This window comes from Pyrus communis, chromosome 7 (genome assembly GCF_963583255.1).
Source record: "Pyrus communis chromosome 7, drPyrComm1.1, whole genome shotgun sequence".
Taxonomy (NCBI): Eukaryota; Viridiplantae; Streptophyta; class Magnoliopsida; order Rosales; family Rosaceae; genus Pyrus; species Pyrus communis.
In genome coordinates this window covers 23345463-23417551 of record NC_084809.1, presented here as the reverse complement: position 1 = coordinate 23417551, position 72089 = coordinate 23345463, and the positions used below count along the sequence as shown (strand labels likewise).

Genomic DNA, 72089 nt, shown 5'->3' with positions numbered 1-72089 from the left:
GGGTTCACTGCCACTTACACATGGAATTGTATTATTGAACACCATGCGACAGTGAACCTGCTCAATGTAAGTTGCTCACAAGGAACCATATCCGCCTGGAGCCACATTGACCCCATTATTAAGCAACAAATCTGACACTTCTTAAAGATTAAAAAAAACAACAAGCACAATGAAAGTGTTTTCAAATCCCATGGCAACAATTCAATAAACATTGACAAATGAAATAAACAAATATAGAGGTCATCCCAAGCATGAAAGAAATTCCACAAACACATACACATAAACACAAGAAGAAGAGCTAAAGAAGAAAGTAACCATTCTTCGAACAATGAAATGAGATATTTCAATTTTTTTGCAAGATACAAAAGAAACTAAACAAATGTTCCCCTGCATTTCTATAAATTGATGATATTTGTGCTTTAACATAATGCTCTTACAGATTTTATAAGTTCTACTTGAAAAATACTCCATTCTCATCCTTATATTAACTTTAAAAGACAAATGTGTACTTGTGGAAATTTTAAGTTTGTTTGAATGTATTTTTCATTGTTTGATTGAATGTACAAGGGGGGATATATAATGGGGTAGAAGGTTACAAGCAACCCTACCTTGGCAAATCCTACTAACCCAATAAACCCTAAAGCTGTCACTCTTTAAATTAAGGAAGTGTAGTAAGTAGCTAGCATACAACTATCAACAAGTCATATAAATGTCAATCTTCCTTAAATTAAGGGATTAGACTTAATAGAGAATCCCATGGAAAGTGGAAACATAAAATCTGGCAGCATCAGTCACCCCATATCATCTAATATCCATATGCAGCATCAATCACCCCATATCGTCTAATAGTACTAATTAGCCGACAGAAATCTTGCTCCATGTGCTAAATGCTCTCATAATTATCATTTTACATTTCAAGAATATACCATCAGACTCTTCCCTAACAAAGTTCATCAACTGGTCAATATCTCTTACTTAAATAGCACTTGAATAAGAAGATTTTGGTATGTCCTACACTAAGCGAAAAACCTACTCCGTAACAATGCAAAAAATACCTCTAAGATAATGCACCTAATATCAAGTAAGGACCTATATAGATAGTACTTCTTAAAAATTAAACTTGCGTTGTGCTGATATTTCAAAAATTTGTTCATCATAACTTGTAAACATAGATAGAGTATCATTATCAATTTAACTAAAAGGCAAATCAATTCAAGAACTACTAAATATATGACCCTGTATCGCGGAACCCGCTTTGATCGATTCATCCTTAATACCATCTGGCAAAGGCTATCCCAAGCATGAAAGTAATTCCACAAACACAGACACATAAACACAAGAACAAGAGCTAAATTATCAAATGTGGGAGAAAACAAGAGAGACCCATCTTGGAAAACAGTGAATAACATAGACCCATTTAAACAAAATTTCAAATTTTCACAATTGAGACAAATTTACAAGAGAGAAATCAAGAAAAGTGCAGTAATTTCAAGAGACAGAGAGAGATTTAAGTACCTTTTGAGAAGAAATTGGGAGAAAGGATAGCTGAGAAACTATATCTTCTTAAATCAAAGAGAGTAGAGTATGAGAGCAAGCAGCTGAGGTTTGAGGAAGACGAAAGCGTGATGTAGTCATAGCCAACAACAATCCGTCATCGGCAAAGTTGAGAGACTAAGAGACGAAGTGGGATGGAAGTAGAATATATGAGTTCTAATTAGGGCTTTGTTTTTATATTTTTTTTTTTAAATTTTTTCCCTCTGCCTTTAGTAAAACAAATGGTGATGAATTGACTTTTCTCACATACCTAGGTCACCTAATCTTAGGTTACGTGAAGAACCTAATCTTTTTGTCACCTAATGAAAACAATTGGGCGGCAAAATTCGGTGCCAAAAAATTTGTGAGGAATTTAGGCTTGCTATGTGACGAACAACATCCCAAAATTGTTTTGTATCCCACAGTAGTATGTATGTGACGCTTTTTTTAAATTCCTCACCTATTATACTAAATTGTGATGAATTTATAGGCGTCACATAAAATGTTGTCACCTAATCCATGTTTTCTTGTAGTGATTTATGAACCCTAACTGCCAAACCTTCCTCATGCGTTAAGCACCTAGTCATTGTCTATTAGGGTTGCATTGTTTTTAAGGTTTTGCATTTATGTCTTGGTCTGGTCTTAATCTTTAAAATCATTTTTAGACTAAGCTTTTGGATTCAAGTTAGATTCTTCCTTCAACAATTTGACTAAAGAATCTGACTGATCATTTGAATCTTGATTTCATGTGCACATCATAAAATTATATCATATCATTAATCGTGCTGATCTTGGTGCCACAAGGTGTTGAACTTAGGAGGAACTGCCACTTCGTAAAAACCGAAGGAGTCCATCTCGTGTAAGGCAATGTTGCACAAAGGTAAAGCTGCTCCTTAGATAGGGTTCTAGGAATTGAGCTTTGTGTGGATCTTTGTATGAACCTTTGTTTACACTAGTGGATTGGACTCAATGGAGAGTCCCTAGTTTTTTAACCCAGAGGTGGGTTTTTTCGGCCAAAATATCTTTTGTCCCAGTTATGTTTATTGTGTCACAAATCCCACATACACATACATGGTACGTATATATGTTGAACATTTAAATGGTATGTGCTCATTGTCATGCTCAATTGACACATTAATAACTTGCAACAAACTATAGCTTTGCTGACTATGATAGCTTTTGGGTACTTAAATTGGTTTTTGAATCTCAGATTTATTGACTAACAAATCTATTTTAGTTGACTAGCGAGCTTGACTGGTCAGTCCAGCGGATTATAATTTTTATATACATGTTATTCCATTTGGTACCAATTTCAATTGGTCTTAAGGCATTGCTCTAAATATATGTAGAGTGATCTTTGAGTTTTGCTGGTATTGGGTGAAATCTCACCATGGATCGTGATCGTGTCAGTAGCTCGTGTAATAAACCTCAATTCTTTGATGGTACAAATTATGATGCTTGGAACGATAAGTTTCAAATCTTTCTTGAGGCACAAGATCTTATGGCTGTTGACTATCTCACTCTTGAGTGGAAGGCTTCATCGAGCCTAGTTAATGGAGAGTCTGTGATTAAGTCAAAAGGTGAATAGACTCAAGAAGAAATTGCTTCGGCCTTCTATGAGAAAGTTGAAATGTTAACAAATGAAGCCTTAGGGTTAGGGAAGCCAATTGATGAAACAACTATTGCTCAAACAATTTTGAGATGCTTGCCCTAGAGATTTCAAGCAAAGAAGGCTGTTATTCAATAGTTTCAGGACCTAAATGAGATCAAGCTTGGAAAATTGGTTGGGAAGCTCATTACCTATGAGATGGAGCCTAACATGAATGAAAGTGACTCCAAGAAAAGAAAAGAAGTGGCCCTTCAAAGTGTTGAGGATTGTGAGATTGTTGGTGATATATCTAGACATGCTTCAAAAGATGATCTTGCCATATTCGTTAAACAATTCAGAAGAATTCTCAAAAACAAAGGAAAAGATTCTAAATGATTTGGTGAGTCATCAAACAATCGGGAAAAACAATCTATTAGAGTGAAGCATAAAAGGTTAACTAGAAAATGAGACAAAGGTGTGGTAAAGGTACATGGTCTCTGCTTTTCATGTGGGGGAAATAGGCACTGATGCGAGATTTATACGCACACAAATTAAACCCTCTTTTCATCAAATTGTAGTATATGTATAAGTAGGGATCGTTCTGGACCGGGGATTAGGAGGGATTGTTAACCACTTGGATTTGACTCAAAAATGTAAAATAACAATATGAAACACTATACTAGACTCAAAGAATGCAAAACTAAACTTTAAAACACTAAAACAAACGAAAAGACTCAAACATCACCCAAAACACTCAAAACTGCCTTAAAATCACTTTCTGGGCAGTTTTGAGCACTTTGGTGAATTTGGACGAAATTGGGAAATAAATTTAATCAAAACTCTTATAAACACAAACTAAATGTATTTCTAACTAATCTAACACTTTAAAATAAATGGGGGATTGGTTTTGGATGAATTTAAACTAAAACAGAAACTTGGAATTAAAACAGATTCTAAAAACGAAATTAATGAAATAGAATGATGAAAAACTAGTTAGAGGATTCCTTATCCACATATGAACATAAGCATATAAATTGACTCCCAGTTATGACTTCAACAAACGATGAATGACAATGCTCCAAGTTAATTAGGTCCGCTTAAATTAACTTTCAGATTTCCCTAGATTCATTGGATTGGATGGGTTAGCGCATACAACAATCCAAAGCATTCCTAATCAAAGTCCCTAACCATGGAATACGCATGGTAGAGACATTCAACAAAGATCATTAAGTTCAACGGAAATCATAAACATCGACTAGGCATTCATAACTATGGAATACGCATGTTAATCCAGCCTAGGGTTTACTAAACACAATCGTGACTAGCGATCTTTACTACTCATGAATATAAGTTCATAACGATTAGGTGAAATTCCCTTATATCCTAGCATCAAGTTTAGGCATGCAAATTAAGTGTCGACCCTCAACCCACATACATAAACAAGTTCTTAATCAAAACAGAAAAGTAACCCACATCTAAAGTTCATGAATTCATAACTGGAGTAAATCAAATCATAACCAACATATGTTCATGGCTTCAAATTCGCCTCTAACTAAAAAGAAATTAGTTCCACATGTTTAACATAATTGAACAACAAGTTAAATTAAACATGAAAACAAAAACAAGAAAAGAAATAACAAATGGATGGAATTGAATGGATGGAAAGTTAGCTACGGGATTCATCTCCACATATGTTATACTTGCATAATAAAATGATTTCCAATTACGTTTCAACAAACCATTAATTCTCAAGACCCCAAGTTAACCGTGATGCACTAATTAACCTTCAAATCTTCCTAACGTTATTGAATTGGATGATGCATGCGACAATTCAAAACATTCCCCACAAGTCCTCAACATGAATGCATAGAAGAGGTACAAGCAAGAATCATTACGCTCTATGAAAATTATAAGTATTGACGAGGCAATTGTAACTATGAATGCATGATACTCTTGCCAAGAATTCATTTAACGCGATTGTTTATAAGCAACCTCCACTACTTGTGAATATAAGTTCGTAACTATTAGGTGAAACTCACTTATATTCTAGCGTCATATTCATGCATGAAAATTAAGTGTGCACTCTTAATAAACATACATAAATAAGTTATCAATCAAATAGTTAAACAAATTGAATCCACAACTTATGAAACGCAATTAGAAGTAATCAAATCAAAACGCAAGCATAAACATATATTTCAAATTACCCCCTAGCCAAGGGGGGTTTAGTTCCTTATGATACAAAACAAAGAGAATCAAAGACACACCTAAACATTCCAACAACTCAAACTTGAATTGTATGAACGTTTAGGCCCTCTTATCTTCCATTCCTCATTCGTACAAAACAAAGAGTATTGAAATTAAACGTTGAAATCAAAGAAACACCTAAACATTCCAACAACTCAAACTTGAATTGTATGAACGTTTAGGCACTCTTCTCTTCCTCTTCGTTGTAGCACAAGGTCTAGGGATAGTTTGATGGTGTGAGTGGTTTGGGGAGTGGTGGAAATGGAAGGATGGTGTTTGGATTGTAAGGGAGAGCACGGCACAAAGATGGTTTGATGGTCTACATTTCTGCAATGGATGAGTTTATGAATGGAATGGATGGACTTTGTGAAGGGCACGGCCCCAAGGGACCAATTTCTGTTGTGAATGAATTCTCCATGAATGAGTGTGAATGAATGAGTATTTATAGGTGAAATGGGGGGAACATGACAGCTAGGTTGCATGTGCTAATGCTGGAATGGTATGGTGAGTGAATGTGCATGGCAATGAGTGTTGTTGGTGCTGAAAATGCAAGTGTGTGCATGTGAAATCTGCCAAGATGCATGTGAAAGTTGGGATTGCATGTGTGTGCATGTGAAATCTGCCAAGATGGGGGAAAATATGGAAAATGGAAGTGTATGAATGTGCACGGCTAGGTGGAGTGTGTAAGGGAATATGTGGTGGATGATTAAAGTGCATGTGTTGGCTGAAATGATTGTGTTTGTTTGAATGTGCATGTGATTAAATTAAAGGATGCAAAGTAAATAAATAATGAATGCATGTGTTGAATTATGAAGATGCATGTGCAATGAAGTGGAATGACAATCTGAAATGGGATAGGTACCCACGGCAATGATGATTTCTGGTGGTGTTTGGGTGTATGTTTGAATGGTGCATGTTTGAATGATTAAAGGGACATGTGGGGGTGGAAATGATGAATGAAATGCATGTGAATGACAGCTAGATATGTTGATGAATGCATGTGACTTGTTTGTGGTGAGTGAATGCATGTGCAAAGCTGGAAATGGGAGTGAAGAGTCACGGCAATGGGTGGTGGATGGGAGTGTATGTTTGAATGTTTGCAATGATGAAATGGATGGGAGTGGTTTGATGAATGAGTGGATGGAATGATGAAAGAATAAAGGGTGCATGTGTGAATGATTGAATGTGCATGTGGGTGAATGTGAAGGGAATGACAATGAGTGCATGTGGTGGGGATGCACGGCATGGTTATGATGAATGCATGTGCAAAGTTGGTTGAATGATAAGTGGTGAATGATAAGTGGTGAATGATATGTGATAAGTGATATGTGGTGTGTGATAAGTGATTGAGTGTATGATATGATAAGTGTATGATATGATAAGTGATAAGTGATATGTGGTGATGATAAGTGGGAGTGTGGCTGAAATGAATGAGTGGAATGTTGGAATGTTATGCACGGCTAAGGATAAAGGAAAGGTTTAAATGTCCTAAAACTAAAGGGAACAAGGTTCCAACACTTTGGTCTTCAATTAGGTCTTCAATTTCGTCCAACACTTTGGCGCCAAGCATAAGCTATCCATCCTTAGCCCAAAAGTGCTCCAAAAGTCTCCAAAATGCATCTTTTTGCTCCATTAGCCCTTTTGACCTACAAACACACGAAAATAGCTTAAAGTACTAAAATAACTAAAGAAACATAACGTAAATGCACGAGAACAAGTCATTTAAGTCGCATGAATATGCTCCTATCAGGCACCGTGCTGCAGATTGTGCTAACACCAAACTCCTGGGTCAAAAGCACAAAAAGGCGATGATGGGTACTTGGAGTGATAATAATGATCAAAGTTATGTTCGTTCTGATGAGTCATTAAATAATGAAGAAAAGATTGTAGCTTTTGTTGCTCCAATTGAGGAAATGTCTCTGAGTGATGATGATTCTATTCTAAATGGCAATGAGGAGATGTCTTATGATGAATTGTGCATCAAGTATGATTCTCTCTTTGATGAGGCTTGTACTACAAAAGTGGAGAAGATTGAGCTAACTACAAAGGTTTTTGAGATACAAAAAGAAAATATGTCACTTTGTCTAGTCATAACTGAACTGGATGAAAAAATTGGTTATCTTGAGGCTTATGTTAAGGAGATGAATAAGAAGCCTTCTAATTGCAATCACAAAGTTGAAAATGATGATGTTATTACTTCTCTTGAAGCTTAGGTTCAAAACTTGCTAGAATCTCAAGATAACTTGATGAATCAAATTCATGCATTAAGGGCAAATGATGTGATGTAACATGAGGCCAACAGGAAACAACTACTTGAACTGAATGAGGCAAATGATAAGGTTATTCGTCTCACTATGGGGGCGGAAAAAATTGACAAGATGTAGAGTATTGAGAAACTTCACGGTGACAAAAGTGGTCTTGGTTATGTAGAAAGTGGCTCAAGTGTAACGACCCAAAAATTAATTCGGAAGCTAGAATTGGTGATAGGCAAAAATAAAGTCGTCATTAATCTTTACATTATTAACCAAAATAAATTTATTTCCTTGACAATTATTCTCAAAAGTTAATTTCGATTATTTTATGGCTGCATTTAACCTTCTCGTTAGACTCCTTACGTACCCTACGAATGGATCAAGCCATTCATAGTTCACCATCGATTAAACTATTTTCTAAAATATTCAAATGGAAAATATGTTCAATAATAGATTCAAACAATCCAATCACATCAAATGGATAACAAATACGAATTCAGAATATCGAAATTAGTGTAAAAAGGCAACATTGGCCCACTGGCCACACGCCACCGCAGGTGGCGGTTTCTTGCAAATGGAAACCTAATTTTTCGACTAACTCCAAACATTACCAAATTTTACAGATATGTAGAGCTCAAAGAGGGAAACATTTTCATACCTGGGCCAAAGTCCAATTTAGTTGAGAAGTGGCCTGAAACCACTTTGATTGACCGGAAAACCCAAAAAATGGGTATTCTTCCAATCGCTACCAATCGAACTCTGATTCCTCAACCAACGCAAGGACCTTGCTCCTGAGGGTGAGGGAAGTCTATTGGTGGTGGTGGTCGACTGAAATAGTTGTCGAAATCACCAGAAAAGGAGAAATTTTTTTCGGAAAACCTTCAGCACTTTACGGCTTCAACTTGGAAAATGGATGATAAAATGGGAAATCTAACAACACCAAGATGTTGGGCTCGTCGACATCTGTCTATGGACACCATGGCACCCAAAACGGAAGTCGGATGAATGAGATACGACCGGATCAAAATTGATGGTTCGGGCATCAACAAATGGGTCAAAACGACCCAACTCAAGTCTCCTCCCCTGATTCCCTGTTGCTACAGGATTTTTTGAAAAAGGGGTTAGGGCAAAATTACCCAAGTGCCCCAAAATTTAAGAGCCTTTAACATCTTCATTGTAACTTCGGTTCAGGCACAGTTTTCGCATACGCGCTCGTGGGATGCCAACAAATACAACAAATCATATAAGGATAAAATTTATCCTCGTATAATTATGTTTAGCCAACTAGGGGCATTTTCATCTTTTCCCCTATCAAACAAATATACGTTGTCAACATAAATGTGTCGTAACTACGAATACGACTACAAAATACTTAATTTACTAATAAAATCCAGGAACGAGATTTTACATTTCCCCCGCTTGAATTTCATAACCATGAATCGATTTATTTCCCGATTTCCTCCACATATTCTTAATCATGTATATTTAATTCATATATCTAAAAATTTTCAGGGTATTACATCAAGTTCTTTCCCTATCAAAACAAAATTTGTCAGAGAATCTAGACTTGTATCTCAGAATGTCAAACCAAGTCCAAAGGCAAGACATGTTCCTACATGTCATCATTGTGGTGAAGTTGGGCATATTCGTCCAAAATGTAAAAAATTGTACTCTAGAAAGACCAATTTACTAAAGGATCAGGTGGATCATTTGGTCATCAAAATCAACAGAATTGCTCAACTCGTTCATTCTTCTTCATCTGGAAATATTAAATAAAGTTCAAAGTTGGTGTAGAAGGACTCAAACAGGTATCTTGTTGTTCTAAATGCTTTATCTACTACTAAACCAAATGTGTGGCATCTTGATAGTGGATGCTCTCGTCATATGACTGAGACAATGAGGCTTTCTCATCTCTTATCCCATTTGTTGGTGGTAGAGTTGTGTTTGGTGGTGGAGACAAGTCTCAAATCATAGGGAAATGTGATATCAAAATCCCTGGATTGCCTAAGCTTGAAAATGTTAGTTATGTTGATGGGTTAAAGTCATTAGCATTAGCCAATTGTGTGATGATGTGGCTAATGAAGTGTGCTTCTCAAAAAGAAGGTGTCGGATTGTAGATGAATATGGAAAAACCTTGCTTGTTTTCCCAAGATCTGGTGACAATTGCTACATTCTTGATGTTTCTAAAGTTCCCAAATACTCCAAGTGCCACAAAGCCATTGATGAAGTTAGTGTTCTGTGGCATAAGAGACTTGGGTATGTGAACTTCAAAAACCTCAAGAAGTTGTCCAAACATGAGGTTGTGAGAGAGTTACCACCTATTTGTTTCTAACTCATATGTTTGCGGACCATGTCAATTAGGAAAGCAATCTAGGGTGGAACATAAGAAAGTGACTAACATCGGAACAACTAAGCCTTTTCAATTGATTCATATGGATCTTGTTGGGCCAATTCAAACCTTATCTCTTGGTGGAAAGAAGTACATCTTGGTAATTGAGGATGACTACTCTAGATTCACTTAGGTATGCCTTTTAAGGGAAAAATTTGATACCTTTCAACAGTTCCTCACTGTGTACAAAGCAATGTTGAATGAATCTCTATCTAGCCATCCTACTTTACTCAAAATCAGAACTGATCATGGAACCGAATTTGAGAAGGCTCATTTTGATGATTTTTGTTCAACCAAAGACATCAAGCATGAGTTTTCTGCTCCAATCACCCCTAAAAAAAAGGTGTTGTGGAAAGGAAAATTCATGTTTTGATTGAGATGACTAAGGTGCTACTTAACAGCAAAAACTTAGCAAAGCACTTTTGGGTCGAGGCAATGAACACTGCTTGCTACATCTCAAATCGTGTGCTCCTCAAACTTGGCACTAATGTGACTTCCTATGAACTCTGGAAGGGGTAAGAAGCCAATGGTAAAGTATTTCAAAGTCTTTGGGAATGTGTGCTACATTCTACGTGATCGAGAACATCTTGCAAAGTTTGATACTAAGAGTGATGAAAGAATCTTCTTCAGTAGTCCAACACAAGTTGAGCCTATAGAGTTTATAATCTGAGACAAAGACCATCAAGGAGTACATAAATGTCAAGATTGATGACACTGATGTCCCTTCCTCTTTGGAAACTAAAAATAACGATGTGTTATTTCCCTCTTCTAAGGATAATGGTGATGCTTTTGGTGAGTCAAGTGTGGTGTTAGAAAGTGACAATGAGAGTGAATCAAGCACTGATCAAGACTCTTGTGTCCTATTCAAGGATAAACCAAAGTGGGCCAGATGTATCTTGATGAGGAAATTGTGGGTCCAATTAACAAAGATGTTAAAACTCGAAGACAAATAGCTGATGAAGTTGCAAATGTTTGCTATGTCTCCTAGATGGAGCCTAAGAATATCAAAGATGCTCTAATTGATGATCAATGGATCTTAGCCATGCCGGAAAAGCTGAATCAGCTTGAGAAAAATGAAGTTTGGTCCCTTGTTGATCGTTCATCGAACACTAATGTCATTAGGACAAAATGGACACTACTACAATATTAGCTTTAGGTGTCGGATGATGGTGGCGGTTTAATAAGCCATTATGTTGGATAAAAGATATCTGACATATCATTCAGTTAGTGTTGGATAACAATGAAATCCTGTCGATTATATCCGACATAAATTCCTGGCGGATATTTAGTGTCGAATGCAATCACCGTAAAATTATTATAACCACCAGTATTTTTGAATTCTTTTTTTTTTTAAATATTTTTAACATATTCTAGCAGTTTTTAAGTTAATGGTGGCGGTTCTAACCGACAAAATTTGACTATTTTATTATTTTAGTTGCTGATGGTTATTATTTTAGTCTTCTGACGATTATATCTGATAGAAATGGAGAAAATAAAAAATAAATAAAATTGGTGAATTAGTCAAGTCAATACAAAGATTGCAACTTGCGATTTGTATGCTGTAGATTGTGATTCCCGATTTACATCAATAATTTTGTCTAAATCAAATCAACTGAAACTATTAGTTCAAATAGAAAATTAGAGCAACAGTTATAGAACATTGATCCAATTGGATTTTTAGCTTTTGAACTAAAATTTCTCAAGTATTGGTCTCTGAGTAGTGATAATGTGGACCAATAGTCATGTTGGCTAACTTCGTAACAACTTCCATCCATTTTTTGTCTCTTTAAATCTTTTATTTTGGATGGAAATTCTATCAGATTTATCCAAAAAGAAAATTGATCCATATTATAACAAGTTTAGGGAACAATACTCACAAAATTTTAGTTTAGAGACCAAAACTCTAATTGAGCTATAATTCAGAGACTATAGCTCCAATAACTTCTAGCCAAAAAGACAATTGATCCATATTATTTTAAAATGTTGTATTGATTAAAAATAAATAAATAAACACATCGTTTAAATATTTTTTTTTCACTCATGGCCCTGTTGGATATAACCAACACAAACAAAGCAAAATATATTTTTTCGTTCACTCATGGTCTTGTTACCTAATATCTGAATGTTTTTTTTTTTTGTTTTTTTACCCATGCTATCTCGGAGTATATACAAACATATTTGACGGTTGGATCATTGAAACTAATTTCGTAGAATGCATATCCTATCAAATTGATAGATTTAATAGACACTTAAGAGTTAATGTTATACTTTCATAAAGTATAAGATAAGATTTATCCACTACTGTAAATATTTTAAATTGAAGATCGAATTCAATCATTGCATTCTTATAGGGTCGAGGAGTGTAGTTGTAAACAATCATCAAAATCGGAGCTAAAATAACCATTAAATTGTGATTTTTCGTTTATAACCATCGAAAACTTTTGTTCCATTACCTAATCTCTGAATGTTTGTTTTTTGCGATTTTTTACATATGTGATCTCGGAGTGTGTACAAACAAGTTTGATGGTTGGATCATTGAAAAACGTTTCGTAGAATGCATATCGTATCAAAACGGTAGATTAAACAAACACTTAGAGTTAATGTTATACTTCCCCATCAAGTACAAAATAAGATCTTATGGTATCCACTAGTGTAAATATTTTAAATTAAAGATTGAATTCGTTCAATGCATTCTTATATGGTCGAGGAGTTGTCACATCCCAACCCGGGCTCGACTCCACCGTACCACGATATTGTCCGCTTTGGGCCCCGACCACGCCCTCACGGTTTTGTTTCTGGGAACTCACACGAGGACTTCCCAATGGGTCACCCATCCTGGGAATGCTCTTGCGCGAACTCGCTTAACTTCGAAGTTCCTATAGAACCCGAAGCCAGTGAACTCCCAAAAGGCCTCGTGCTAGGTAGGGATGGGAATATACATATAAGGCTTACATGATCCACTCTCCTAGGTGATGTGGGATGTTACAAGTGTAGCTGTAAAAAATCATCAAAATCGGAGCTAAAATAACCATTAAATTGTGATTTTTCGTTTATACCCGTCGAAAACTGTTGTTTTGTTACCTAATCTCTGAATGTTTGTTTTTTGTGATTTTTTACATATGTGATCTCGGAGTGTGTACAAACAAGTTTGACGGTTAGATCATTGAAAACAATTTCGTAGAATGTGTATCGCGTCGAAACAGTAGATTAAATAAACACTTAAAAGAGTTAATGTTATACTTCCATTAAGTATAAAATAAGATTTTGTGGTATCCACTAGTGTAAATATTTAAATTGAATATCAAATTTATTCATTACATTCTTATAGGGTTGAGGAGTGTAGCTGTAAAAAATCATTAAAATCGGAACTAAATAACCGTTAAATTCTGATTTTTCGTTTATAACCGTCTAAAACTTTTGTTTTGTTACGTAATCTCTGTGTCACATCCCGGCCTGGGGCGGATCACTTCCCGAGCCCGCTCCACCACCGTAGCACAATATTGTCCGCTTTGGGCTTACCATTCCCTCACTTACATATTATTTATTTATTTATTAAACCAAACATATTAATTTTTAAAAACGTATTCTATTTAAATACATATTATTTATTTATTTATTAAACCAAACAATTATTATTTTATTTTTTTAAATCATAACAAAATTTTGGGGGGGAATTTAAAATTTTGGGAGGGATTTTTGCCGCCATTTTTTTTTTTCTGTCGGTTTTTATTTTAAAAAATGTTTTTGTCTGTTTTAACTGACAGTAATGAAAATTTTTGAAAATAAAACCCCTCCATCTCTTCCTTGCGTCGATGCCTTCTCCCTTACCCCTTCTTTCTCCCTTCCTTCTCCCTTCCCCCTTCCTTCCCCCTTTTATGTAGGTTCTATTTTTGTAAATATGCATTAGTAATGTTTTTTTGTTATTAACAAGGAGCAAATTTGAGGAAGACCCAGGTGGTTGGGAAAGTTTGGATGTTTGAAAGCAAAAGAAGCAAATTTGAGGAAGAATAATGACTTTAAGTAGTTGCAGTGCAAGGAATGGCGCCGTTAGGCAGTATGTACGATCCAAGGTGCCTCGTTTAAGATGGACTCCTGAGCTTCATCGCTGATTTCTTCAGGCCATCAAAAGGCATCTCCAAAACTTGTTCTTCAGTTAATGGATGTCAAAGGGCTCACCATTTCTCATGTCAAAAGCCATCTCCAGGTCTTTTTGCTTTTTTCTCCAGTTCTTCTAAAGTGCTTTTGTTTGTCTAATAGGGTAAAAATTCATTTGTTTTCACACTTTTCTTCCTTTCTTTTTATTAATTTGTTTCCCTAGGATTTACTTTCAAGCAAAGATTGGTGCTGAAATCTGTGAATGGCAAGTGAATGCGCATTTCTCATCATCATTTGACAGCTAGAATGAGCAGTTTTTTCCGAAAACTAAAGAAATAAAATGGATGCTTCCCAAAAGATCAACTTTGAATGTAAAGGCATCCATAATCACAAGTAGTAACCACTAGGTAGCAATTACTTCGTGCTACAAGTTTACGAAAAGGAAATTCTGCCCCTCGTAAGCTAAATTACTTTTCAAAGTGTTGTCGACATGTTTAACAAAACACAACACAAGAGTTTCAACAACTGCATCAACAGAAGCATCCTTTAATGGAATAGCCTCATCAACAGAAACCGGAGGAAGACGACGAGATGGTATAAATATATTTTTTTATTATTATTATATTTTCCGTCAGTTTTGTCCGACAAGGAATGCTCTTATTTATTCATTATTAATAAATTCTCTGTCAGTTTTAGAGTATTTTCTGTCGATTTTAGAGTATTTTATGTCGGAAATTTCATTTCCTGACACTGGCAATTCTGTCGCTTATTATATCCGCCACTGCATCCATTTTCTATTGAATTTTGCTTAATATCTGACAGTAATGTACGTTTCTTGTCGATTATCATAGCAACACTAATAAATGGTTTTGTAGTAGTGGAATTTACAAGAACAAGTCTAATGAGTTAGGGAATGTAATCAGAAATAAGGTCAGACTTATTGCTCAAGGATACTCTCAACTTGAAAGTGTTGATTTTGATGAAACCTTTGCTCATGTTGCTCGTCTTGAATCAGTTAGACTTCTATGTGCTATTACATGCCATTTAAAGTTCAAACTTTTTCAAATGGATGTCAAAACCGTATTTCTTAATGGATATCTTAATAAGGAGTTCTATGTGGAACAACCAAAAGGCTTTGAGGATCCTCACAAGCCAGATGAGGTATATAAACTGAGGATGACTCTCTATGTTCTTAAACAAGCCCCACGTGCTTGGTATGACAAGTTGCCGTCTCATCTTCTTACTCATGGTTATACTCGTGGTTCTGTTGATACAACCTTGTTTGTTAAGAAGGTTAAATCTCATGTTGTGATTGCTCAAGCATATTTGGATGACATAGTTGTTGGATTTACTTTTGATTCTCTTGTGAAACAATTTATCGATATGATGACAAGTGAATTTGAGATGAGTTTGGTTGGTGGATTAAACTACTTCTTTGGAATTCAAGTGAAACAAGAAAAGTATGGCATATTCACCTCTTAAACAAAGTATGCCAAGAATTTGGCGAAGAAGTTTGGTCTAGAAGGGTCAAAAGCTACTAGATCTCCCATGAGCACTTGTGCCAAAATTCACAAGGACTCAAGTGGTAAGGATGTTGATTAGACTCTATATAGAAGAATGATTAAAAACTTACTCTACATGACTGCTAGTCGACCAGACATCAAATTTGCTGTTGGGGTGTGTGCACAATTTCAAAGTTGTCTTAAGGAGTCTCACTCATAAGCAGTCAAGAGGGTCATCAAGTATGTAAGTGGAACCACTGATTATGGACTTCAATATACTCATGAAACCAACACAAACCTGGTTAGGTACGGTGACGCTGATTAAGTTGGGTGCATTGACGATTGAAATAATACCTCATGGGGAGCTTTCTATGTCGCTATATGTTGGGAACAATTTGGTTGTTTGGCACAACAAGAAGAAAAATTATGTCTCTTTATCTACTGCCGAGGCAGAATATATGGCTACCGGGAGCTGTTGCACCCAATGAATGTGGATGAAACAAATGTTTAGTGACTACGGTATATCTCAATCCAGCTTTCTTGTTTGCTGTGATAACATGAATGCAATTGATATTTCTAAGAACCCTATCCAACATTCGAGAACCAAACACATTGACATTAGGCATCACTTCATTAGAGATCTAGTGGAAGCTAAGATTCTTACACTAAACTTTGTGCCAACTGAAAAACAACTAACTGACATATTCATTAAAGCCCTAGATAATCGAAGGTATGAAGATCTTCAACGGTCTATTGGTCTTTCTGCAATGAACTGAATTGCTTGAATAGCTACGCTTCCAGGTAGTGTCTATCTTGTCAGCATGCTCATCAGATACCTATGTTTTGTCTCTCTATATGCTTATCTTAACTGTCAAACATTCATGATATTTTTGGGATTATCCTTGGTTAATTATTCATTGTGATGTCAAAGGTTCTCCCTGTTATCTTGATGGCCTCTGAAAAATCATTTTTTCAATCATTCAAATCTAGTGGTGCTCTTGAATTTAATGTTGCTTTGGTCCTAATTGAGTGGTAGTGACTTTACTTACTCTATAATCTGGACCATGTACCATTTTTTTTTTTTTTTTTTGTCCTTTTCCCAAATCAAAACAAAAAATTCAAATGGGTATCTTCAAAAGAAAGTATATATTATCAAATGGGAAAATCCCATCTTTTTGGCCTTCCATGCAATGTCATGGGTAGTGCTTCAAGATTCCCCTTCGTGGGTCATGTATCAAGTTCTCTTAAATATCAATGGTGATTCATCAATATTTCACCTTCATTCAAATGACATTAGCATTTCTCAAATTAGTGCTCACTCAAAGTACTTCACTAAAGTTGAAGTGTTCCTTCAAGGCTTATGCCTTCTTTTCTTGTGAGTCTTGTCCATTGTCCATATTATGTAGGAAGTGTTATCTCTTAAGGTCAATGGATTATTAAAACCTTGATTAAACTTGAAAATGCTTTTGAGATTAAATGCCTGGTTCTATGATTTTAAAATGGCTATCCAAAATCCTTTCTCCCATACCTTGACACATCACTATAGGATTATGAGTTTGTGGTAATCTCATCATTAATGTTTGTGTGTGCCTTTAAAGATTTGTTTATTGAGAACTGCATTGCATGTCTGCTTTTTGTACTTTTCAAATTACATATCTTCTGGAAGTATAAATATTCAAGCTACATTGTAATTCATTCTCATCTAGTCGTTATATTGTTGGTTGTCTATTGGTGCAAAGATTCAAATGCTATCTTGATCTCTATCATCTTAATGAGCTGTCTTCGGTTGGTTGGGTACATTTTTCTATGCCTATGCTCAAATTTATGTTTCAATGGTCATCTCTTTCTTATGTTAAGTCACTGTCCCTCATCAGATAAATGAAGTTATGATTTAGAATTATGGGGGAATGTGTTTTCATGCAGTTCAATTTCAGTGCATGCATTCTTTCTAAGGGAGTTTCCATTACGAGAGAGTTCAATCACAATGCATGCATCTTTTCATGCTTACTTGTTGCTAGTCTAATTGTTGCTACCCTTTGCTTGGGCATATCCATCTGGTTTAGTGCATATTTCTTTATCCGTTGTGCTCTTGTTGTCCTTGTCCTGTGTATTTGCAATAAATTTGACTATTATGTGTGATTTTCCACCATTTCTTTGTCTTATCATGACAGAATGGGGGAGAAAAAATTCGTTGTGCTTCCTATCTTGCAGATAGGGGTGGGAAATTTTGCCATAAATTGATTTACTGACCGAACCATACCGGTCGGCTCATAATGGTATGATATAGTTTTGGCATTTTTTCACAGTTGGCATTTTACCGAACCAACAATTAATGGCATGGCTTTGGTAATTGATTTTGTATGCCGACGGTATGCCATACCTACCAATATATATTTTTTTTTCCTTTCTATTTAGATATTTTAGGTATTTTTTACATGCTTGACTCCTCAGTTTTAGGGTTTAGAAAATAAATGACTCCTTAGTTTTAGGGTTTTGAAAAATATATGCACGACTTCTAGCAGCCTTCTCTCAATTTTCTTCTTCTCTTCAATGCACACCTCCCTGTCATTCGGCCAACTGCTATATATGCCAAAAATCTTCTTCTTCTTCATCAGCTTTCAAATTTAGCTAAATATTTATGAAACCCTTCTCTTGGGGATTTATTGTGTTGCGATGCTTTATGCATATCTTACATATTCATAATACTGTTGCATTCCATTATTATTTTTAAACGAATTTTTCTGTTGTATCCCCTTATTTGGAGTTAGAAGATGTACGCATATATTTCATCAGGGCCCAGGGACCAATAATGCAATGCAATACAAACCACCGGTTGTGCCATTTACCAATCGAACTAGCCAATAATTTTGGATGAACTGATTTTTGGCAACTGTAAGAAGACGGTTGGCTACTGGTAACTGATTTTTGGTAATTATGTATATATGGCTGGCATGTGACACAAGGAATTTGGCACGGTTTGCCAACCGAACCAAGCCCTACTTGCAAAGTCTTTTAGCCATAATAAATTTCACTTGTTCTTGTCAAGAGTTGTTCTTTTGTAGGAGTTGTTACTTGGTTTTTTTCTATTGGTTGATGTTCTCTTGAGTGAAATTAGTTGTAGGCTTGGGGTATTTTATCAAGGAAAACCAAATGGGGAGATTGTAAAGTCTACTCTTAGTATTTGGCTTTCCTTGTCAAATATTGTAATTAAACCATCACATATGATCAATCTAGCTTTAGAATATACTCAAATTATGGGTTGTTGCTGCTAGAGTAAATGGTCAAGAAGTGGCACATTTCAACTCAAAGGTTTGTTCATGCATGTGCATTTCAAATCCTTATTTGTGTTACATTCTGTCTAGTTTGATTGTTTAGCTAGTTTAGGATGCTGACTTCCAGCTGTTTAAGTACACAGATTAAGACAGCCCACATGAGCTACCTTTCTGATGGTAGTTAGTTTCTGGCCATTGATCTAGCTAGATCTCTTTTGCAGCTGACAAGTGTCCTTGAGACAAGTTGGCTAGTGGAAATTCTGATTTCCTTGGGGTATATTTGCTTTTAGGGTTTTAGTTTGTTCTTTGGGGGTTTAGAACTTAGTTTTAGAGAGAAAGTTGCTTTAAGGTTTTGAAGCTGGCATCTTCTCCATTTATGAACCTTAACTGCCAAACCTTCCTCATGCATTAAACACCTAATCATTGGCTATTAAGGTTGCATTGTTTTTAAGGTTTTGCATTAATGTCTTGGTCTGGTTTTAAGTTTTAAATTCGTTTTTAGACCAAGCTTTTGGATTCAAGTTAGATTCGTCATTTAACAGTTTGACTGGAGAATCTAACTGGTTATTTGAATCCAAATTTCATGTGCACATCATAAAATTATATCATTTTATTGATCGTGCTGATCTTAGTGCCACAAGGTGTTGAGCTCAAGAGGAGCTACCACTTCGTGAAGATCAAATGAGTCCATCTTGTGTGAGGCAAGGTTGCACAAAGGTTAAGCTGCTCCTTAGATAAGGTTCTAGGAATTGAGCTTTGTGTAGATCTTTGTATGAACCTTTGTTTACACTAGTGGATTGGACTCAGTGGAGAGTCCCTAGTTTTTTAACCTAGATGTGGGTTTTTCCAACCAAAAATATATTGTGTTCCAGTTATGTTTATTGTGTCACACATCCCACATACACATACATGGTACGTAAATCTGTTGAACATTTAAATGGTATGTGCTCACTGTCATACTCACTTGACACATTAATAACTAACAACGAACTACAACATTCCTAACTAGGATAACTTTTGGGTATTGAAATTGGTTTTTGAATCTCAAATTTATTGACTAACAAATCTATCTTAGTTTGTTAGAGGGCTTGACTAGTCAGTCCAATGGATTATATTCTTTATATACAGGTTATTCCACCAGGTACCAATTTCAATATTCCAGGGAATATTCTCGAGAATATTTTAGGGAATATTCCATTTGGGTCGAGTCAACGGGTTGGATTTGGTTTTTAGGTTGGGCCGAGTTGGATCCGATTTTTGGGTTGGTCCAGGTCTTATTCGATTTTTGGGTTGGGTTGGGTTGGATCCCGTTTTGATCTGGGTTCTGGGTTGTTGGGTCCAATCAACCAGGTCCACCGGAAAACCCACTGAAATTTGGGTTTAATGGCCGGAAAATTGGGCAATATTCAAATGGCCATATCTCTCTCATTTGTCAACTAAATTTAACCCAAAATATATCAAAACGAAGGTAGGGAAGTGTAGAACAAAATTATACTTTTTGGAGTTCAAAAAGTGGCTGGAGATGACTAGAAAATGCTTGAAAATTTTCGGAGATTGCCGAAAGCTGGGTAATATTCAAATGGTTATAAATTCTTCCACACTCAACCAAATTGGGTGATTCAAAAACGAAAATCATATCTCTCGATGAGACGAAGAGAATGGTACCTTTTTTGTTTTTTTTTATGGCTAACTCATCATGAATCAGCCAAAAAATGGCTAGAAAATCACGGTTTGTGTCAGAGTTTGTGAACGGGGCTTCGTAGTTCGAATATCAAGATACCAAGACTATAGTTGTGTTCGTAGTGATGACATAAAGACGATGGTGATGTCAAAAATGTGATTCGATGATGATTTTGGGATATAGGTTATGGGTGTGGCATGGTGAAGAGGGAGAAGAGAGATAAGAGTGAGACTGACAAAGTTCGAGAGTCCCCTACGGAGGAAAGAGGAAAAGAGAGGGTGTGGGCCCCACAACCAATCCTAAAAAAATAATTAAAATATAATTTTACAAAAATATCTTTCAGATTCGTGGTTCCATATAAACTTCGTCATAACTCCAAATTTGATTCCGCTTGAGCCAACACGTTCATAACAACGAGTACTACAAGGATACACTAACATAATGGGTTATACATCTCATGATATGAGGGTCAATGAAAGCAAAAAATTTCACCTCAAAGGACATTTTCATAAAAACACACATTCAAAATTATAAAAACCGTAAAATTAGGGATAGGTTGTTACAATCTACCCCTGTTCATCCTGAAATTTGCAATAACTTGCCCTACATAAAAACTCAAAGGGACGAAGAAAATATATAAAGAAGAAATCAAGTTAGAGCGGTTGCATAAAAAACAATGTCATTTTGTCGCGATCAGATTGCAATGATTCCTTTTTCATGCCCCCAAGCTTATACATTCTTTCTCCCTCAATAAAATGGCATAGTATAATACCTATATAAAAATATATATAATAATAACATAAGGTCAAAAATATACACATATAACAAGATAACATAAAAAAAAAAACAGAAAAAAAAAAGATAGATATAATGACGTAGAATTCAAATACTTGTACTGAATTTAAAACCAAAAGTGGAAATGACTCCTTCAAACATTTGTAATGTCAAAAAAACATATATAAATATAATAATGTCATTTAAAATACTTGCACTGAAAATTAAAACTGAAAATGAAAGGGGTCTAGCTCAAGCATTCGTAAGGTCACATACTCCAAGAATGTTTATGTCTTTGAGTTGAGTCCAAACCATAATTAATTAGTAACTACTACCTTAGATGGTCTATTTGTCCACTTGCTTAACGAACCCAACAAATAAGTCATCGGTATTACAGTTTGCAGCCTGTGAAGCCTAAAATAATCCCAAATATTCTAGAGGCGACACGTGGACTTTTGCCCAAGAAAGACAAGATTGCCCTTATTAAATGGGCAGGCTTCTCAAATACTCCCACACACAGCTCACGCCCCTGAAGGTCCCTGCAGTTGAATATGACTGCCCACAGCTTACCTACCCTTGGCAAGGAAAAGTCAAAGTATTAAAGATAAGGATTAATTACCCAATTCCTATCTTTAATACATTCCTAATTGAAGATTGACTCCATTCAAGTAAGTAATTCTTATTTAAATCAATTACGGATAATTACTCCATTATCTCAAGATATTATTTCCTATTTAATATCCTGCAAATATTTATCCATAAACCTTGGCCAATAAGATGCCGCCATGTGTAGTGTAAAGCCCTAACACCATGGCCGACCACTCCCCTATGTATACACCTTATTCTACCAAATTTCGGTAAGCTTTTGCTACCCCTAAAAGCCCTAAACACTTTACTCTTCTCAGAGAAACTAACTTAGGCATCCGATATCCATTGGCCTAACCCATCCTTCTACCTCGTGAGCGCATGAGGCTTGGGTCCTTGATCAAAGGTGTTGATTGTTTTGCAGGTGCATTTTCATCAAAGCAAGAGACGGTAGAAATTTGCATCGACACAGCCCGTAATGCCGATAACTCACTGTTGTCTCAGTAAGCAAATAATAAATTCCCGAGGGTACAAAAATACCATTTTGCCTCTCATTGTGAAAATTTGCATAAATCGTCCGATTTACGCCTTGATGGCGCTCATAACTCTACAAGGTAACAACGTCAGGAGCACACATTTTCCTATATTGTAATCTCGATCCTTCGAATGCTAGTTCGCCATACTCTTCAGTCTATCTTGTACTACCCACAAATCTCCATACAATGCTTCCAATGGTGGCATACTCTAAACCAAAAGGATTAATGTCGTTGTAGGAAAACTCTAACGAAGATAGGTGTCTGTATCAACCACCTTGAAATTGTAGACAGATGAACACAATAAGTTCTCTAAGGTCTGGATAGTTTATTTAGAGTGGCCATCAATCTGAGGATAAAATATGGTACCGGACAATAACTTAGTACCCATGGCCTTCTAGAAGGTTTCCAAGACTTGAAAATGAAACGCACATCTCGATGAGATGCAATAGTGACGAGCACACCACGTAATCAAACAATATAGTTCACACATGCCTCAGTGAGCCAATCCATCGTGGATTTCTCACGCATTTAGCGAGAAACCATGTCGAGAAAGCTAAAAGAACACTCAAGAGTTTAAAGGTCAAAACAAGTCCATAATCTAGAATATAAGATAATTGGATTGAATTTGTATCTCAGATATGTATAGGTACCTAACTTGGTTATGTGGTAGTAATTTGAAATGGTCGAGCACTAACTGAACTTGAACGGTAACTAATGAAAACTGACAAACAGAACCTAGGCTTTCCCCAAACTAATACTCACTATAACGGTAACTCTAGGAATATTCAAACACATTTGATAAAGATTTGCTCGATAAGGTGTTGATTGGGTAATTGCAAGACTGATGATCTTAACTAAAAACTTCAACATCTGAGTGGTTCTCCTGGACAATCTGTTTACTTTAGAAATGATATGAAGAGCAGTAGGGTAACCCAAGATTGATAAACACCCATTTTAAGACCAGGAGGTGAATCTAGGATCACGAACAGAGCTGATGTGGACTAAAATGTCAAAGAGTTTGAAAAATTTCGGGAATGAGGAGTTTGCCAAAAGGTTCAAAGTATAGTCCTCACAGACTGATAAATAGTACGCTAAGTGAGTTGGTCGCTAAACACTAAATCATCATCATAGTCTCCACGAATAGGTGTCATTAGGTTTTCAAGCCAGGATGATAACAGTTGACTCTGGGTCATAGATAGGATGGTTCACATCATGTGGTCCTAACCATTGAAAGACATAAGCGTTACACAACCATGATGCATCAGCGTGCAGCTACACATTCAGTAAAACATCATCGTAGGTTTCAAAATTGATCGACGTCATCAAAGAGTGTAAGAACAATGGTCGGGTGAGACAACAATTCAATTGTCAAAAACTTCATTCACATTCAACATCTCAAACAAAACTGAATTGTTTCCTAGGCAAAGAAAATGGGAATAAGGCTATGGTCAAAGAATCGTTGACAACAACCGATAGAAATCGACAAGACTAATGATATTTTGTAATTCACTACACTCGTGAGGATTTTCAATTTCCAACATTCGCAACGTTGGATTTGGTAAGAATGTATTTTGCTATGCTTATATCTCCCAAGAAAGGTATGTAATCTAAGCAAGGTCGACATTTGAGGAATTTGGTGTAAAGTTAGATGTTGATGTTTAGTAAATTGACCATGTTGTTAGAATAGGCAAGAAGGTTATCGGTAAGATAATCATGAATTCATCAGGATATGTGTGGAATACTTGATCCGTTAGGTTCATAAACGTTGTTGGAATATTTGTCAACTCGTTAAAAAATAATGCAATCACTGAAAAGCCTTCTGAGGGTCTACACGAATTCCCTCAGCGAAAACAACAAGCCCGAGAAAGCTGATTCGATCTACCCAAACAGACACGTGCTAAACTTTGCTTACTACTAGTGATTCGTTACTTTCTCCATATAGGTATAGCTTTGCTCAACATTCCTAGGGAACACAAGTCACAGAGTATCATCATCGTCTCAGATCTTCAGCTAGTCTTATCCAAACTTCATCCCACTAAGATTTTTCTATTTCATTTCACTTCTATGTAGATCCAACTCTGCCTGCCATTCCTAGGGAACACATGACGCAGAGTATCGGTCCGTCATTGAAAGTTGTTCATCATTCTATTACGTTGTTGATGAGGCATAATTCTAACATGAATTTTTGTACATCAAATAAGGATATGACAATTCAGACAAAATAAGGATTACACAACTGTGCCGAATGACATCAATAAACGGAAGTTGTGACATCCAAATGATATTAGGGCTGACATACTACCAAAGTAGAAGAAGATCCTAAGTATGCTCTGAACAAACCATGCTCTGAAACCAAATTGACACGCCCCAACCCCGATATCCCCAAATACCAAGATAGGCACGTGCTAGCCGAAACCCAAGGGCCATTTTAACATGCATGCAAGTGATAATGGTAAACGAAAGTAAATAACATATTTAAATATAAAGAAATACACAAATGCAAAAATGTGTTGAAGGCATACAACTAATCAAGAATACTGTGAAAGAATTATTATAAAAATGTACAAACAAAGGAATGGGTCCTACAATGAGAAGACTCGAAGATACCTATGCGAGAATGCCCTGATGTCAGGATCGAACACCTCGATTCTAAGTCTTGAAGGGGGCGTAAAAATAAAAGGTGAGTGGACCAAAGTTTATGATAATAATACTAAGTGAAACCATTTTTCTTTTGAATATACTAACCCTTGGTTTTGAAAACATATATATAATACAACATAATAGGTTTTTTGAAAACCCTACATGCCCAAAATATTCATATACAATAAAATCATATCTAAAAGTGATAACGAAATGCCCGAGGGCATATCCCAAGAATCTCGTAAATCAAATAAATGATGTAATCAACTAGGGGTATCATAGTCGCCCGAAAGCGCAACCATCACCCAAAGGTAAAGCTGTACGACACTGGGTTACGCCAATGAAGAAACATGGTAGGTCCCATCACCCGAAGGTGAAGCTGTACGACTCTAGGTTGCGCCAGAGAAGAAATATAACATAACACATTGACACTAGATATGGCTAGTGAAGCTGTCCGACACTTATTTCGTTAATGAAGTTGGGAATATGTCATAAATATCTCACTACTCATCAACCGTGTCCTATGGCCATAGGCCATAACGTATACACACTCAAGTTGTGTGTATGAGTTGTATGATTACCCACTAGATAAGCACCAAAAAATGTAACCAAAATCTCTAACCAAGTGTAGAATACCAAAAACTCATCATCCGAAATCATAATAAATCCATCATGTGAAATAAATCATAAATAAATCATGAAACATAAAATCAGGAAACCATACTTTTCACGAATGCAAGCCTAGCATTTAATAAAAATCATTCAATTTAAGAAGGGGTCTACTCATAGATACTCTGCCGCCGAAGAGTCGTGCAAATTAGAGAAGACGGGGGTCACCATTAACAAACACACCTAGGCACATAAAAAGGAACAATAAGCAAAACCCTAGTAAAACGATTGAATTTGGGAAAACGGAGCGTGGATTTGGAATCAGGGTGTCGAATTACCCTAAGAGGGGTCTCAGGAAATTTTCATAAAAACTCAATAAAAAAAGTCAACGGTCAACCTAAAAAGTCAATCGAGACACTGAGCCGATCAACTATGTTAAAACTTCGGAATTTTACTATATGGATGTTAAAAATGGATTCAGGGCACATAAATTAGTTTATAAGGGTTCTTGAGAAAATTTCGTAAAAGTCAACTCATGCAATATTTTAGATAATATTCTAGGGAATATTCCATTCGGGTCAGGTTAACGGATCGATCAACAAGTTGGTCAATAGGGTCGGGTCAACGAGTTGGATTTGACTTTTGGGTTGGGCTGGGTTGGGCCGGGTCAGATCTAGTTTTGATCTGAGTTTTGGATTGTTGGGTCAGGTCAACCCGGTCCACTGGAAAACCCATCAAAATCTGGGTTTAATGGTTGGAAAATGGGGCAGTTTTCAAATGGCCATATCTCTCTCATTTCTCAATTAAATTTGACCCATAATATATTAAAACGAAGATAGGGAAGTGTAGAAGAAGATTATACCTGCTGGGAGTTCAAAGGACATTTTCATAAAAACACACATTCAAAATTATAAAAACCGTAAAATTAGGGATGGGTTGTTACACTAAGAGCCGTCATGGAACATATTCGAAGTACTAGTGGTCTTTCTACTATCGTTGACGTTCCTACAACAATCTTTGAAGACAAAAGCCGCTGTATCGATCAACTGAAGAAAAGATATATTAAAAGAGACAACACCAAACACATTACGCCAAAGTTCTTTTATTCTCATCAGCAACAACAACATTAGAACATTGAAGTCAAGCAAATCCATTCCCAAGACAACCTGACCAATCTCTTCACGAAGTCATGGCCTAAGTCTATTTTTCATAAACTCGTCCAAGGAATTGAAATGCGTAAACTTATGATTTGAATAGCTTGTAGTTCTCTTATTTGGAAGTTTTGTCAAACTCAAGGGAAGTATCTAGAAATATACTCACTTGATCTTAATGTACTTTTTTCCCTACAATTAGGAGCATTTTTCCCACTGGGTTTTTGCTACCTAACAAGGTTTTGATGAGGCACCCATCCTAGGTTGGTCATACCCTTATGAGGTTTACTACTTTCGTTTCGTATTGCGTTTGTTTTTGACATTGTGCATACTTCTCACATTTCCCCTCAGTCTATGGGCTTTTCACCTACTTTCAAGTTTTACCATAGCAAGGTTTTGTGAGTTTTACTAACCATGCATGCTTTCGTTAATTTGAGACTTGTATTTGCCCGTCGTGTCAACGACTTCATCAACTAATTTACTTCATCCACTAAAGACCTTATGTGATTTTTGTTTTTGAGTATTTGCACACTCAAGGGGAAATGTTGAAATCCTATTAGATTAGGAATGTGATTACGTAAATCCCATCATATCTTGGGATATCCTTGTGAGATTCTACCATATCTCTTAGATTATATATTATCCAATTAGAGTTATAATCTTGTTGAGGTAAGGAATTTACCTTCATCACTACTATCAATAAAGGCACAATGACGTAAAATAACATACACCTCACAATTACACTCTCTCTTTTCTTTCCTTGCCTCTGCACCCCCTCTCTGTGTCCTTTATATTGTTCAATTAAATTAGGCTTACAACAACTTGAATGTTATTGAATTGCATTATTAAGTATTAACGTTCAAATTATTTGGTACCAATACCATTTTTGTATTAAAAGTAAAAAGAATTTATTTGATTTTGCCCAAAAAATAAGATATTTCGATTTAAAGACCGCATGGACATTCGTATGCTCAAAACAATTGATAATTCTGGTAATAAGTTGCCTTATTATGTTTAACCGACAATTTATTGATTCAATTTTAAATCTCAAAGTCGAAAGAAATTTTTTAGAGATAATCTTGACGAAAATAAAGAAAATGAAAGATTTGGATAATAACGTTTTATGCAGTTAGTTGATTAAGAACATTTACTTTTGTATTTGAAGTCTCGTGTTCGAATCCACTTAATTTGTACCCTATTATAAGAAAATGAGACTTTTTGGGAAAAATGAGACTTTCCTTTCTTTCCAGTAGTAAAAGAGTGTGAGAGAGAAAAGGGGTGCGTGTGGGGGATGGTGAGTGTGTGAGAGACTTGCAGTCTCACATCACATGGCTTCTGTGGGTTTGGGGCCAAAGCATCAACAATCAGAGGCACAGCCACAGCGACAGCCAGACCACAATGAGCCACTGAACCACGTGACTCGCCGAGCCCCCCAAATGGACTCCGACAAGGTACTCTCTCTCTCCTCTCTCTCCTCTCTCTCCTCTCTCTCACATTTCTCAGCCACCTCTTCGAGCTCTGCTCTCTTAGAGGTTTGCTTCATCTACGTAAAGGTAGGTTTTGGTGCTCAGATCGCCTTTGATCCACCTCAACTCTTCACTTTCGTTACTAATTCTAATCGATCTGCAACTTTCTGTGCCTTTGGAGGTCTTACCCACCTGGCCGGAGCTTCTCTCCGGCCAGATTTTGTGCTTTTTTTCTCAATTTTTTTTGTTTTATTTTTGTATTTCCTCTATTATTTTTGCAGGTATAATAAATTTTTGTAAAATTTTGTTTCCGAGAAGCTACTTTAGGAAAATTAGGAGAAAGAATTATAGAAAATGTGAAGAATTATAGAAAATGTGGGACTGGGTTAAATTATATTTGTGTTTATAAGCTGGTTGGTTAATTAATATGGAAATAAAAGCTTAAGAGGAGCTGAATTTAGAAGTTCTGATTGCTCTAACTTTCTCACTCAGCAGCCAATTTGAGCAATTGGGGTGTGCTGTTTTTTAATTGTTTCCTTTTGTTCATATTCATATTTTAAGTTTGACTCCGGTGCGTTTTTTCTGCTCGGCTCGGTTTCTTTGGATCGCATGCTTGTTCTGGTACTCATCTGTTGGTCTTTGAAGGCTTTGTTAATCTGGTTCTCTTTTGGGTTTTCTAGTTTTTTTAACAATGTTGTTATTTTTGCCAACATTTTGTGCTTTTTCTTTTCTAGAGGTGGATTGTTATTCAGAGTATTCTAGTTTGCTTCAGGAAGCTGATGTTCTTTGATTCTTTCGAATGCAAGTTTTATAGAATGTGATGCTTTCTTGTAAACTGGGTCACCTTGTTTTGCTAAGTATTTTTTGAGATCTTTGTGCTTTCCCCTTTCCTAAATTTCGTTCTGAATATCCATCTGTTTGCGGCAGTTATGTTTGTTTGTTGAGTCGCTTTTAAACTTGTATGTATGTACTACTGTTATCATCAATGCGTCCAACATTTTTGTTGCTTAAGATGGTTGTTAAGTGTACATTAGTTTCTCACTTTGTGTAGTACATAGGTTTCAAAGCATAATTTTTTTCCCAGATTCTCGTTAATATAGAGGGGTATGCATGCTTTCGTAACTTCACCAGACACATAATGTACTGCATCATATGTACAATCATACAAAACAGTATGGTATATATCTAGAAATTTGTAAATTTATGCAATCATTTCTGGAAGGTACTTGTTAACCCATAGAGATTACCTAAAATGCTGAACAAAGAGTGATATGTCTTAGAATTGGTATAAGAACAGAAAGGCATTGCCGATATGTTCATTTGGATTATTTTAGGGGTATTTTGGGGCATCTCCCGTAAGGGGCCTACTGGTTTCAATTGCATTTAGGCAGGGTAAATCCTTAGCAATCACCAGCTTGCCAGTCATACTTTTTCAAAGAAAGCCTGAAGTTTTTACTTGTGTTTGAAATTTTTGTTTTGTAAATTGCAGGAAATGTCGGCTCCTGTTGTCGAGGGAAATGCTGCAGTCACTGGTCACATCATTTCAACAACAATAGGTGGTAAAAATGGCGAACCAAAACGGGTTAGTACTGGTTCTTTCTTCCATCCCTTACCCCATTTGATCCATCTGATGGCTACAACTTTGATCAAACTCCTTCATCCTGTTTAATGCCTTTTATAGCACAAAAATCTGTTCACTTTTGTCATTCATAATCAATTATTACTAGACTTGATATATAAAGTTCGAGCAGTTGAGGTCCTTTACCTATATCATTTATGAAGAATTATTCAGCTTCCACTTATTTATGTATTTTAAAGTGTTCCCTTTGTTGTTGATTGCAGACAATCAGTTACATGGCAGAGCGTGTTGTAGGTACTGGATCGTTTGGAATTGTTTTTCAGGTATATATTTTACTCTAATGACAGGTAAGCATTCTCGCATTCTTTTCATTATTGACTCTTTGGTGATTTTTTTTAATTCAGGCTAAATGCATTGAAACTGGAGAAACGGTGGCCATAAAGAAGGTCTTACAAGACAGGAGGTATAAAAATCGTGAGTTGCAGTTGATGCGCTTGATGGATCACCCAAATGTTGTTTCACTGAAGCATTGTTTCTTCTCTACAACGGCTAAAGATGAGCTTTTCTTGAATTTGGTTATGGAATATGTACCCGAGACTATGTACAGGGTTCTGGAGCACTACAGTAGTATGAACCAAAGGATGCCACTCCTCTATGTGAAACTTTATACATATCAAGTATGGATCATTGTTAGTTATGGTTTTTTTCCTATTAACTTTTTGTTTATGTTGATAATCATTTGTATTGACTTATGCCCTTGTAATTAATGGAAAAACGTCCTTTTCAGATTTTTAGGGGCCTGGCTTATATCCATGCTGTTCCTGGGGTATGCCATAGAGATGTGAAGCCTCAGAATCTTTTGGTACGTGTTCTTTGTTTATTTTTTTTCTTTCATTGCCCAATGTGAATTAGATTGTTTATGTTATTTTCACGTACACTTGGCAGGTTGATCCCCTCACGCACCAAGTTAAGCTTTGTGACTATGGAAGTGCAAAAGTTCTGGTATGGTGTCCTCTTCACTATTTTCCCATAGTTCTGCTAATCTGAGTATAAGACTGGCTATACATCAGTCATCTATTTATCCGGAGGCTTCATGTTAATGCAGTTGGGAAGTTGGTAACTAAATCAGTTTCCTTGAATAATTTCTGTTTTAATGATTTTCTTTGTAATCAGGTCAAGGGGGAAGCAAACATATCATACATATGTTCTCGTTACTATCGGGCTCCTGAACTCATCTTTGGTGCGACAGAATATACAACATCCATTGACATCTGGTCAGCTGGTTGTGTCCTTGCTGAGCTCCTTCTAGGCCAGGTTATCTACTTCTTTGGGAGTAAAGTTCTTATTCTTGGCCTAAGTTAACTTTTGGGTGAAACTGTTTGTACGTTTTGACTTATAAACAATTTCAAACTGTTATACAGCCACTATTTCCAGGAGAGAATGCAGTGGACCAACTTGTAGAGATTATCAAGGTCGTGTTTCATTATCTTTATTGAATTAGATGGATCATGCAAGTGTGTGTTCTTACTATTTATGTGTCTTCTTGCAGGTTCTTGGCACTCCAACTAGAGAAGAGATTCGATGCATGAATCCAAATTACACTGATTTTAGGTTCCCTCAGATTAAAGCTCATCCTTGGCATAAGGTATGAATTTAGATAACCCTTCAAATAAGTTGATTGTTAAGGCGGTGCTTGTAGAGGAGGATGTTAGTACGCAGTGTAGACATACGCATACATGTCTCTATGTTCTGGACATGGTGAAACCTTTTGTTCAAAATTTAAGTTGGGTTGATTGTTAGCCTTTATTGTCTGGTAGCATAGGGTGGCTGGGAGGGTTATGTAAACTAAATTGGTTTTGGGAGTATGGTGTTTGCTGTACTTTGGCTGGTTTAGCAGGAACAAAATAGAAGAATCTTTGATATTGTGAAGGAGTGAGTGTGGAGAAACTATGGGAAATATTCGTTTATGGTCCTTTCTTTCGGATTTGGTTGTGATGGAATTCAAGGAGCTTTTGTTTCATTCTGTTTTTTATTCATTTAATTTTAATTGGAAGGCGGTTGTGAGTAGATGTTAAAGTTGATTCTTTCTTGGGTCTGTAGTATAGTAGCAGTTGTCTTCGTTGGCTATCATGAGTGGCCTTAATTTTTCTTTTTGGTAAATGAGTTTTTAGTTTCATCTCTGTCGCTGTGAAGTGCTTCTCCACAAAATGCAATTTCTTTAAGTACAATTTTGTTTCTGTGGTTCTTTCCTTTTATTTCTTGAACATATTCTTGTTCTTGAATTGTCCATATTTACCTGTGTTGACTAAAAAATTATTAATTATAACAGACTGTAGGGATTTAATTACTGTTATCTGTGCGGTTATTTTCGTTTTGCATAAATCCTATAGTTATGCATCTGTGACGTGCTCCTCTATTCAGGTTTTCCACAAGAGAATGCCTCCCGAAGCAATTGACCTTGCTTCACGACTTCTTCAATATTCACCGAGTCTACGCTGCACTGCGGTGAGTCGGACTTCTATTCACTTGGAGTTCTACTGTTTCAAAGCCAAGACATCATGCTTTGTGATGTGATTAAAATAAGATTTGAAAAGAGTTCCCTTGGTTTGGCAGCTTCCATTTATGTGCTGAGTTGCAACTTTTGCACTTGGCTCTTGGAATTGAATAATTTGTCAGTCGATTTTGAGTTGTTTCACTTCATGACATGTTCTAATATCTGAATTTTCACTGATCGTCCGTTTACAGCTAGAGGCATGCACACATCCTTTCTTTGACGATCTCCGTGAGCCCAATGCTCGCCTACCAAATGGTCGCCCGTTGCCGCCACTTTTCAACTTCAAACAAGAAGTGAGTTTCAGATTCATTTACTTTTACCTGTTAAAATGATGAAATATAGAAATATGTTAGTCTCAACTATATATATTCGTTGCTTGTTCATCGTGGTACCTTGTCCAGAAAACAATTCCACCGATTCAGATATTCTGGGCCTTTCAGCACTTGAACGTGCATGTCTGGTTGAATCAGTCCTGAATATATGAAATTTCTTCAAATTTTCTCCATACGTTTAGTTGGGTTGCATAATCTGGAAGAATTGAGTAGGGCCTTTTAAGTGGTTGGAAATTCGTGAGGCACCAACTCTATGAACATGACATATATGTTTTGTCTTGTCCCTTCATTACTATCCACAAGTTCAAATGAAAAATTTCTTAGCAATCCCATTTTCTAGTCTGCTCCTGCAAGTTTTAATTGACTCGTGCCTCCCACCGTGCTCCAAAATTGACTTGCAGTTAAACGGAGTATCACCTGAATTGATCAAGAGGCTCATACCAGAGCATGTGCGGCAGCAGGCTGGACTTGGATTCCCACAACCAGTCAGAACTTAAACGTAAAGTGATGAAACAGGGAATTATCTTTTGTACTAGTGGACGGATGTGAAGCAAAAGAGGGCCTAATCTGAGCATTTTGGCCTAATCTGCTGTTCTCGCCTTCCAAAGATGTATACATACACAATGGCTCTCTGGCTTAACCTGGAAGTCGTCGATCATATCTACCGTCATGTTAGCCTAAACATACCGTCTTCTTGCGTCTGTACATCATTTTGATTGTAAGGATTCCAGAAAGCCAAAGGCACAAGGTAATGTTATCCAAATCTAGCTAGTAGTGGATGTAAAAACTCCAGCAGGAGCCCGAGGGGCGAAATAGTAGTGACGCATGTGTTTTACTTTTATTATCTGTGTTGTATCTACTGTCTGGTTGCGGTATCGTCTCAAATTATATCTTTACTATTGATTACTGTCTCCTCCAACACTGCAGTTGTGGATAATTTCAAATCTCTGTTGTTTGACAGCCAGAGCTTTGAGCTTCATCATGTAATTGAATATTCTGGCTTGGTATTTTTCTACTCGGTTATTTTTCCTTGAGGACGTAATAATACTCCGAAAACTTTGATTTTATTTCTTAATTAAGGCAAAACCAAACAACAAATTTGCCTCCCAAGGTTTGTATAATAAATTCAAAATAAAAGTAAATAAGTGAGCAAAACCTGCAATGATTTGAACCTAAGTGGAACGTAAATCTAAAGTGGATGATTTATTTGCTTGAATAAATAAGGGGAGTTTTTATTGCCACTCTAAAAATCTTATTTTTGCATTCCAAACTTTATATAATTAGAAAGAAAAATACACTTATAAGGAGTATAGAATAAATTTTTTAGAGTATTAATAACAATTCCCTAAATAAAATCTAAAATTTAAAGGGTTCTGATGATTTTTGAGTAACACCTGAAAATAAGGAGTATGCCATAGCCACTCACAGGGAGAAAAGCTTGCGGTTGCATCTGGGCTCCCGAAGCTTCCTCCGGAGTGAAAGCTTAATGGGAAGATGATTCACATTGTTTGTCGCTAAAATTGGCCAGCTTCACTCATTTGGGCCTAAAGTCAAATTATGAAATTTTGTGGGTGGAGTTGTTATGAAATTAGGCTAGACTTACATCAAGTGGCACATGTTTCGCTTATAAAAATTTAAGTGGCCACCATTATATATGATATATGTTTGTAAATATTTTTCATACAAGTGAGGTTTGGAAGGTGGAATGCATCAAGTGACTTCTTTTAATATCATTTTATAAGGATGTGGATAAAGGACACTATATGTCCAAGGTCCAACATTGAAATAATTTCAAAGGTTTTTCTTGACTTTGTCCATGTTAACAAACAATTTGAAATGCCTCAACTTTTTTAGAACAAGTCATAGGGTTTAGTTGAAATGGCTCGACTTTTTTAGAACGGGTCATACTAACACACCTCGACCGAAATCAAGCCATGTGCACAGTGCGGAAGCAATAATAATAATAGAAATGCGAATAAATAAAAACCAAACTAACTAGAGCACTAAATAAAATAAGGTGCAAGACGAAATAAGTGTGAATTCACAACCAGAGCATAAGTAGCCTAGGTGCAGTCCAACAGGACAAATACTAATTATACAATACCAAAGGTAATCCTACAATGGTGATAATCTGCCAGAGCTGCCGTGGATTCCTCGCAAGCCACCAAAAGCACTCCTAACTAGAACCTGGAGGGGCGCAAAATAGAAAGTGTGAGTGGGTAAAAACAAAGCTTTTCAAAACCATTTCAATTACCAAAGATAGTAACCCCTCACCGTAAAACCTGTATAATTTCTCAGAAAATAGAATACATATATATACCACATCCATGCTCAGAATAACAAAATTCACAAATATGTCATGTCGAATATCTCAGCAATAAAAAAAATATGTAAGCCAGGTGATATAAATCAATGCAAATGATATGTCAGTCGGAGTCACCTAACGTGACCTGTACGGCTCAAATCCACATATCAACAAATATACCTGCACACAAGTCGGAACCACCTAAAGTGGTATGTACGATAGGACTGGGTGTAAATAAATACGCTCAAGTGCTACGATCACGTGAAGACTGTACGAGTCGGAACCACCTATAGTGATCTATACGACAGGACTGTGCACCTAACTTGGATCCAAGATGAGCGCATAGTGTGGGAGGTGAACATCACGTGAAGGACTATGCCCTAACCACGGGCGGGAGCACTAACACCAGGGTGCAGGTTTATGAGCTCTTAACAGATCTCACATAATCAACCAATTTACATAAACAATCTACAACTCACCTGGTACTTACCTGAGCGTCCACAGCGTCAAATCACAATATGTACATATCATACAAATTCATAGTCTAAGCATAAATCAGTAGATATGGCATTTCAAACATAACTTCATTTAAATCGATTTTCTGGGAAAAATCTCAAGTATATAGGTATATACAGAAAACCAAAAGCCCACTCACTGGTATGTGGAAGGGTCATAGCCCCCAAGCCTCGATTGACTGCGCTCGTCCTGAGGATAGGTCTCACCTGACACCGTTAGTATATTTCGTCAAAGTTGACGGAATATTCTTCGTCTTCTCCGATGATCCTCGCCAGAGCCGCCACCATCTGCATCGCTGGAAACACTTTTAGGACTTAAATCCAACGAAATCTCGCTAGAAAAATCCACGATAATCCGGCCACTACTGCAACTCATGAACTCAAGCTTCCCGACGTCCAAAACACTTCAAAATTACTCCTCGAGCTTCGTGAAGACATCCTCAAGCTTCCTAGAACCTTAAAACTCATTGAACAGTCCACAATTACGATCACATGAACAGTGCTCAAAATCGAGGTTCTTGGTTTCTTAGGAAAACGAAGGCTTCACGTCCAATGAAAGGTATGGATGGGTTCCTAAGCTCACAAGGAACATGAAAGCAAGCTCCTTGACGTTGATCCGTGCATGCAAGGGTTAGTTTGAGAGTTGTCCATATAGTTGTACGGAAATGGCAAGAAATCCGAGAAGGAAGGAGAGAGAGAGATGGTCAATGGGTAAAGGTATGGGTGTGTGTGAGTGTGTGTGGTCCAGATGACAGCCAACCAAACAAAAGAAAATAAAACCTAAGTCCTAAGTAGTATAGGAAAGTTAGGAATTGGACCACAACCAAAACATATCACCCACGACACCAACAATCGTCCAAGGGTAAAATCATCATTTCACACCATCGATAAAAATAATTCGGGATGGACTGTCACACATACTGTCTCCTCTTGTTCAAAAAGAATGTTAATACTTTATACATATTCGCAAGGCTAAAATAGTTAATTGAAAGAGAAAAGTATATTCCAGAGGAGTTGAGGGATGGGAATAGCCAAACAATCAAACAAATCTCTCTACAGCTGCACCCATTTCATTTCAAAGCTTTCTTCAATACTGCAAGACTTTCTTTCAATATTGCAAGCTCGTTCATTTCTTTTGATTAAAGTCAAAGCACTCTGTCAATTCATTATATCTTTGTTGTTTGTACAAGTATTCCTATATTTCAATACAAGTTCTCTATTTGAATTGTTATTGTCACTTCAATACAGTACTAGCAATTTCTCTTTCTCTCCACCATTTACATATTGTGATTGAATTCTCACATAAGTAAAGTCCTTACATATAAGACAAAGAAAGAACCTAAATTGAGTCACTCCCGCTCAATGGCACAATTTTTTGGTTAGAAGCTAAATAACGCAATCTCCATCACTCACAATCTCTAATCTCACTTTCAAATAAAATTCCGGCCTACTGGCAAGGCCCATGGTGAATTTAGGGGGCTAACACATACATACGAGGCAGGTTGATCCCCTCACCCATCAGGTTACCTTTGTGACTCCGGATATGCAAAAGTTCTGGTACATTTATCCTTTCGTCACATTTTTTTATTTTTATTTTTATTTTATTGTATCAGAATAACCAGTTGCAGTTTCTTTGATGATCGTTAAATTTTTTGCTTCTTGATAAGCTTCGTGATTACCTACCATTCAATCTTAATCCAACGGTGAAAAAGAAAGTACAACAAAAGTTAAATAACCACATGGTGGATCTCCACAATTTCCGTTGACCGTAGAGTCCAAGAGAACAAAAATGTAGAAATTATATGCAACCACAATTTCATTGCAGAAATTGTTACCCACCATGAAGATTTCAATTCGTCCATGCAAATATCGTAATCACATAAAATTATCATTGTACTTCATGATAATTTGATGCAACAAAATGCTTCAAAGTAAATTTATTACTGAAGGCAAAACCCAAAGTATTTGACTTTTAGTTTTGACTACAAATTGGGAAACATGTCACTTCTTTTAGGACTACTTGTATTACAAGACTTATATGTAACCGAGATAACAGCTCCTCCTTCCAGACTCGAAAAATTGGGGAAGAAACTGAGAAGAGCGCACCAATAATGGCGGTTGATAGTTTATTGATCCTTCATTCTCTGTCATGAGAAGATGAGGAAGACAAGCAAATGAATGTCTGATACAGTTCCTAAGGTCCCTTGGGGAATAACCGACCTACGATTAAATCTCTATGCTGATTTTGTGACTTCATGTATAGCATTTGCTAGATATCCAACATTGCCCGTTGTAACACCGGCCATGCTGTATGCACGTGAATGTCGTACGTGAGAAATATCAAACAGCACTGCCTGTATTTTGTGTGTGTGTCTATCTGTCTGTTTGTGTGTATGTGTGTGTGTGAGAGAGAGAGAGAGAGAGAGAGAGAGAGTTCCTTATACGACCATTGCGAGTCATTTAGATATGAAATTCATTTGTCAAGCGATCAACCTGTTCAGTTGTCATCCCACTATAGCAAAACATGCCTATCTGTTTGCACAAATCAGCAAGACTGTAAATAAAATAACTGGAAAAACAAGCTTGAGATCCAAAGAGACCGAGCAACACAGATAGTATGTAGCACAGACAAGGGAACCTATTTACAAATACATTTGCACAGAATATACCAATAAAAAGAAAATGTTGTTTACTGTCACGCCCGTGCCCTAAATTTTGTCACTGTTTTGTTTGACGACCATAATTAAGCAACGGAAATACTAAAAATTAGGGCATGGACATAGCAGTAAACAACAATCCTTTTGTAATACAGGTTCAAATCATTGTAATTATGCACATTATATTATGATTAGATGGAATCTCATACCTGATTAGTTATGTGCTCCCACGATAAGGGTGACCCTAGTTTCTCAAGGTTTTCTCGTCGAGCAGTTCTTGTTCCAATGATGCGATCTGTCATGCCCTGTAGAGAAGAATGATGGAGATAAAAACCAGAAGACAAAGAAACAAAGATACAACATAGCATGTCATCATTTGTTACACATTTGATTTGAGAATAAGAGCGATTGAATTCAAAATACTTTACATCGAAGCACTTGTATGGAATACAAATTTATCCTTAAATTCCCCAGTTCCAAGGAAATGAGGCCTAGCCCAAAGTTAGGTAGCTAATCCATTGTAAAATTTCTTATGAGGAGGTACAAACCAGCCAACATCCCTCATTGGAAGTTGAAACACTAAAACAAACATGAAGAGCGTACGTCATGAATACATTTTTGTATTTAACCTCAGGTATGAATTATGTTCACTTTACTTCTACTTTTCAAACTAAAAGCGCAAGTTAGTTATAGTCGAGCACCTTAAAAGAATGAAGTTCATCATAGAAATGGTAAAGGAAACACAAGATGGCTATATATGATTATCAAGTTTTTAAAGAAATTTGCGGATTGCACCATTCAATTCCATATTTCGGCTAGTACTTATTTTAAACTATAGACCTGAAGAATATTTTGAACTTAACATAAATAATGTAACATAGACCTGGATGTAGATTCCATGATAAAAATACTAGTACTTCTGGTAGCATGTTATGCAGAACTGGAGAATACATTAATCAGCTTACAGGCCTCACTTTTCAATGTATATTTCCCGTTCAATGTTAGCTTTGAAACAAAAGCTTTTCATGCAGTATCAAAACTACTGCACTAATGCTGTACATATGCACGATAAACATAGACATCAAAAATCTCTTTCAATTGCTTTATACTTGGATATAGGCTCCTACTTGGTAGTGGGTTTGATCACATATTGGCATAGGAACAATTACTCACCTTAACTTCCTTCAGCCATAAACTTTTCATGTCTGGATCACCGAGGATAGTTGAAACAATAAGCGCTCCATGAACAGGTGGGTTACTATACATGGGCCTGGCAAGCAGCTGCAACTGACTTTTTACAGCCACAGCTTGTTTTTCATCCTCACAAAGCACACTGCAAACATAAGGAACAACATTAGCATAAGACATTTACCAAAAGACCCTCTTCTTTCTAAGTCTACTTCATAAGTCGAGTCGACAGATAAGCCATGTGTACACAATGTACCTAAGTACAGCTCAAAGTACAGCTGTACTTGAGATACAAAAATTGCTCACCTATCATATGTAACCTATGTTCCCTTAACATGTAGATCACAATGTTAACGGCATGGACAGATGCTGATAAAACCAGTGTGACATTAAGCAAAGGGATGTATGAGATTAATCATCTAGTTTCGATTGCTTATAACGTAATTTGACAATAATCAATTTAAGCATCAAATATACATAAAAAAATGTCTTACGTCTATGACATCCTTTACAGAACTGCTAAATGATTGATCGCACAGTTAATATTCAGTATTGGGTTTATATGGCAGATAGAACAAAAGAAACACGTAGCTTCTAGTTCCACTAAGATTGCAGTAACAGCCACTAGGCAATAGGACTAAAACTACCAAATTAAATAGTCTGTATTTAGCAACAGACAATTACCTAAGACATCCTACTCTCTGACCATAGAGTCCCATGTTTTTGGCATATGATTGTGCAATCCCAATTAGATGACCATCCTCAAGGAAAATCCTGATGGCTTTTGCGTCTCTCTCAGGGTCACCACTAGCAAAACCTTGATATGCCATGTCAAAGAAGGGGAAATGTCCCTTTTCCTGGATCAACCAAGTAGCGGCAGTTATTAGAGGTAGAAGAAGAAAAAACTTAAGGAAAATATTATGAGAAATTTACCATGATCTGTTTTGAGTTCTCTTTCCACTGTTCCTCAGAAGGATCTGTTAGACCTAGTCCTCAGTCTGTTAAGATTGGGTCTGTTTTGAAGTGTTCCGAATCTGTTTGAATTATTGTTTATCTTGTATTTCTGTTTTGTACGTAGTTGGATAGGTTTAGGTTTGTATATTTGTTTTTCAAAGTCTCCATGTAAATAGGGATTTGAATCCCTGAGTGTAATCTTCGCATGACTATAAATACATGCAGCCCTAGCTTGAAGGGTATGCAAAAAGGTGAACGTGAATATCTGCTAAGTCAAGTACTCTCTAGGTCTTGAGTTTGTACATGGTACACAGAGCTCTCTAAGTCCAACGACATCGATCCAATTTTTTTTTTTTCTGCCCACTACCTTCCATTATGTCGTCTGACACCAGCAACAACACCACCACCACCATCAATCCAACCACCCCATTTTCCTCCGCCATGACCACCATTGTCAACATCAAACTCGATAGGACTAACTACCCTTTGTGGTTGGCCCAGATTCTCCCCATCTTGAGGAGTCGTGATCTAATGGGGTACGTAGATGGCTCCTGTGTTTGTCCTCCTATGCATCTCCCTGGAAACACTGTAGTCAATCCGGCGTACACTACCTGGATGCAACATGACCAAATGATCCTCAATTGGATCAATGGCTCGCTCACAGCCTCTGTACTGTCAACTGTGGCAAGCAAGCGCACGTCTCGAGCAACTTGGGAAGCTTTGGAGCAGCGATATGCGTCATCCTCTCAGAATCGAATTCTGTTTCTGCTCAACGAACTGTTGCAAACCAAAAAAGGTGACCTTTCAATTGCTGATTTTCTTGACAAGATGAATTCTATTTCTGACAACCTAGCCCTAGCTGGCAAACCAGTTGAAGAGGATGAGCTCGTTCAGATTATTCTAAATAATCTTGGACCTGCTTTTGAAATGATCGTGAATGCCGCACAAGCACGTGATTCCCCTATCACGTATCCCACTCTGGAGTCTCTCCTTCTCACCACTGAGAGAAGGATGGCGGAGCAGACTGTTCAGGTGACAGAAACTGCTCCAGTTAATGCGTATGTGGTTGCAAGAGGATGTGGTGGACGTTTTCGAGGTACTGGACGAGGCGCTGGACCGTCCAACCGTGCTTCTTCTGTAAATCAGAGAGGGTTTGTTTCTCGCAACAACAATGCCCAAAGACAACAATCGGCTGCAAGGTCTGTTTCCTGTGGTGGTCGTATAACTTGTCAAATATGTGGGAGAGAAGGGCATCCCGCCCTCGATTGCTATCATCGCATGAATGCAGCCTACGAAGGTCGTATTCCAACCAACCGTCTAACAGCTATGGCTTCATCTTCAACCACACTGAATCGTCAGCAAAATGGCTCCTGGTTACTTAATACTGGGGCAAACGCCCATATTACTCCTGAGATACAGAATCTTCTCAATCCCAAGGAGTATAATGGTAATGAAAACATTGGTGGAGTAGGTAATGATACTGGTCTCTCTATTGCACATTCTGGTTCTAATAAAATCATGACTGACTCTTGCTCATTTAATCTTAACAACATATTACATTGTCCTTCGGCCTCCACCAGTATAATTTATGCCCATTGCTTTACACTCGACAATAGCTGTTATATACTAATTTTTCCATATTTCTTTCTTGTTAAGGACCTCAAGACCCGGAGGACGCTTTTCCGAGGGAAGTGTGAAAATGGGTTATACCCATTTCCTAATGGCGGTGGATCATCCAATCATCCCGTTCTAGCGTGTTTAGGAGTCCGAGTGTCTGCACATAAATGGCATGATCGTCTGGGCCATTCTGCGTCTAAAATAATAAAATTTTTAATTTCAAATAATCAAGTGCCAATTAGTGGCACCTCTGCTGTACGCTTCTGTCATTCGTGTCCATTAGGCAAGAGTACCAAATTGCCGTTTCAAGTTTCAGAGTCTGTTTCGCAATTCCCTTTAGAACTTTTGCATTCGGATGTTTGGTGTTCACCAGTTGTTTCAGATGAAGGATATCGTTATTATTTATTGTTTATCGATGATTTTTCAAAGTATTATTGGATATTTCCTATAAAAAAATAAGTCTGAGGTGTTCCAAATATTTCTTAAATTCAAAACCAAGGTTGAAAACATGTTTCAGCGTTCTATAAAAATTGTGCAATGTGATGAAGGAGGAGAGTATAAAAGTAATGCTTTTCGAGATTTTTTAGATAAACATGGCATCTCACAAAGGTTTTCTTGTCCCAAACACCCTGAACAAAACGGACTTGCAGAAAGGAAACATCGTCATATTGTCGAAACTGCCATAGTCATGTTGTCTCATGCTGGTGTTCCCTCAAAATTTTGGCCTGATACGTGTCAAACAGCCACATATATCATCAATAGATTGCCTACTCGAGTTCTGTCTAATAAGTCACCTTATGAAAAATTGTTTACAAGAACACCAAAATATGATTTTTTTAAAGTCTTTGGGTGTAGGTGTTTCCCGTGGCTGAGACCCTATACACAAAACAAACTTGAGGCTAAGTCAAAATCCTGTGTTTTCTTAGGTTATTCGCTGGATCATCAGGGGTACAAATGTTTGGATGTATCTACAAGACGAGTTTATTTGTCTCGCCATGTCCTCTTCAATGAGGACTCTTTTCCATTCAAGGATATCACACTTCGCAAGGAAAGTGTCCATGCCACAGGTAGTTCTCCTCAATCTGATCTCTTATTTGTTTTCCCTTCCTTATCTCAATCTCAATCCCCAGCCATCGAGTCTCCTAGCACTGCCTGACTTCTTCCACATGAACCTCCATCAACAAATATAACTCCATCTGCGTCAACTTCTGTGGATTCCATTGCAAACCCTAGTGTGCCTGCAATTCTACCAAACCCTAATACTCCTCATGTTCTAAACCCTAGTATTGTGCCTTTAGGAATGCCAAATGAGCAAGAGACCATCAGTGAACCTGAACAGCAACCGAAACTAGTTTGTGCACCTAATCCAGTACATCACATGCAAACACGCTCCAAAGCTGGCATCCAGAAACCTAATCCCAAGTATGCTTTGCATGTCGTCACAATTGATAAAACTGTTGAACCTACGTCCTTTAGTCAAGCAGTGAAACAACAGGAATGGCGAAATGCTATGGTCAAATAATTTAATGCCTTACAGCGTTCTGGGACGTGGAATCATGTTCCCTACAAACCTAATATGAACTTGCTCCCGAACAAGTGGGTTTACAAGATTAAACGACATGCAGATGGATCCATAGAACGATATAAGGCACGGCTAGTTGCCAATGGGTTTCATCAGAAACAAGGCGTGGATTATGGCGAAACGTTCAGTCCAGTGGTCAAGCACAGTACCATTCGATTAGTACTCAGTCTTGCAGTCTCAAATCGATGGCCAGTTCGTCAACTTGACGTTCAGAATGCCTTTTTACACGGGTATCTAGCGGATGAGGTGTATATGAGGCAGCCTGTTGGGTTTGTTGATTCCCAATACCCAGATCATGTATGCAAGTTACAACGGAGCTTGTATGGTTTGAAACAAGCACCGAGAGCTTGGTTTCAACGTTTCTCGGATTTCCTGCTTCATTTGGGTTTTCAGGAATCTAAGTGTGATTATTCGTTGTTTGTGTTCAAGCAACAAGGTGTTTATTTACTTCTGTTGATTTATGTAGATGATATATTGCTTACAGGTAATAATCCACGGCAAATGCATCGTTAAATCCAGCAGCTACGAACATTATTTTCAATGAAAGACTTGGGGCCTCTCCACTATTTTCTTGGTGTGGAAGTCTCCTATTCGCAGAATCTGATGCATCTTAGTCAAGCAAAGTATGCATTGGATCTCTTGAAGCGGACCAATTTTCTTGATGCCAAGCCTATTTCAACGCCAGTCTGTGTAGGTCAGAAACTCAGTCTACATGAGGGTGACCCACATCCTGATCCTTACACTTACAGAAGTGTCGTGGGGGCCTTACAGTACCTTACGATCACACGTCCTGATCTTTCATATGTCGTTAATCAAGTGTGTCAGTTCATGCATGCTCCTACTACAACCCATTGGACGGCTGTGAAACGAATTTTACGGTATGTTAAATCTACGTACGCACAAGGTTTGTTGTACAAACCTGGAAACATGCAGCTCAGTGCGTTCTCAGATGCCGACTACGCAGGAGATCCTGATACGCGACATTCTACGGGAGGTTATGGTATATATTTGGGTTCGAACCTCATCTCCTAGAGTTCCAAGAAACAGAAGACGGTCTCACGATCAAGCACCGAGGCTGAGTATAGGCAACTGGCCTATACCGCAGCCGAAATTTCTTGGCTACGTTCTTTGTTTCGTGATTTACAGTTGCCTTTTCTTCGTTCGCAACTTTGGTGTGATAACATTTCATCGATAACTTTGGCATCAAATCCTGTTTTCCATTCCCGCACGAAACACCTCGAGGTTGACTATCATTTCGTACGTGAAAAGGTGGTGCGTGGTGAGCTTATTGTCAACTTTATTTGTTCACAAGATCAAGTGGCTGATATATTCACCAAAGGTTTGTCGTCATCAAGGTTCAAGACTCTGGTTTCCAAGCTTCCAGTTGTGTCTCGTCCTCTCAGCTTGCGGGGGGATGTTAGACCTAGTCCTCAGTCTGTTAAGATTGGGTCTGTTTTGAAGTGTTCCGAATCTGTTTGAATTATTGTTTATCTTGTATTTCTGTTTTGTACGTAGTTGGATAGGTTTAGGTTTGTATATTTGTTTTTCAAAGTCTCCATGCAAATAGGGATTTGAATCCCTGAGTGTAATCTTCGCATGACTATAAATACATGCAGCCCTAGCTTAAAGGGTATGCAAAAAGGTGAACGTGAATATCTGCTAAGTTAAGTACTCTCTAGGTCTTGAGTTTGTACAGGATCCACTCCAGTGGGATTGTGAGCGCGCGCATGAAGTAGAAAGAACGAGCTGTTTGGAGCATTCTACACAAAACATTCATGCGAAGTGGCAGAAGAAGAAACAGGGTGTCAATGAAGAGAATGATACTATAGGGTAAAGAGTACAAGCAAATTATATCTACCGGGAAAGCTTAGTAGCGGAAATAATTATTTTTAAACAAGAACATAGGTGGAATAATGTAAAGGTAAAACAACCTAGTTTGAAAAGAAGAATATGTTTCCTTTTACCTTTATGTCATTTATCAGTCCTGCGAAGTCAAACCCCTTAGATTCTGGATGATAGTAATGGAAAGTCTTCTAGGGGACATGAGCATCTCTCCAGATGTTATGATGGCTGTTGATATTTCATTTAAGAAGCCCACGTTCATCATACACTGTTAAGTGTTACAATGGAGGGGAGTGGGAGAATTTTAAGCATTAAAAATTCTATACAATTCTCACTTGGCCCATGTAGGAACTGGTATATAGATTTGAGACTCAGTGCGAAAACGCTTTTGAAAGTCTGCAAAAAGACGGCATGCACCCGTTCCAGAGAGAGCTTGCACTGCTGCTATCCTTTTATCTTTAATGTGCTCCGAATTCTCCCCATATGCTAGCTTCAATGTTTCTTCCACCATCTTCACACTTCCCCCCATATGAAGATATTCCCTGGTGAAAACAAACCAATTGTATGAGGAGAAAAATTAACTTATCACTTGTCACTTGTCCTTTCTACTTTCCGCAAAAGTTCCCACATTAACTTATCTGGCACAAGTGCTTTCTGAAGTACAAGAAAATTTTCAGTTTAGGGTGTCTATGAACAAGAGATTAACTCTATTCCATCTACTTATCCTCCATCTTTTAATAACTGAAAAAAGATTACACATTCCGTTTCTGCGGTTAACAGAGTTCTTCTAGATTCAACATCCTATACAAACCCTTTCCTATCGCTGTGAGGGGAATCAGATCTCAATCCAAATCCAATTAATGAATACCAAACACAACATTACGAAATTCAAATTACAAAATCACAACATGATAAACAGGTAAAAGTTTCCCTTCACCACGCCCGTATTATCAAGAAAACACATCCATGCATAGACTCTACATCATTATCTTCTAAAGTTGCTGAATGCTAGTCTACTTTGTTGAGAGTATCAATCACACAACAGGAAAATATGGGACTTTGCATGTACTAATAAGCAATTGGGCTCTCTCCATATTGCCAATTGGTTTTATGGTGAAATCTCTACTTTCTTCACAATTTTCAGTATATGAAATATCCAATTCTGTAAAGCTCCCGCAATCCCCATATTAAATAGAACAATACTTGGCTACTTAAAGATGAGTAGGAACTTCCACTCAAAACTTTTAGTGCTTTAATCACAGAGTTTTGTGCATATGATCAGAACCGTTCATACTATGAATCACACTGTAAAGATCATCTCTACAAAAAAATAAATTAAAACTTAGGTCGTTTAGTCAATCTATTGTAGCAAATACATAGACGGTTTGTAATGCTTTTACCAATTCCATTCATTTGTTTTTAAACAGTTTGATGACTAAATGACCTTAGTTTTAATTGATTTTTTGTAGAGACGTATGTAGGGTGATTTATAATATGAATGGTTCTAATCATAAACACGAAGTTCTATAAATTGACAACGAACAATTTTGAGAAATTTTGAGTAGGAGTTCCTACTCATCTTACGTGCAAGGGATGCAGAAGAGGCCTTACTTCTGGCAAGGAAACTCCATGAGAAACAAAGCGAGTTGGATAAAAAAAAATGTCAAATATGCTTAAAGTGCAGCAGAAGGCAGGGTTGGCAGTGCAACATGAAAGTACTGTGGGGGAACTTTCAGTAAGTAACACACGGACGATTGTGCAGTGACGGTGCAAGGCAGCAAGCAATGCAGTGGCTGTGCAATGGTTGTGCAGTGATGATGCGATCCCATATATGTACATATATATATATATATATATGTATATGCATATGTAGAAGAACCCAGAGAAGCATTTGAAGTGCGATTACTGTGCAAATAATGGTGAGGTGACTGTGCAAACAATGATCTCCAGAGAACCAAGTAAAAAAGGGTCCGCATACAGAGAAGAATGCAATACTACGAGGAAGCCTATCAAGGAACCCAACAGAGCCAATCCACGAGGCCCTTTTTTTTTTTTTTTTTTGGACATCACCCATTATTAGTACTACTGCATCCCTCATCACGGAGTCTTCAACTGTAAGAGGGTCATTCGAAGATAAGAAGGATAAACGTCATATATTACCCTGATGTAGTGCGCCTGTATCGCTCCCAAGACTCAAATCTAAACAAATGTTAGACGGGTGGGCCATTTTCTAAAAAAAAAAATGATAAAAGAAAATGGTTGGATGGAGTAAAATCTCATAAATACACCAAAGACAATTTTCACGAACGGGCAATCTTCAAAGTGTGCATGTTGGATGTGATCGATACCTCTATAAAAGGAGATTCAACGCAGCCACCCGGATTTTCCTGCAAAAAATCTATCAACACTTTTCAGACGCGACCTCAGCTTGTCGAATAACACGTGCAACTTTGTTAAAGATCTCTGACAAAGTTGAAAACACGTGAAGTTCATTATTCCAACTACCACAATTTTGCCGACAAGCATAGGTGATAAGGCCGCACCCGCACCACTACCTGCTATTGGAAAATCATATATGTCGACCTTCTTCCTCCATGGCAAGACACACTTCCAAAACGCCTGACTTTTCTTCCTTGCCAAGAATGCATCTACAACCAAACCTCTCAACATACTCAGTTTTCTTCCCCCCTTAAAACACCTCTTTAACCAAGTCACATCGGAGCAAAAGTATCTCATATGATCAGGGTCGAAAGCAAGAGTATCTCATAGCATGCCTTCTCCCTATCCTTTTCTTTGTTCTTGTTCTTCCTTGCAGGACAAAGAGAAAGAAAGCGATCAGTCGGCACTAGGAATCAAGCTTCCCGTCAGAAACCCAACTGCCTGGAACCCCTTCCCTAATTGCTTACCTAGCATCGACTCATCGTCAACTGCTGATGTACTTCCAGAGAAAATATCAGATGCCTGGAGAACAGATAAGGCAAGCAAAAAATGATACATCGAAGCATGTGGAAACAAGCGCAACAAATACATGTGTTGATTCATCCGTTACTTCTTCAGAAGCGAAAGTATCTCATATCATTAAGGTCGAAAGCAAATGTATCTCATATCATGTTTTTTCCCTGTCTTTTCCTTTGCCCTTGCTCTTGCTTGCAAGACAAGGAGAAAGAAAGCAATCAGTCGGAACCTGAAATCAAACTTCCGATCTGAAATTGATTGCCTGGAACCTTTGCCTAGTTGTTTACCTAGCATTGCTCTCGAGTGCTAGTCTTCAGTTGTTGGTAGGTTTCAAATTTCCTCAGCGAATACTCCAAGGACAGTTGATATGATGTTGGCTCTTTACACTGAAGTTACCAAGCATGGATGAGTAGCTGAAAAGTGATGCTCTGAAGGATCATTTAAATGCAAAAGGTTGCGCACCATTTCTGCTATGCAAAAGAAACAAGCAGAGAAGAATGCAGCATTATGAGCTGTAACAAATCATTATAGCACGATGCCCTTCTTTGCAGAACCACATAATCCAAACAGATGAGTCTAAGTCAAATCCAAGCTCGACATCGTTGCTCTAATCGAAGAGCTCGAGAAGCCTCGATGGCTATTAAAGAAATCACAAGTTTCTAAATCAAGTGTCCACTACCCTTGAATCAAATTCAGCTCCACATAAAAGGAGTAAATTCAGACATTTGGTGCCAGTCTAGCAGAAGAAACCCCCAACGCAGTTCAAGAATAAGCCTATGGAAAGTCAACAATTGGAGGAAACCAGAATATCCTCCAACCCAGTTCAAGATCAAAGCTGTGGAATGTTAACAAGCGCAACAAAATACGTGCCGATTCATCCACTACCAAAGCCAAAGATCATCTACCACATGAAGCTCGTTGTGGTCCAATCTCATTCAAGATCAAACATCGATGGCCCTTGAAGAAATTTCAAACAAAATTCAAGAACAAGCCTCAACGGCACTTGAAGAAAACTTCTAGCCCAATTCAAGATCAAGCCGGCCATTGAAGAAATTTCCAGTCCATTTCAGGATCAAGCCTTAAAGGCCCTTGGATCGACATCTACATTAAGGGACTTCAAAACGCATCTCCTACACATGACAAGCACATGTATACGACCTGCCTTGAAGTGGGGGCATTTGTAGACATCGAAATTTCGGTAAAATAAATGTTGACCAATGCATTAAAATTACAACATCCATTCATTTCTTCTACATCATACACTTACTTCATCTACAACCTCCACTCATTTCACTTACATCATCCACTTACTTCACAAAAAAAAAAAAAGGATGGTGGTGATTCATTCTCAAAGTCTATAAATAAGCTTCTCCATCAAGGGATCAAGGAGGAATTGACATATACATTTCTCTATTCCCAAATTGGAAGAGAATTCTCCAAATCCTTGAAACTTTAAAACTCTAAAAGCTTTCAAGCATCCAACCTCCCAAATTCCCAAGAATCCCGAAGGATCAAGAAAACTCTTTTTGTTCTTCGTCAAGTCCTCGAAGAAATCCACACAATTGTTCATCAAGATCAAGCCCCGAAAGCCCTTGAAGATCCGTTCATCCTTGTTCATCAAGATCAAGCCCAGCGGCCCTTGAAGAAATCCACACAACTGTTCATCAAGACCAAGCTAGAAAGCCCTTGAAGATCCGTTCATCATCGTTCATCCTAAGATCAAGCCCGACGGCCATTTGGATCAACAACATCAACAAATATGCACTACTGTTCATCCCTAGACTAAGCCCCGACGACCTTTTGGATCAACAACTCATTTACAAATCTACACCTTATGAAGATAGAATCAAAGGATCAAATTGTAAAAGAGATTGTAACCCTAAAATTAATACAAAATATATTTTGCACAAAGTGGGTCCATATTGACACGTGGCGCCTACTAATTGTCTACGTGGGAGCCACATCATCAATTAACAGAAGTTCTAACGGAAAACTTAACAGATATATGAGATTGTCCCAAAATTAACACTTTAAATATAACTTTGAAACGAAAAAAAATTCATATACCAAATGTTAAAAATCACGAAACTTATGATAAGAAATTGATATTTATCCAAAAAAAAATACACTCCCATCAAAAACCCTAGCTCTAGCAAGACTGCATCCCCTGGTCTTGCCTCTCTCTCACTCTTCATCCCAGAACCCTCCTGCGGCTGCTACCCGCGAATCCCAAATGGTCTCTCTCTCTCTCTCTCTCTCATCGTTTTCAATGTTACAGTTGGGTGTTAATCAAGTTTGGTAATCGTGAGTTGGTTTTTGTGGGGTGTGGAAATGCAGGCTGAAGAGAAAAAGTTAGCGAACCCTATGAGGGAGATCAAGGTCCAGAAGCTGGTCCTCAACATCTCAGTCGGTGAGAGCGGAGATCGACTCACGAGAGCCGCCAAGGTACCCCTATTGCTAACCTCACCACCCATCCCACACAAACCCTGTACTACTTACTCATAGTATATGAATGTATATGTACTGTTATAATTTTTTTTTGTTTTTTTTTTTTTTTTCGTTTGAAGGTGTTGGAGCAACTCAGTGGCCAAACACCCGTTTTCTCCAAAGGTAATTTTTTTACCCGTTTGAATTTTATTGGTAATTCAGTTTTGCATCGTTTCATCTGTCTGCAGCTAGAAATTTGTATGCTTTTCATGGGTTCTGGGATTGGGGTTTCTCATTATTTAGATATGGAGAATCTTTCTGTTTCACTCTGTTGACTACTGGTTTTTTGACGTGTTTTCGGAATCGAAATTGACTTTGAGTGCAGTATGAGTTTTCTAATTTTATCTGTATTGTGGATTCGTGGGATAGTTTTTGCGTATGATGTTATCCTCTGTGTTAAATCAGTATGTCTATATTTTTGCTTTTTGATTGCTTCAGCAGTTGAGCAATTTTGTCTACAATGCTTCAAAAGGCCGAAAGTTGAATTGAGTGTGGACTTCGTTCTGTTTCTGTGCTTTTTGCCCTTCTAGTTGGATGTGTTTAAGGTATTGGCTAATTACTTAGTTGTTAAGGCGTACAGCGGTTTGACGTAAGTCTGGTTAAATTTGCCTGGTACAAAATATTTTTGCTTATAGACCAGCCTCTTCCCTTTTTTGCTTTATGGAACTTTGTATTTTGAATGTATGAATTTTTTTAGTTTTCGTTTTCTTCAACATATTGGATAGTAATTGTTCATTTGGTTTCTGATTATTTGTTGTATATTTTCATCTATTTCATACCATATACATATGTGATTTTCTAATTTGCTATATCAGCGAGGTACACTGTTCGATCCTTTGGCATCAGGCGTAATGAGAAGATTGCATGTTACGTCACTGTCAGGGGTGACAAGGCGATGCAACTTTTGGAGAGCGGTTTGAAGGTCAAGGAATATGAGTTGCTACGAAGGAACTTCAGTGACACTGGTTGTTTTGGATTTGGAATCCAGGAGCACATTGATTTGGGAATCAAGTAAGCCGCTTTATTCCACTATACTTGTTCCTCCATTTATTTACTCTTTTAAATCTGAGTCATTGGTCCCTTTATTATCTTACTACAAGTTAATGTAATTTGAAAGTACTTTTTTCCTAATTGCAAAATTTCATAATTTTCGTCAAAGGCAACCGATATTGATATAACCATCAAAATTTTCATAAATTTGCATATCGATATTTCCACCAATATTGAAATCACTGATAGAAACTTTGGGTGAATTTGATGTTTGTTTTCAAGACATCCCATTTAACTTATTAGTTATCGTTGCCCAGTATTGTGGACTCTTTGGTGCTTTTCCTGTTTCATTTATCCAGTGGGATGTTACTATCATGATATGTTGACTTTTCGTTCTTATTCAGTCCCTTGTTTCCTCATTCCTCTTTATTTATTTTCTTTCAGGTACGATCCTTCTACAGGTATCTATGGAATGGACTTTTACGTTGTTCTGGAGCGTCCGGGTTACCGTGTGGGTCGACGTCGCAGGTGCAAGTCTCGCGTCGGGATCCAGCACAGGGTCACAAAGGATGATGCCATGAAATGGTTCCAGGTCAAGTATGAGGGAGTGATTCTGAACAAGTCGCAGCAGCTCTCAGCTTCGTAAACCCTTAATTTGATCAGTCTCTATGACCGGCTTCTGTTAATTTTCAGTTTTGCAAAGCTCGAGTTGGCGTTTGGACCGAAGTATGTTAATTTGTTTTTTGACTTATAAAGCTTTAGGAAGTTTATATCATTAGAGCTTGAGTTGCCTGGAATTTCGGTTTCTTTGATTCATACTTGTCGCAACACAAGGGAGAATTGAAACCTCACAGCATGAATGATGCGGTTAATCTTGGTTTCTGTTGTGCCCTATATTTTTCGGACATGAAATCACGTTGTGACTCGGAGTGTAACATTGCGGTTCGTGTTTAAAACGATTGTCTCCTTAGAAATCAAGGATACATAGGTACAACCAAGTCCTATTGGGTACAACAGGTAATGAAACAAACAGAAGAAACTGAATCCAGAGAATTCATAGGATAAAGATTTCTGATAAAATTGTCTGCGAAGTCCGAAACTAGCCTACACCAACAAAATTCCAGAGGATGTGAAGGGAGACATACGACAGACGGCGTTTGCATGTCTAACATTTCTGGAAACCAGTTTCTAAAACATGACAGGGACGAGATATGTGTTCATGGAATGATAAGCTTCTTGCCAGCGTAGATTGTATCTCCCGTAAGACCATTCGCCTCTTTGATCGCATCAATGGATACCTAAGATAAGACGTGCATATCGCTGCGATTTGAATTGAAGCAGGCCTTGTGCAAAGAGAGATGCAGACTGCCCTAACCTCCGACGTTTTCTTGAGTTGATGCACTCAAGCATTTCAGAATGAAGTAAATCAAATTCAAGTGTTACGTGTTGTTCTAATAACCAACATTTATCTCCGTTGAGCCGGTTAGTTGGATCGACCCTAGTTCAATCACGAACCAGCCACTTCTTGCGGGTGACAAATTCCAAGGTTTTCAAAACATGGCCTTGTTGAATTTCCCAAACATTATAATTATAACATTATAATTAATTATAGTATGGTTATAAATTTGCTATTATTAAATAAATAATATAATTATTATAAGTATTATACTGAATGTAAGGATAAGTCGTCTCGTTAAATCTTCAAATATTACTTTTCCATGATTCCAATTAAATCGATTAGAAATCAACAAAATAAAAAGTAAGTGGACCTAACCCATTGCATCATAATTATATCCACTATTCTGATATTAAAATTCAATAGAGATGAAATTGGATCTTTGCGGGAATATGTTGATATATTCGATTTAATCTTCTTGTTCCTAGATGTTCTATAGGAATAAATTAGGAATAAATAAATTACTATTCCCTTTTTCCTAGTTGGTTCTTTGCACCCAGTTTTGGTGTAGTAGCTATATTTTGATTCATCCTCTTTTTTCAGGGGTTTCATAATTGGACATTGAACCCATTTCATATGATGGGAGTTGCTGGGGTGTTAGGCTCTGCTCTGTTGTGCGCTATTCATGGTGCTACCGTAGAAAATACTTTATTTGAAATTGGTGATGGTGCAAATACAAACCCATCTCAAGCTGAAGAAACTTATTCAATGGTCACCGCTAACCGTTTTTGGTCCCAAATCTTTGGGGTTGTTTTTTCCAATAAACGTTGGTTACATTTCTTTATGTTATTTGTACCAATAACCAGTTTATTAGATCAACTGAATCGAATAATATGTAGGATACTGTTTGGGCCCAAAATATTGGTGTGGGCTAAGTTAGGAGTGGTTCTCGGGCCGCAGTATGTTTCTAGAATAATTATGGGCTGCTTGGTTAGGATTGGCCGAGTTCTAGTATAAGGAGGATTGATGGGGTGAGCCAAATCCTAGTATAATAAGGAGTCTCAATGGAATGAGGATGCTGAGGTTTGAGAAGTGAACATGGTCGAATAAAGAGGTTGGTTCAAAGTCCTAATGGAGGAAGGATTGGCTGGAGGAAGGATTGGCTGAGATTTGGTTTGATTAGGATGAGGAATCCTAATCCGAGTATAGTTCTGGTTCGGCCATGACGAGATTGGCTGCTATAAATAAGATGGGGGTTCATCATTCTAAGCCCTCCAATTCAACACACAAACTGCCCTGCGCAAACTCTCGCTCTACGCGAAACCTCTCAAATTTCTTGAGATTTTTATTTTCTTTTTGGCCAACATATCTTCAGTTTGGATAAACAGCACTGTGAAAGCAATCGATGATATCTTCAGTTGGATAAACAACACTGTTGTCGTAGAATCAGTCGACCCCTGAGCACCTTCAATTTGGATAAACAGCACTGCATCGAGGCCAACTCATTAGCCTTCACTGACTCATTACCTATCCAAGTCTCGGCCAAGAGGGATTTTTGAGTTCTTTTTGGCAAAGGTCATCTTATTAGCCTTCTTGGCGAAGTGAGGTGTTACAGATTATCACATTGAACGCCGAGTTGTTTATGATTATATATTCACAAGTTTTAAAATTCAGCATTCTGACGACCGAACGACATTCACCATCAAGACATACATCTCTTTTGAGTACTTGTATCCGTATAGTTTGGTGCCGATTTGGCATGCTTATTCTCTTACGAATATAATCATAGTGACCGAACCCGACATCGACGATCCGTGAACTTTGCAAGACTAGCAGCTTTGTCTTTAGGCTCTAGAACCTAAAGGCCGAGACCTGTTCCTTCCTCAGCCGCAATAGCGAGATCAAGAAATCAGCAACATGCTCAACGCAACATCAGCACATTTTACTCCCCGGCCGAGTTCGACCGTCAAGTTGGCACGCCCCGCATCAACCGAAGGATGTAGTTAGCTTATTAATTATTCAGCCTGCGTACCACGTAGGCCTAGTAGTACATATACTTTTGTTTCCATGAAAAAAAAATTGTCCCAAGTTTTTGGCTAGAAAAACTCATCTCACAAGAATATAACAAAGAAGACACTCGGACAAACAGACACCAGAATTACAGCAACTTTGAGAAACAAAGAGGACTAAATGATCATTTTAACAGCTAAAGGGTAAATGGCAAGCAAACACAAAGACGAAAACAGCACGAGGGAAGCATCATTGAACAAAAGCTCAAGGAAACAATGAATTGAAGACACATAAGCTGCAATCATTGATGGAAAATTTATATAAATTCCAATCGACTAGTGTCTAGCAAGGGCACATACGAAAACAAAAGCCTTCAACACAACCTCGAGGACTGGCCAAGAACACAAAAACTCGTGGACCAGCCATGATAAAAAATCGAGAAAATCAAACACGCTTCTACAACTCTCCGTCCTCATATCCTAAAATACAAGCAAGATAGTTGTGGCATTGAACATGTTAATCCTCATCCATCCCTGCAGGCTGATCTCTCCTACTTGGGCCACCTGCTGGTTTTGCCATTATAATCTGCAACACGGTCAAGGCATTGTAAAAAAATATCAGCTATCGTCTTTTTTAATCTTACTGATTTATTTATATCTATTAAGGTTAATCATAAAGAGAGAAATATTTGAAAGCAATCCCTAGGTTATATGCAAAAGTTGTGATGAGGTCGGCTTCCTTAGCAGAAGATATATCAGTAATGATACATTTGAAAGTCATAAACCCTGCACTAATTCATCCTAACTCGGACATTTCTTTAAACCCGATGCACTCAGTCTTTGAGTTCCCTGAACGGATTCAGTTAGCGAGTAAAAAAAAGCATTGACCAATAGTTACTAATTTACTTACTTGATCTACTCTGAGGACAGTGCAGGCAGCATCTGCAGCATATTTGAGAGCAAAGAACCTGTAACAAACATCCCAAAAAAGGTCAGGCCAAAGGAAAAAAAAAAAATCCTACGACAAAATATGGAGGCCTAATATCGCGTATAAAGAAAAATAAAATTGGGCAAAAGTTTCCTGAAAATCTTAGTGGTTCAATAAAAAAAGATTGATTCCAATAATTCAAACAACATAACCATCTACAAATAACTAAATATCCATTGTATATGAATTGGAGATATGAACAACGCTTGGCCTACATGTAAGGAGTCATTCCTCATTACAAGGACAACTTGTTCATTAGGAATAAGAAGGAAATAGAAAATGTCATATTACTGTTATTGATTTGTAAGCAGGAATAGCTCCTTACATGTAAAGAGCCAAGTATTTCCTTGAGATATTTCAGAGTATTATACATCAGTTACCATAACAAAACTCACTTATGCAAAACCCTACAAATTGTTTTAACAATGAAAAACATAAGAGTCCATCCCCATAAATAGACACAGGGTTTTAAAAAGGTTGGCATTGTCACTGCATTATCCTCATGAACCATTTCTTGAAAACAAAACTAACTGTAAGTTTTAAAATGTGGCGACATCGATATATGCAAACGAAATAATGAAGGGGAAAACCCCGAAATATCTGGGGCCTTGACATAACCATTAGGCTTTTTGTTTATTTATTTTTTAAAATCACCTCAATCATGGACTAAAAGAAATATTACAAACGTAGACAAACTGCCTAGATGCCTATTATCAACATTGCAACTTCAAAATTCACCAAATTATCCCAACCCTAAAAGCAAAATCGTATGTTTATATAAAAAAATCAACACAAGAATAAATGAACCAGACTGATGAAAAACTACAGGCACAGCAGGAACTCATTGGTTACCGAAACCACCAAAAAGTGCATAGGAATAAAACTGTCCGCTACAGACTAATTCTAGACCTAATGCACAAAACTTAATCTTCAGGATCAATATTGCATCGGCATCACAGTTGCAACTTGTAGCAAGGTAAAATGATATGAAAACATTCAAAAAAAAAAGGGACTTGAAACAAGAGAAAGAACGTTTACTTAGTTATGTGGAGGTCCCAAACATTAATAGTTGACACATCTTTGCAACGGCCTTCCTCTAAGTCAATGCCAGCTTTCGTATTTCCTGATGCATGTTCAGCATAGAGAGAAGATATGATCTCCATTGCATTCTGCCCAGCATTCTCAGCCAGAGTTTTAGGCACCATCTCAAAACTTTCGGCAAACTTTGCTATAGCATACTGATCCAATCTGCAAAGTCAGTATCTTTAGTGAGTTATTTTTCTTACCACCAGATTCAGTTTTATGCTGTTGGGCAACATTACATGCATAGGACAAATTCCACATTGCAGATCAACCTGAAACAACTCTAATGAATCATATCGAAATTCAGAATATTTCTAAACCACACCATTTTTGGACCAGAACATACATGATATATGTTTTTTACTTTTGTTTTTGCTTTTGCTGCGAGTCAATTTTCCTTTTCAATAGAATATCTTATATGGCATGACGCCAGCCTTCTAAACAGAATCTTAATAGCTAATTCCACCTCATATCATTATTATTGCTGATCATTTTTGTCTGACTGTACCTAAAAGTTTTCAAAGAACCAAGCAGAAATCTCCATGTGTATTATGTAATTCAGTTGAACTTTAATAATTCAAAAATAGAGACAATTTACCCTGTTTCTTTAAAAGAGAATTCCTTCACCCTTCTAGCTAACTCAATTTCAGTAGCTGCAGCTCCAGGAACAATACGGCTATCCTTGCACATAGCCTGATAATGAAATGCATTAGGAAAGCGAAAGATTACTTTCAATGGTTTGGACACCTGAATAAAGAACTACTTCAAGAGTTCCAGAGAACAATACGCATCCAGTGATTGCACAGGTAAAACAAAGCCAGTCAAACAACATAGAAAACTCTTAATGCTCCACATAAATTACCTTGTAAGTGTTCACTCCATCATCAACCGCTCTTTCAAGGTCATCTAATATACTATCAGTACTTGCCCGTAGAACCACAGTAGCTACTGAGTTTCCACCTTCTTCATTCTTCACAACAGTGACCTACATAAAAAATCGTTGGATATATCAAGAAGATGAAAAAGAAAATAGCCTAGAACAAGATAATTTAGAGACAACACTAGGTCTGAGGATGAGGAAACATTTTTTCAGCATACCCTAACACCGGCAATTTCCTCAACTGCAACAGAGTCGGCATATCCCAGATCATCTGGGTTAGGTTGGCTAAGCTTCAACTGTTGCAAAAATACAAAGGGTATTTTTGTAAGATTCTCATAATTAAGAAACATTCGATAAGGTTCTCATAAGATATCAGATTCTTGTAAGATTACCATGGCAACAGCACCAGTTGTACGGCAAAATCGTCTCAATTCAAATTTTGAACTGATTTTCAGCACCATGAGCCTGGAATCAAGAACTAACAAGTTAAAACAGAACAAGAGCTCAAAGATCTCTTAAGAGATTGAAAACCTTAAGATGGGTATTGAAGGGTCTATCTGATTTTACACACACACGTGTCAGTTTGTGCTACAAGGGTGGAAAATAACAAAAATATGACAAGATGTTGCTACTTACTTGTACCGCTCACAGAAATGTAGTGCCATCTCTCCAACTGCAGCTCCACTGACAATTACTTTGGCACCTGAATCTGCAACTGCTTTAACGAGCTCCTCAATTTTAGCTTCTTCAGTTTTTGCATAATTTTCAAGCTACATAAATGACCAAGAAAATACTTATCATAGTTAATGACATATCAACCACATTAAACCCAACTTAGCAAACAATGGAAGACGAAAGGCTGGGCTCAATTACTATGTACAGCCCTTTAACCAAAAAATAAACAAGGGGAGACTAAAAAGCAATACCAAGGACCACTTCAAGAAAAGAGTATCCATATGCATATGAAGATCTTAACGAGTTGCACATAGACACTAACTATTCAAGAAACTGCCACCAAATCTGACCTTTATGGAATCACTTGTGTATAAGAAAAAAAAATTTGGTTGCAACATAAAGAGAAAATTTGATCTTTTGCTAAATATAACTACAATCTCCCACTCCTCCAGAAGAACAAACACACACACACAACACACACACAGGGAGAAGCAGTGATCACTAGATAGTCATGACTATTCTCCTGCTATATACAACATAAAAGACTTCTCTCACTAACAGCTACAACCCAGAAAACACCTTCCTCTTCAAAAATTACCTGGTCAGCGGTATGAATTAGAACAGTTCCTTTAGTCTCAGTTGCAGAGGTATCAACTCCACCAGCAAACACAGCAACCTGAAAAGGTTTAACAGAATACACAAGCTAAGAAACTTGAACCTTTCAAACATATATTTAGACCACGTAAAGGTCAAAGGGCGTTTATAATAAAAGATAGCAATTGGATAACAATATGGAAAACAGAAATGATTAAGCAGAAAGAATTATAAACTACAATAGAAGAAGATTCAAAAGTTAAATGGCACCAAAGGACTATAAAGTTAATAATAGTATTCATATCAGCATGTCAAACACACACTCATGTTACTAGCCTAAGAAACCAATTCTAGTTTAATAATTTAACAATCTAGAAACAAAAGATGCAGCACACTGTTAGCAGATATATGTACAATCCATGAAGCACAAATCATGGAAATATGTGCTAAAATATCAGCTACATAACAAAAACAAATGAAATTGACAAAAATAAATAAAAGATACCGTTGTCGATATCTCTATAGTGCACCCCTTGGGTAAATTTAAACATTATAGATATAAGCTGGCGTATCAAAGTACCAATTTACCACATAATAAAAAACCCTAAACCTGTATTAAGTTTGAGAAAACCATAAGTGACTGTCCATCAACTTATTTTATGTTCAGTTTTTTATCCTAGATTAAACAGCTTTGGCTCATTGTGACATAATTATCCAGATACAAGAAGGAAACCACTGGTACATCAAGTTTGTGAAAATCAGCACCAACATCACAAAAGGATTCCAAGAAAACAATCTCAACATTTGTAATGTTCAACAGAACTCATGTGAATTTATAGAAAACTAAATTCCAAAATAGTCATTGTGTGGTGAACTCTCTGAACTTCAATACATGAAGAACTACATGTTACGACAAGAAGGCTGCCGCAGACCTTGAGCATAGCATATTATTGAATGCAATATGCAAAAAGATAGTGTTATCAAGGTACTAACATGAAATCAGAAGCCCTAATCATCACAATTAAAACTAAAAGAACACCATTTTCTCTGGTACCCAACAAACCAGGCCAACATTTTTCCTGGCTCCAAAGGTTTGAAGTATGAAAAATAGGGAAGAGGGCATTGCAAGTTCACACCAGACCAACAGCTTACTTATTCTAACTGGTATTTGCTTTGAACAATTATCATCGATTTTACATCATAATCATTCAACAAACCTACCATTTCCATAGATTTTTCAAAAATATCATTCAACCATACTGACTAACACAAGCAAACAGCAATTCCATTTAGGAAACTGACTTTGGCCCACACAAACTACCTTAAGGACATTTATGATAACGAAAAGGTATAATATCATGCTCATTTTCTTATAATCATTGAGTTTCTTCTTCCCTATACCCAATATTTCATGCTGAAAGTTTCAATGAACGAAAAGGTATAATATCATGCTCATTTTCTTATAATCATTGAGTTTCTTCTTCCCTATACCCAATATTTCATGCTGAAGGTTTCAATGATGTTTGGTCTGTTTCGTCCATCATTTACTAGTTGCTCCAAATTTGAAATGAGATTCTCAGTATACTGTCCTCACAATACCAATAATTTGTGCCTTTATATCAAAATCCAGAGTTAATGTATAGTGAAAACTCCCAAAATGGTGCTAAAAGGACAACTCAAAGTAACAAAAGAGTAAATCAGACAGTTTTTAATAGACCATGAGAAATAAAACTCATCATATAAGGGTAGAGCATGTATATTTTATGCAAAAGTTCAAAAGCATATGTGTAAAAGATTACTAACCTTGGCCTTCTCCATTCTCTTTATACTCCCAACAGCATCAGTTTTCAACACCATACCTCGTACTACTGCACAATTATGCAAACCTCCTCCTGCAATCTTCGCAACACGGACATTATCGACATTGAAGTTTGCTGGGTTCTTGGGGCATACTTGTATACATGCCTATATCATCCAATAAAAATGTTTACCATTAGAACATGCTAACAAACAGTGACATACTATTCTTCTTCCCTCGGCTTCGAAATAGCCGAGTAGCTGACAATTGAAATTAACCAATAACACACAAGGGGAAACAAGTAGCAATTACATCGGCAACAAGTGAGGACAAGATATCTTCTTGGCCGAATTGCTTGCTGGCAACAGCAGCTCTCATTCTAGAAACCACTTGTTCTTTGTTGCGCACATCCATGATATCGGAACCTTCCTCAACCAATTCATCTAAGATTTCAATCGTCTGAAATATTAAAAAAATCGAACAAAACTCAGAACTTAAGAATTCTGATAACCGATAAAAATCGGAAAGGGGATTGACAAACCTTTTTGATGGCTTTATTGTATCCACTAATTATCTCACTTGGGTGCAGGCCCATCCTTATAAGCTCCTCTGCGTTTTGAAGGAGCTCTCCGGCAAAAGAAATGGTGAGATTAGCACCATCGCCGATTTCTTCCTGCTGAGCCCTGCCTGCCAAAACCAAAATCTTGGCAGCAGGATGCTGAACCTCCAGTTCGTTCACAATCGTGGCGGCATCATTCGTCACAAATAGCTTGTCCAAGTGATTGATTACCATCTTATTCATACCTGATTAGTGAAAAAATCAAAAAAATTTCAAAAATAAAAAATTCTACTTGTAAGTACCGGATCCACCAAAAGGGACTCTGATTTGTAGTCAGTAGAGTAAGAAAAGGGCATACCATTGGGACCCAGAGAAGTTCTAGTGATGGTGGAGAGTTGCTTGCAGGCATCGATGTTCTTCACTACCGCCTCGTCCAAACCGGAGAGGTGCTTGTGGCCCTCCTTCAACATCGATTGTATTCCATAGGGCTGCATTCTGGACTCCTTTTTCTTCTTCTTCTTCTTCTGCTACTCTTTCTTTGTCACAGATTCTGCAAAACCCTAACCCTAGAAATGCCTAACTTGCCAAAACCTTACTCTGCAACTGAAGTTATGTTCTATGAGCGCGGAGCTCCTTTTGTTTTCTAAGGATGCGGCTCCTCTGCAGTTATGCCATTTGCATTTGTTTGCCCAAAATGAAATCTGCATCCTCCAACTAATCCAATGGATTGATCGTTTGCCAGGTCATTTAAAACAACTTTTTGTAATTGGATAAATAGTTCTATAGTGACACGGAATTCATACATAATCCTGGTAATAAAAGATATAGAATTTAAACTCTTATAATAATGTTCATGAGGATTCAAATCCAATATTAAAAGTTTCGTCAGCAAATCAACTTTTTGAATAGCTTACACGAGGAGAATATTAATAAAGAGCTGACAAAACTTCCAATCTTGGGCTTTAATCCTAAAAGACTTTACTACAAGGGTTTAATCTTAATTTCGTTAGGATTCAAGCACAAAATTAAAAGCTCCTTTCAGCAAGTCAACTTTTGGATAGCTTACACAAGCAGGATATTAAGAACATTTTCAAAGGAGATGTCAAAATCCTAGATGGAATGTCACTGTGCATATTTAACATCAAAATCTCTCAAACTGAAGTGTTATTTGCTGACTACATTTGAAGGCTTTGTGATTTTGAGTCAAATTTGACATCTCAAATTTATTTTTAATTTATTTTAATAGTGGGTCTCTTTTCCACGAAAAGAGACCCTCTCCAGATCTCTTCTACCAAGACCACCATATCAAGTGATCCATGCCTTTAAAATTTTATCCAACAACCAAAAATTATTAAATCATTTAAGGGATCAAAACAGGTGGACTGTTGGATGAAATTTCAAAGGCCCGGATCACTTGATCAGGTGGTCTTGGTGGAAAAGATCTAGAGATGATCTTTTTCTCTTTTCCACTAACATTTCAATCAATGAAAATTTTATTTCAACATTTTTTAATAATTACAACCATTTAAAGCACTATTTAAATAATAAAATAACATTTGACAATTCAATTGAAGAGTTACAAAATTTGACATAAGACTTCAGATTGCCACATCTCTCATCAATTGTAATTTGACTCTTGTAATTTGATATTTCCTTTGGAGATGGTCTAACTAGGGCTGGAAAAAAATCCCAAAAATCCCAAACCAAACCGAAAAAATCCCGATCCCAAACCAAAATTCCCGAAAATTTCGGTATGTCATCCCGAACCAAACCGAAATTTTCGGTATGGGATTCGGGATTACATCTCCATTTTTTCGGTATTCCCATACCGAATAGAAATAAATATTATATATATATATTATTTTTTAATTATAAGAGAATTATTTTTTAATTAATGGTATTGGTAGCCACTAGTGTGATTAATCTTTGTCTCAACTAAATAACTAATGTTTGTTTGTTCAATTTGTTTGTTTCTATATTCCAGTTGTCTCAACTAATGTGATTAATCTTTGGATATTAGTTTCCTGCATACCTAGCCACTAGTGTGATTAATATGTGGATATTAGTTTCCTGCATACCTAGGCAAATCAAGGAAACAAAGGAGCAAAGACCATTATGCATGCATGAACATATCAGTATACATATATTGTATATATATACACGGACAAGGTGGGTACAGGGCATGCAATTAGTTGAGCTCAAATTTTTTTCTTTTGTTTTCGAGTACACAATATAGTTGTTCTTTCAGACATGGGCGCCGCCAAAATTTTCATTTAATTACAACTATGTGGAGGAGGAATCAAAGTTGGAATGTGGGGTGAGATGGCATTAGCCCAAAAACTTTGTGCACAAATGGGTAGTGGGTAGATTGAAACTTAATTTTAGCCCAAAAACATAATATGTCAAATTTTAGCCCAAAAACATAATATGTCAAATTTTAGTCCAAAAGCCCAAAAACATTTCGGGATTCCCGATTTGTCCCGAAATCCCGAAATTATTTCGGGATTCCCGAAAATTGGGATTCCCGAAAATTTGGTTTGGGATTGGTATTGAATTTGGGATTCCCAAAAAATTCGGTTTGGGAATCGGGACAAGGGTTTCGGTATGGGATCCCATACCGAACCACCCCTAGGTCTAACAAAGAGTTGACAAAACTTTTAATTTTACGCTTCAATCCTAAAAGACTTTCCCACAAGGGTTTAATCTTCATTTTTTACCACGTGACTATCTTCTGAATATTCTATCACTACGAGGACTATTTATCCAATTAGGTCCTTTTATTTTGGACAAACAAAATAATATTTCTTTTAGTAAAAACTTAATGTTTTCATTGTTTCGCTCCTTAATCTGGCATTGCATCAAATGCTTCATAATTTTTATATTGCTTAGTTCAAGTGATGATTAATTCCCATTTAGGCGTTTATGTATGTCCTTTGTATACTTAGTTGTCAGTTTAATTTCCTAAAATATCTTGTTGTGCAGCACTAAATCATTAGGTTGTTCCTTTTGACCCTATTGTATATCGTAAGTGTTCAACCTCCTAAGAGCATCTAATTGTGTAGGCAAACAAAATAGTCAAAATTGTACTATAATGACTAACGTGACAAGTTGCCTATTCAACTTTTGCATGATAAAAATGTTTAACGCCAATGGAATAGACAAATCAAGTAGTCAAAAATTTATATTACTTTTCTTTCACCTTTAATATTTACTTTTTATTTTTATTTTTATGTTTTTATCTTTCTCCACATTATTCACCTATTTGGTAGCTCATGTAATTTTTGTTAACAGATGGTCCTTTTTCAGTGGCCCTTTTAAAAGAATAACAGAAGTCCACATTTAACAAACGAACGCCAGACAAATGAAAAGGCCAAGCACACATTCATGGCATGATTGGAGGAAAAACTCACGCCTGACATCACTGTAAACACGAAAAATTCCTGAAAACAAGAGACAAGAATAACGCGTACAAAATATATTTTGTGTTTAATGATTTTTGGGGTTACAATCTCTTTGTAATTTGATCCTCTGATTCTATCTTCGTAGGGTGTAGGTTTGTGGATGAGCTGTTGATCCAAAGGGCCGTCGGGGCTTGATCTAGGGATGAACAGTTGATGAACGGATCTTCGAGGGCTTTTGGGCTTGATCTTGAAGGTTGATGGATGAGCGGATCTTCAAGGGCTTTTTGGGCCTAATCTTGAAGACTGATTGGATGTGTGGATTTGTTGAGGTTGTTGATCCAAAGGGCCGTTGGGGCTTGATCTTAGGATGAACGGATGATGAACGATGAACACTTCTCTTCAAGGGCCGTCGGGGCTTGATCTTGAAGACTGAACAGATGTCTTGAGGTTGTTGATGGATGAGCGGATCTTCAAGGGCTTTTGGGCCTAATCTTGAAGACTGGGTGTCTGGATTTCTTCAAGGGGCCGTCGGGGCTTGATCTTGAAGGTTGATGGATGAACGGATCTTCAAGGGCTTTTGGGCCTAATCTTGAAGACTGAGTGTATGTGCGGATTTGTTGAGGTTGTTGATCCAAAGGGCCGTTGGGGCTTGATCTTAGGATGAATGGATGATGAACGATGAACACTTTCCTCAAGGGCCGTCGGGGCTTGATCTTGAGTTGGTGGAAGTTCTTCAAAGGCCGTTGGGGTTTGATCTTGAAGGAGGATTTGACGAAGAACGAAGAGAGCTTTCTTGATCCTTCGGGATTTGCTTGAGAGCTTTAGAGTTTCAAGGCTTCTTCCTTTCTTCCTTTCTTTTTTTTTTCTCCCTTTCTTTCCTCCCTTCCTCCTTCCTTTTTTTTTCTCCCTTCTTCTTTTTTTTTCTTCCTCTTCCCTCTTGAAATGAATGCCTTGGCCTCCTATTTATAGAATTCCAAAACTTGATTTTTGGATTTAAATAATCAGATGAAATAAATCATTTCTGCCAGATATTGACACGTGTCCTATTTGATGACCTTTCCAATTTATTTCGATTTTTCGTTGAGTCACACGCTACATGTAAAATTTATGTGACACGTGAGCGTTGAAATTTTAATTATTGGTTAACATTCATTTCACCGAAATTTCGATGTCTACAAATGCCCCCACTTCAAGGCGCGTCGTTGACATGTGCTTGTCACGTGTAGAAGATGCGTTTTGAAGTCTCTTAATGTAGATGTCAACCCAAGGGCCGTCGAGGCTTGATCTTGAATTGAGCTGGAAATTTCTTCAAGGGCCATCGAGGCTTGATCTTGAGTTCGACTGGAAGATTTTCTGGTTTCCTCCAATCGTTGATTTTCCACAAGCTTAATCTTGAACTGGGCTGGAAGATTTTTTTGGTCTCCTCCGAAGGTCTGAACTTACTCCTTTTATCTGGAGTTGAATTTGATTCAAGGGTGGTGAACACTTGATTTTGAATCGGACTTGTGATTTCTTCAAGGGCCATTGAGGCTTGATCTTGAACTGGGCTGGAGGATTCTTCTGGTCTCCTCCGCTCGTTGATTTTCCTTTGTGCTACTCTTGAACTGGGCAGCAGGATTCTTTTGGTCTCCCCCCGAAGGTCTACGAGCGGTTTCAGGATATGGCAGGCAAGTACGAGGTGGAGGTGCTGACCTGTTTCTTTGTTCAATCTTTCCAATTCGTATTTAATACGAATCGGAAAGATTGAAGTTTCCTTGTCCCTTCTCTGGCAGTGTATCAACCGTTGAAGATGACTACTCGAGAGCAATACTAGGTAAGCAATCAGGAATAGATTCCAGGTAGTCGGTTCCAGATCGGAAGACTGACTCCAAGTGCCGGCTGATTGCTTCTTTCACTTTGCCATGCGAGTAAGAACAAGGACAAAGGAAAAGACAGGGAAAAAGCATGATATGAGATACCTTTGCTTTCGAAGAAGCAGCGAATGAATCAACACATATATTTGTTGTGCTTGTCTCCACATGCTTCGATGTATCATTTTCACTTGCCTTACTTGCTCCCCTTTGCAGAAGTGGTATTTCCTTATGCAGGTTTAGCATCTTCTCTTGTAGTATTGGTCCTCCGATGCAGGAGTTGAATGCAACATTTGCATTTAAATGGTGCTTCACTTCTTGGTGGCAACTGGTTTGAGTGGAGGTTCCGACATATTGCTTTCTCTGTCCTTGTCTTGGCAGGTGAGAACAAGGGCAAAGGAAAAGATAGGGAAAAAGCATGATATGAGATACCTTTGCTTTCGCCCTTGATGATATGAGATACCTTTGCTTTTGAAGAAGCGGTGAATGAATCAGCACATGCTTCAATCTATCGTTTCCTCCTGGGTCATCTGTACTCCAAGCATCTGGTATCTTCAAAGGTTGAATAGGTTTTCTCAAAGGAAGAAGAAGAATTGTGTATTTCGAGAGGCTTTGCTGGGAGTGCGCCCTCAGAGGTGAGGAAGAGTTGGGCATTTTCTTCAGGTCTGCCTTGCCATAAGAGACGAAGGTCGACACATATAGGGATTTCTTAATAGCAAGTGGTGGTACCGTTCTTTTACCCTTGTCGACAAACGTCTCTTCGATATCTGAACGACGCCTCTTCGATTTCTGAACGAGCGCCACTTTTGACAAAGTTGCACGCGTTTTCTGAAAAGCAGAGAAAGCGTCGCCGAACTTTGCGCTTGTCGGCTAAAGACGTGTAGTTGCGATGATGGCCTCCACGTGTTCTCGACTTTGTCAGATATCTTTTGACAAAGTTGAACGCATTTTCTGAAAAGCCGCGAACGCGTCGCCGAACTTCACGCAGGAAAATCCGGATTTTTGAATCGGTGGTCGTGTCGCTTGGCTTTTTACAGAGGTATCGATCACTCCAACATACACACTCTGAAAATTGCCCATTCTTGAAAATCGTCTCCGGCCTTTTGAGAATTATCTTCATCCACCCATTCTCTCTGAACACCTTTGAAAAAAATGACTAACTCATCGAACCTTTCCTTAGATTTGAGTCTCAGCAGCGATCCGGTTGCACCCGGTCAAGGTAATGTATGGCGCCCTTCTTTTTTATCTTCTAACGGTCCTCTTACAGGTGAAGACTCTGATGCGAGATTTATACGCACACAAATTAAACCCTCTTTTTGTCAATTTGTAGTATAAGTGTAAGTAGGGATCGTTCTGGACCGGGGATTAGGAGGGATTGTTAATCTCTTGGAAACTGACTCAAAAACGTAAAAACGCAATATAAAACACTAAATTAGACTCAAAGAATGTAAAACTAAACTTTAAAACTCTAAAACAAACCAAAAACTCAAAATGCTTTTAAAAACACAAACTAAAATGATTTCTAACTAAATTGACATTAAAGTAAAGGGGGATTTAAGTTTATACGAAATTAAATTAAATGAACAAATTAAAACAGAATGTAAATATGAAATTGATGAAATGGAATGAATGGATGATAGAATAGCTAAGGGGGTCATCTCCACATATGTTACACTTGCATAATAAAAAGATTTCCAATTGCATTTCAATAAATTATGAAACTCATCACCCCGGGTTAATTAGGTCCGCTTAAATTAACCGTCAAGTTTTCCTTAAGTTAATGAATTGGATGGGTTAGCGCAACGCAATTCACAACATTCTCCAAAAGTCCTTTACGTGAACAACACAATAAAGATACAATCAAAGATCATTAAGCATTATGAAAACTATAAGTGTTGACGAGGCATTCGTTACTATGATGAGCATGAAACTCGTGCCAAGAATTCATTTAACGCGATTGTTTATAAGCAACCTCCACTACTTGTGAATATAAGTTCATAACGATTAGGTGAAACTCACTTATATTCTAGCGTCATATTCATGCATGAAAATTAAGCGCGCATTCTTAATAAACATTCATAAATAAGTTATCAATCAAACGGTTAAACAAATTGAATCCACAACTTATGAAATTCCAACCAAAATGTAATCAATTCATATTGCAAGCATAAACATGTATTTTGAATCACCCCCTAGCTAAAGGGGGTTTAGTTCCTCATAACTTTGAAATCAAAGAAACACCTAAACATTCCAACAACTCAAACTTGAATTGTATGAACGTTTAGGCACTCTTCTCTTCCATTACAAAACAAAGAAAATTGAATTTAAACTTTGAAATCAAAGAAACACCTAAACATTCCAACAACTCAAACTTGAATTGTATGAACGTTTAGGCCCTCTTATCTTCCTCGTTGTTGTAGCACAAGGTCTAAGGTGAGGTTTGGGGGATTATGGAAATGGTAGAGGAATGGTGTTTGGATTATAAGGGAATGGATGGGAAGGTCACGGCTAGGGAAGGGAGAATGTGTTTGTAATGTGTTGTGTATGAAATGAGATGTCCATGAATGAATGAATGCAAGGGTATTTATAGGAGTAGTGGAGGGAACATATGGCTATGTCATTTGTAGGTGAAGTAGGTGGATGTTGTAGGTGAAGTAGGTGGATGTTGTAGGTGAAGTGGATGTTGTAGGTGAAGTAGGTGGATGTTGTAGGTGAAGTAGGTGGATGATATGTTAAGTGATAAGTGATAAGTGATATGATATGTGGTTATGATATGATAAGTGGTTAAGTGGTGATGATAAGTGATAAGTGATTAAGTGATATGATATGTGGTGATGATAAGTGATAAGTGCATGTGGGTTAACTAATGAAGGAAATGCATGTGCAATGACAATGTGTTAGAATGGATGTGTGTTATGCATGGCATGATTGGGACTAGGAAAGGTTTAAATGTCCTAAAACTAAAGAGAACAAGGTTCCAACACTTTGGCTCCAATTAGGTCTTCAATTTCGTCCAACACTTTGGCTTCAAGCATAAGCTATCCGTCCTTAGCCAAAAAGTGCTCCAAAAGTCTCCAAAATGCATCTTTTTGCTCCTTTAGCCCTTTGGACCTACAAACACACGAAAATAGCTTAAAGTACTAAAATAACTAAAGAAACATAACGTAAATGTACGAGAACAAGCCATTTAAGTCGCATAAATATGCTCCTATCAAATACCCCCACACTTAGCTTTTGCTAGTCCTCGAGCAAAACAGAAAAACAAAACAAAAAGAACAAAACACAACCTACACCTTCCAACAATCGTATCAGGGACTTCCAATGCACATGACAAGTTAAAAAATCATTATTCTCACAGATTTGAGCCATCTTTACACTTAAGTACATTCTTACTCATAGTCACCACATACTAGTTCACAATTAAGCATTTAAAACCATGTTTTGAATGTAGTAACATGCCTTAGAGAATTCCCTCAATTTCTTACTAGATGTACTCTCGTTTTTCACACATATTTTCTGACTACACACCCTACACTAGGTATATGTGAGAAGATTGATGTAAACATGTAGACGAACACTCACATATGTTATAATAAGGAAAGCATTTTCTGGAGTTAATAAGCATGTTTAGATATGATCTCATGAATGGAATGCTACTACTTAGACGCGAGAACCAGTGACACCATAAGCTCATACCAAGTTCAAACTCCACAATTGAAATACATAACACTCAATATAGAAGTCAAGGGTTGTAACGGGGCTTGGGGTAATTGGCTAAAAATGAAAGGTAAGGATAACAGACGTTCTTCAAGCAATAGTGAGCAAAGTATTGAATTAGGCACTTAGAATTTCCTTTAGAATGCAGAAGTCAACTTTGATCACCCAAGGGGGAATTACACAGAACTTAGGGCCATATTCATCTTTTTTGGACCCTTTCTTCAACCATCAACGCTCGTGAGTTCATTTTCACTTATTTTCATTTTTTTTTTAAGCTCTTTTTTCTTTCTTTCTTTCTTTTCTCTTTTTTTTTTTTTTTTTTTCTTTTCTTTTTCTTTTCTTTTGAATCTCAAAACATAAACACTTAAACATTCTCTCCCCCACACTTATTTTCTTTCATAATGTAACTCAAAAGGAATTCAATTAAGTCATGCTCACTATCTTTTAAGAACAAGGGTGGGGATTGTCCTAAACTAGGCTAGGTGAGGAAAATGTGGGTAAACAAAGAATAAAGGCTAAACAAGGCTCAACGGGGTTAAAACTTACAACATATACGAAGTATGGGAAGTAAGGCTATTTGGCTATGGTGGTGGTCACTACACAACTTCTTCTTGAATATGTGTTATGCAAATCAATAACATGCTTTGAATGAAATGGGCATGAGTTCTAGCATTTGGAACTATATGATGAAACGCCTTCTAAGTAGTAACCAAGCAAAGAATAATGAGATCATGCAATGACTTTAGAAAACAAGAAATCACAGATTATACTCTCCAAAGAACGTTATAGGCTCAAGTCTCTCAGGGTTGTAGCGTTTGTTTGAGTTCCTTCCTTCAAGCATGTTACAAAAATGAATTTTTTTCTTTTATGATTGCATGTGAAGTCATACATTATAACCATAACCAAGCATGTACCAAGAGTAAATCAAACTTTTCTCTATGTTTATAACTCTTCCTAACCGTCATGCAATTATAAACCAAATCCTTATCATTGTGTTGGAAGGTACCCTAAGACACAAACACACAAAAACGACTCTTAAAACAACTCTTTTTGGGTTTTTCAAAACAATTTTTCAAATTTTTATGGGATTTTCGAATTATAAAACAAAACACACTAAAACACTCTAAAACAACTTAAAAACACCTTAAAACAGCAAGGAACAACATTTGAAGTTATGGGTGATAAAATCCCACGAATTTGCATTAAATATACTTAGTTACCCCCCCATACTTAAATCAAACATTGTCCTCAATGTTTTAAGC

The 72089-nt window shown here is 37.3% G+C and overlaps 3 protein-coding genes and 1 pseudogene across 5 annotated transcripts; 2 read left to right on the top strand and 2 right to left on the bottom strand.

Moving 5' to 3' along the window:
• The first annotated feature begins 28100 nt into the window (after positions 1-28100).
• On the top strand, positions 28101-33800 carry LOC137739471 (shaggy-related protein kinase zeta-like). 2 transcript variants are annotated; one of them, XM_068479045.1, is made up of 12 exons: positions 28101-28305; positions 29810-29902; positions 30163-30222; positions 30304-30576; positions 30687-30761; positions 30845-30901; positions 31073-31213; positions 31321-31371; positions 31449-31544; positions 32321-32404; positions 32645-32746; positions 33187-33800. In XM_068479045.1, the coding sequence occupies exons 1-12, from the start codon at positions 28183-28185 to the stop codon at positions 33280-33282; spliced, it is 1251 nt and encodes a 416-aa protein (XP_068335146.1). In that variant the 5' UTR covers positions 28101-28182; the 3' UTR covers positions 33283-33800. The 2 variants fall into 2 exon arrangements, with proteins under 2 accessions (XP_068335146.1, XP_068335147.1); XM_068479046.1 differs by lacking the exon at positions 28101-28305 and adding an exon at positions 28326-28407.
• Positions 33801-37839: 4039 nt separating this feature from the next.
• LOC137740692 (aspartate aminotransferase, mitochondrial-like) lies at positions 37840-46176 on the bottom strand (annotated as a pseudogene).
• A 4321-nt stretch (positions 46177-50497) lies between these two features.
• On the top strand, positions 50498-52691 carry LOC137739567 (large ribosomal subunit protein uL5). 2 transcript variants are annotated; one of them, XM_068479186.1, is made up of 5 exons: positions 50498-50636; positions 50738-50845; positions 50968-51010; positions 51703-51898; positions 52322-52691. In XM_068479186.1, exons 1-5 carry the CDS (start codon positions 50634-50636, stop codon positions 52521-52523), a joined length of 552 nt encoding a protein of 183 aa, XP_068335287.1. In that variant the 5' UTR covers positions 50498-50633; the 3' UTR covers positions 52524-52691. The 2 variants fall into 2 exon arrangements, with proteins under 2 accessions (XP_068335287.1, XP_068335286.1); XM_068479185.1 differs by lacking the exon at positions 50498-50636 and having other exon boundaries at positions 50732-50845.
• Positions 52692-55563: 2872 nt separating this feature from the next.
• LOC137740301 (T-complex protein 1 subunit theta-like) lies at positions 55564-62452 on the bottom strand. Its single transcript, XM_068480162.1, has 13 exons — positions 62218-62452; positions 61842-62104; positions 61613-61759; positions 61306-61467; positions 59507-59584; positions 58870-59003; positions 58626-58698; positions 58452-58529; positions 58216-58338; positions 57952-58046; positions 57309-57518; positions 56193-56250; positions 55564-55868 (listed from the first exon to the last, which is right to left on the bottom strand). The coding sequence occupies exons 1-13, from the start codon at positions 62351-62353 to the stop codon at positions 55800-55802; spliced, it is 1626 nt and encodes a 541-aa protein (XP_068336263.1). The 5' UTR covers positions 62354-62452; the 3' UTR covers positions 55564-55799.
• Positions 62453-72089: the final 9637 nt, after the last annotated feature.

Excerpts from the sequence above, each read along its gene's own strand:
- LOC137740301 (XM_068480162.1), bottom strand. The coding sequence starts at position 62,353 with ATGCAGCCCTATGGAATACAATCGATGTTGAAGGAGGGCCACAAGCAC. Across the intron at positions 59,004-59,506 it reads TAATTCATACCGCTGACCAG|CTTGAAAATTATGCAAAAAC; the intron begins GTAATTTTTGAA and ends TCATTTATGTAG. Across the intron at positions 58,047-58,215 it reads ATGGAGTGAACACTTACAAG|GCTATGTGCAAGGATAGCCG; the intron begins GTAATTTATGTG and ends TTTCATTATCAG.
- LOC137739471 (XM_068479045.1), top strand. The coding sequence starts at position 28,183 with ATGGCTTCTGTGGGTTTGGGGCCAAAGCATCAACAATCAGAGGCACAG. Across the intron at positions 30,577-30,686 it reads TGAAACTTTATACATATCAA|ATTTTTAGGGGCCTGGCTTA; the intron begins GTATGGATCATT and ends CGTCCTTTTCAG. Across the intron at positions 30,902-31,072 it reads ATGGAAGTGCAAAAGTTCTG|GTCAAGGGGGAAGCAAACAT; the intron begins GTATGGTGTCCT and ends CTTTGTAATCAG.
- LOC137739567 (XM_068479185.1), top strand. The coding sequence starts at position 50,732 with ATGCAGGCTGAAGAGAAAAAGTTAGCGAACCCTATGAGGGAGATCAAG. Across the intron at positions 50,846-50,967 it reads GACTCACGAGAGCCGCCAAG|GTGTTGGAGCAACTCAGTGG; the intron begins GTACCCCTATTG and ends TTTCGTTTGAAG. Across the intron at positions 51,899-52,321 it reads CACATTGATTTGGGAATCAA|GTACGATCCTTCTACAGGTA; the intron begins GTAAGCCGCTTT and ends ATTTTCTTTCAG.